General features: G+C 34.2%; 1 protein-coding gene across 3 annotated transcripts; it reads right to left on the bottom strand.

Annotated features, from left to right (window-relative positions):
* Positions 1-13,441: 13,441 nt before the first annotated feature.
* Positions 13,442-66,818, bottom strand: Ptar1 (protein prenyltransferase alpha subunit repeat containing 1). Of its 3 annotated transcripts, none has more exons than XM_046459438.2 (8): positions 66,663-66,818; positions 58,166-58,335; positions 44,095-44,161; positions 33,993-34,097; positions 32,040-32,253; positions 24,674-24,978; positions 22,704-22,738; positions 13,442-22,622 (listed from the first exon to the last, which is right to left on the bottom strand). In XM_046459438.2, exons 1-8 carry the CDS (start codon positions 66,746-66,748, stop codon positions 22,396-22,398), a joined length of 1,209 nt encoding a protein of 402 aa, XP_046315394.1. In that variant the 5' UTR covers positions 66,749-66,818; the 3' UTR covers positions 13,442-22,395. The 3 variants fall into 3 exon arrangements, with proteins under 3 accessions (XP_046315394.1, XP_046315395.1, XP_046315393.1); XM_046459439.2 differs by having other exon boundaries at positions 13,442-22,619; XM_046459437.2 differs by having other exon boundaries at positions 13,442-22,738.
* Positions 66,819-72,089: the final 5,271 nt, after the last annotated feature.

The raw sequence follows: 72,089 nt of genomic DNA, 5'->3' as shown, positions 1-72,089 counted from the left end.
TACTGCTTTTGGTGTAGTTTTGTTCTTCTTTTTCTAGGGCTTTGAGATGTAATGTTAAGTCATTTATTTGTTGACTTTTTCTTCTTTTAAGGAATGAGCTCCATGCAATGAACTTTCCTCTTAGAACTGCCTTCACAGTGCCCCAGAGATTTTGATAAGTTGTATATGTATTCTCACTCACTTCTAAGAACTTTTTAATCTCCTCCTTGATGTCTTCTGTAACTCTTTGTTCATTCAATAGCATATTATTTACTCTCCAGGTGTTGGAGTAGCTTTTATTTTTTATTTTATTATTTTTAATTTAATTCCATTGTGGTCTGATAGAATGCAGGGTAGTATCTCTATTATATTTACTAAAAATTGCTTTGTGGCATAAAATATGGTCTATTTTAGAGAAGGATACATGTGCTGCTGAGAAGAAAGTGTATCTGCGGATGCGGGTTGAAATATTCTATATACGTCAGTTAAATATAAGTTATTGATTGTATTATTTAATTCTGTATTTTCTTTATTCAGCTTTTGTTTGGAAGATCTATCCAGTGGTGAAATAGGTGTGTTAAAGTCACCCAGAATTACTGTGTTATAGTCTATATGACTCTTGAACTTGAGAAGAGTTTGTTTGATGAATGTAGATGCGCCATTGTTTGGGACATATATATGTATCATTGTTATGTACAGTTGATGAATGGTTTTCCTTAAGCAGTATGAAATATCCTTCTTTATCCCTTTTGATTAACTTTGGATTGAAGTCTACTTTTTTGATATGGGGATGGAAATCCCTGCTTGCTTCCACAATCCATGGGAGTGATATGATTTTTCCCAACCTTTCACCTTCAGTCTGTGGATGTCTTTTCCTATGAGATGAGTCTCTTGGAGGCAGCATATTGTTTGGCCTTTTTTAAAAATTCAATCAGCCAGTCTATGTCTTTGGATTGGTGAGTTTAGGCCATTAATCTTCAGGTTTATTATTGAGACATGATTTGTATTCCCAGCCATTTGTGTTAACTTGGTTTCTCCTTTGATTAGTTTTTCCTCTAGTGTAATATCTCCCTTAGCTGATTTTCTTTTTTTTAATTCCTTTTCATGGAATATTTTGACAAGGATGTTCCATAATGCAGGCTTTCTAGTTGTAAATTCTTTTTAACCTTTATTTATCATGGAAGGTTTTATTTCATCATCAAATATAAAGCTTAAATTTGATGGATATAAGATTCTTGTTAGGCTTCCATTTTATTTCAGAGCTTGTATATGCTGTTCCAGGATCTCCTTGCTTTGAGCGTCTCGGTTGAAAAATATGCTGAGATACAAATTGGTCACCCTCTATCTGTGATCTGATTCCTCTCTCTTGTGGCTTTTAAGACTCTATCCTTATACTGTATGCTAGGTATTTTCATTATAATGTGCCTTGGTGTAGATTTGTTGTAATTTTGTACATTTGGTGACCTGTAAGTCTCTTGTATTTGATTTTCCAATTCATTCTTCATGATTGGGAAATTTTCTGATATTATCTCATTGAAGAGATTGTGCATTCCTTTGGTTTGAAACTCTGTGCCTTCCTCTATCCCAATAACTCTTAGATTTGGTCTTTTGATACTGTCCCATAATTCTTGGATGTTCTGCTTATGGTTCCTTGCCATCTTCACTGTGTGGTCAACTTTATTTTCCAGATTGTATACTTCGTCTTCATTATCTGATGTTCTATCTTCCAAGTGATCTAGACTCTTGGTGATGCTTTTATTGAGTTTTTTATTTGGTTTATTGTTCCTTCCTTTCAAGGATTTCTGATTTTTTCTTTTTCAGAATCTCTCTTTCTTGAAGTAATCTTTTGCTACCTGTATTTGCTCCCTTATCTGTTCATTGGTGTGGTCAATAGATGCCTGTATTTGCTCCCTTATCTGTTTATTGGTGTCATCAATGGTTGCCTGTATTTGCTCTCTTATCTCTTTGTTGGAGTGATCAATTTTTACCTGTATTTGCTCATTTAGATCATTCTTTAATTCACAGATCATTTTAATTATGAATGTTCTGAGCTCCTTCTCTAACATTTCATCAACTACACTGTCCATTGGTTCTGTTATTATACTATCCTGGTTTGTTTAGGGCACTTTCCTCACTTGTTTTTTCATGTTGTCTATGTGATTTCCTTTCTTGCAGTGTGGATCTGAGGTATTGCATTTTCTACCATATAATCTTGTAGTAACTGTGCAGATTATCTGTACCTCACTTTGGTGTTGGGCTTCCAGACCCTGCCGGTGTCCCAGGATAGTTGTTATTGCAATAATAGGTGGTGGTGGCAATAGCAAGAGATAACCCGAGATAGCAGTGGAGGTGCCCCAAGATGGATGAAACGTCTTTCAGAGATGTAGCTGATAGGGTGGGCCTTACACTGGCTTTGGGATGTCTGTTCCAAGATACAGCTGCTTCTAGGCCCTGTATTTGTCCTAAGGTAGAGGCTACTGCATGGGGAAGACTATGGGGATTGCTGCAATGTCTCAAGATGGAAGTGGGTTAGACTTGGGCTTCCAGGTGGTGGTGTGGGGGGGATGGACTGAAACTTATCCTGGGCCCTGGCTCTGGTGCAGGTCAGTGAGGCAGGTCTGGGCCGAGCATGACTCCAGTGTGTGTCTGCCAGTGGTAGGAGGTGGTCCTGGACCAAGCCTGAGCTCTGGTGGTGTCTGCCAGTGACAGGATGGATTCGGGCCTACCCTGGGCCAGAGCTCCCACACAGGTCAGCAAGGCAGGTCTGGGCCCACACTTCCTTTTTAAAAATTTTGTTCTAATTAGTTATATTTGATAGTAGAACGTATTTTGACATATTATACATAAATGGAGTATAACTTCTCATTCTTGTTTGTCTACATTCCGCTTTGTCTAATCCAAAGTACTTCTATTCTTCCCTACCCCCACCCATTGTGAATTAGCATTTACATATCAGAGAAAACATTCAGCCTTTGGCTTTTTTGGGATTGGTTTGTTTCACTTAGCATGATATTCTCTAGTTTCATTCATTTACTGGCAAATGCCATAATTTCATTTTTCTTTATGGCTGAGTAATATTCCATTGTGTATGTATACCATATTTTCTTTATCCATTCATCTTTTGAAGGGTACCTAGTTTGGTTCCATTGTTTAGCTATTGTGAATTGAGCTGCTATGAACATTGATGTGGCTGCATCACTCATCTCCAAATGGTAGTTTCATTTAAAAACAAACTAAAAGCAACCCTATCTTATTCTATTGGAAAAATAGTTTGACTCTTACAGTGGTACAGCATGGGGTGTGGTTCTTCACTAGAGCTAGATTATGTTCATACAGCTGGTCTAGAACTGATTCCCATCTGTAGAATAAGTCAGGGCACAGTAATAAACTTCATAACCTAATGACATCCCTTGAGATTTCTCTTTATGATAGTATACAGTACAATAAAAGATTGAGGTGAAATAATCATAATAAAAAATTAATTTTCATTTTTTCAAATATTTACCAAATTTAAAATCTGTGCTAAGTAGATTAGGTCTATTAAGAAGTAAATTCACACACACACACACACACACACACACAAAGAAGAAGTAAATTCACTGAGAAAAATATTTAAACAACAATTCTGATGAAATAAATGTAGTGTCTCTTTAATATATTTTTGCCTTAAATGAAACTTTATCAAACGTGCTAGCAAAATAAATTTTTTAAATGTCAAAAACATCCCAAACCTATTTCCAGGTTAAAATAAATGTTCATCTTTCCAACCTCAAAAGATTTTAAGTGTTTTTTCTGAACCTCATCTGTGATTGATTTTTAAGGGTTCCACAGCCTACCCTTGCAATTAATTTTCTGCTATTTATAAAGACTATATTATGAAGAAAAAAATATGTGAAGTAATGTCAAGTGATAAATAGCAAAAGTTTAACATTTTGTTATTATTATTTTTATTAATTAAAATGCATGTTTAAAAGAATATTAGTGCACAAAAATACACTTAACTATTTATGAAATACAATAAAAATAAGCAGATCAAGAAGTCACACTGAAATTCTTTTGGTTTTTATCAATGTTGTCAATTATCACTTTTTGGTACTAGGAATTTAACCCATGGGTGCTTTGCCACTGAGCTTTGTTCTCAGCCCTGTTTTTATTTTTTAATTTGAGACTGGGTCTCATTAAGATGCTGAGGCTGGTCTTGAATTTGCAATCCTTCTGTCTCAGCCTCCTGAGTTACTAGAATTATAGCATGTGTGCTATTATGCCTGGCAAAGGTGATATAGTTTTTTTTTAATTATTGGTTGTTCAAAACATGACATAGCTCTTGACATATCATATTTCATACATTTGATTCAAGTGGGTTATGAGCTCCCATTTTTACCCCGTATACAGATTGCAGAATCACATCAGTTACACATCCACTTTTTTACATATTGCCATACTAGTGTCTGTTGTATTCTGCTGCCCTTCCTATCCTCTACTATCTCCTCTCCCCTCCCCTCCCCTCCCATTTTCTCTCTCTACCCCATCTACTGTAATTCATTTCTCTCCCTTGTTTTTTTTTTCTCCCCCTTTCCCTTCACCTCCTCTTATATGTAACTTTGTATACCCATGAGGGTCTCCTTCCATTTCCATTCAATTTCCCTTCTCTCTCCCTTTCCCTCCCACCTCTCGTCCCTGTTTAATGTTAATCTTTTTCTCATGCTCTTCCTCCCTGCTCTGTTCTTAGTTGCTCTCCTTATATCAAAGAAGACATTTGGCTTTTGTTTTTTAGGGATTGGCTAGCTTCACTTTGATGTAACAATTCCAATTTACTATATATTCACGCCTACCTGTATGTGTGAATGCCTGTCAAATGCCTTTTAAAATAATAAATCAAATAAGTCAAGCTCTGTTAATTGGTCTCTGTATGTTTTGCCTCCTCAGGAATCTACTGTACATTTGACCAAGGTTTGAAAATTGAAATCTACAGGTTGTCTTTATGAGGTTATGGAGGCCATTGGCTCATTTGTTACCTTACCACAATGCTCCATTGAAAATTAATTAATTTTTGGACTGGGGATGTAGCTCAGTGGTAGACCACTTGCTAGCCTGCATGAGACCCTGGTTTCCATCCCAAGCACTGCAACAGAAAATTAAATTTTGAATTAACAAGGAAAAATAATATACATTTATCATGTACACCATGATGATTTGAAACATATACAGTCATCTCTTGGATTTCATGGAGAATGGTTCCAGGACCTCCTACAGACACCAAAGTTCAAGGATGCTTAAGCCCCTTATATAAAATGGCATAGCATTTACATATACCTCCCAAATGCTTTAAATCATATCTAGATTCCACAAAATACCTAATACAATTTTTGTATGTAAATAGTTATACTGCATTGTTAAGGAAAAAAGACTGTACATATTCAGTATAGATGCAATAGTTTTTCCTAATTTTTTTCAATCCACAGTTGATTGAATCTGTGAGTAAGGAACTCACATATCTGGAGAGCCAATATATCTACATTATGAAATGGCTAAATTGAGCTGATTTGGATTTGTCTTACCACACATACTGATCACTTATGAGGGGTGAAAACATTCAAAATCTGTTTTTCAGGAATAAAATACGTTGCTGTTAACTATAGCCAATGTGTTATACATTCGATCTCTTGAGCTATTATTCCCGTCACACTGAAATTTTGTATCCTTTGACAAATGTCTCTTCACCCTAGCCCTCACAGAAGCTTTTCAGTCTGAGATTTTTAGATTCTACATATAAGTGAGACCATGCAGTATTTATCTTTCTGTCACATATTTCACTTAAAGTCCTTCAGGTTCATTCATGTTATCTGAAATGATTTCCTTCTTTTTTAAAGCTGAAGAGTATTCAATTGTGTCTGTATTACACTTTTTTTTTTTAATTCCCTCATCTATTTGTGGGTGCTTTGGCTGGTTCCATATCTTGGCTGTTCAAATAATGCTACAGTGAATACGGGAATGTGACATGCTGATTTCACATCCTTTGGATGGAAAGAAGTGAGAGTGCTGGATCATAGGTAGGTCTAGGTCTAATTTTTAGGGACTCTCCACTGTTTTCCACAATGGCTGTAATAACTTACATTTCTCCCAGCAGATATACAAGAGTCCTCTTTTCTCCATTTTGTTGCCAACAATTCTTTTGTCTTTCTGGAAATAACCATTCTAGCAGGTGTGAGGTGATAAATTGTGGTTTTAATTTGCATTAAACTGATGATTTGTGATGTTGAACATTTTGTCCCACATCTGTTGGCCATTTGTATGTCTTGAAATATCTACTCAAGTCCTTTGCCAGTATTTAATTGGGTTATTTGATTCCTTGTTATTGAGCATTTCCATTACCTATTACGGATATTGACCCCTTGTAAGATGCATGATTTACAAATGTTGTCTCCCTGTGTTAATTCATTCAGATTGCCATAAAAAAAATCTTAGACTAAATAATTTTCAAGCAATTTAAATGTATTGCTCACAATTTTGGAGGCTGGGAAGTCCAAGGAACCAGCAGATTCAGTGTCTGGTTAAGTTTCACTCTACTTTAAAGGTGACACTGTGTTGCTGTGTCCTCACATGGTATAAGGGCAGAAGAGGCAAACAGGTTCCTTCAAGCCTTTTTATGGGGGCAGTAATCCTATTTATGACTGTGGAACGGTGGAATCCTCATGATCTAATTATCTCTTAAAGGCCCTACCTCTTAATAGCATTACTGTGGGGGTGAAATTTCAGCATATGAATTTTGAAGGGACACAAACACCCATAGCTCTCCCATTCCACTCTGTTCCCTTTGCTGTGAAGAAGCTCTTTAGTTTGTTTAATCCTAACTGTCCATTTTCACTTTTGTTGCCTGTGCTTTCAGGGTAATACCCAAAAAACAAACAAACAAACAACAAAAAACCCATCATCCAGACCAATGTTATGGAGCTTTTATCCTGTTTTCTTTAGTAGCTTTACCATTGCGGATGTTTCTTTAAAATTTTTAATCTATGTTGAACATTTTTTACATATGGTGTGAAATAAAGGTCTAATGTCATTCTTTTTGTTCCCAACACGATTTATTAAATAGATGGTATTTTCCCTGTTGTCATCGGCACCTTTATTTAAAATCAGTTGGCCATAAAAGCATGTATTTATTTTGGGACTATTTTAAGCTGATAGCAGCTTAACTTTGATCACATCAAAAAAACCCAACAGTTTTGCTCCACTTCCCCCTCCACATCTCATGTTTTTGATGTTAAATTTACATATTTTATATTGTGTATCCCTTAATAGATTACTGTCATTATTGCAATAGATTCATCTTTTAACCTTCATAGTAAAGATGTTATTTACACAGCATTATAGTAGTATTTTGAATTTAATTATGTACTTATTTTTACCAGTTTTATATTTTCATAAGTATTTGTGTTAACAATTAGTGTCCTTTTCTTTCAACACGGAAAACTCTCTTCAACATTTCTTATAAGACAGGCTTGGTGATGAACTCCTTCAGTTTTTGTTTGAGAAAGTCTTTATCTCCCTTTATTGCTGGAGGAAAACTTCGCTGGGTACATTTTGCCTCTTTGGTGATTCTTTGGCACAATGACTATGTCATCCCACTTTTCCTGGTCTGTAAAGTTTTTTGCTATGAAATCCACTACTAGCCTTATTGAAATGCCCTTATATTTGATTTATTTATTTATTTTTTGGTATCATGGAAATGTCATTTTTAATGACAAATAATAGCAAATCTATACAAATGACAGGCTAGTATATAATGAATACAAAACACAACCAGATAAAGGTAGGAAAAGTATCATTTACAAAAGCCAATGTGATTCAATGGCTAAATAACTCACAGTCCCTACTGCAACAATGACATATGACTTGAAACCAGACATACTGATGTCCTCTCCCTAGAGTCAATGAACTTTGACAGTCCTGTTATGTCTTGGTAGTCTTATTTGGACTGCATCTTACAGTATTTGGATATTAATCTCTTAACCAATATTAGGAAAAGTGATCTCAGTTCCTTGATTTAGACATTTTTTGCTCTGGGCTTTTACTTCTTTTTTTTTTTTGTTACATATTTACTTATGCTCTTTTGCCTACTTGGCACAGCATAAATGATTCAATAAAATCACAAAGTATGTTTATTCTTATTTATATTTTGAACTTGTAATGAAGTTCTCCAGCCGAGCCATAATATTCATCATTCTCTCTGATATCTAATTTGGGTATACTATGCCCATTTGTAGTATTTTTGGAAATAAAATCCTGTTATGTTTTGAGTGACACATCAGCTTTCAATTTGGTTAGTGGTAGTAAACTTTTGTCCTATCCTCAAAAATGAGAACATTTAAAAAATTGGTTAAATACATGTTCATTAAAATGAATGAATATCACAAGAAAGATAAAATGTAAAGACTTCCACATTTCCATGTACCTAATGACTTTTTTTTTTTTTTTTTTGGTACTGGGGATTGAACATAGAGGTGTTGTACCACTGAGCTACATCCCCAGACTGTTAGATTGAGATAATTTCTTGCTAAATTGCTTAGGACCTCACTAAATTGATGAGGCTGGCCTTAACCTTACAATCCTCCTGCTTCAGCCTCCTGAGTTGCTGGGATGATAGGAATGCACCACTGCCCCTGACTTGATGAAACTTTAAAATATTAGCCATTGTAGGAGATATGAAGTGTATCCCAGCATGGTTTTGATTTGCATTTCCTTAATGACTAATGATATGGTTAAGAGATACTGATATATCTTCTGGGGAAACATCTGTTCAAATCCATTGCCCATTTTTAGACAGGGTCATTTCCTTTTTAGTGTTGAGTTGTAAAAGTTCTTTATATTTTTTGGAAATTGATTATTAGATACATGAATTGCAAATGTGTTATCCCATCCTACAGGCTGTTTTTCCACTTTCTTGATAGTGTCCTTTTAAGTATAAAATTTTAAAAAATATTTATGATCACCTATTTTTTCTTTTAATTGAGCTTATATTATCATAATTAAGAAAAATTTGCCTAACATAAGGGCATAAAAGTTTATATCTGTTTTTGTGGAAGACGTTTACAGTTTTAACTCTTCAATTCTCTGAATTCATTATTGTCAAAAATCACTTGCTAATAGATGTGTGAAATTATTTCTAGGCTCAATTCTATTCCACTGGTCTGTATATCCATTCTTTTGCTAGTACCATACTATCTTGAATACTATAGTTTTGTAGTAGGTGTTGAAACTGAGAAATGTGAACCTAGGGGCACTTAACCACTAAGCCACATCCCCAGACCTTTTTACATTTTATTTAGAGACAGGGTCTTGCTGAGTTACATAGCACCTTGTTAAATTGCTGAGGCTGGCTTTGAATTCCCAATCCTCCTGCCTCAGCCTCCTGAACTGCTAGGATGGCAGGCTTGTGTCACTGCACCCAGTGTATTAGTTTGTTTCAAATTTCTATGATGAAATATCTGAGATATACTACTTTATAAAGCAAAGAGGTTTATTTGGCCTCATAGTTCTGGAGGGACATCTAGGGGCTTTATCCTGTGATGTCCCTTTTTGCAGGCAGAATCCTGAGGAGGTGCAGAGCCTCACATGGCAAGAGACAGGGAGCACTTCACATGTGTGGTTTCTCTTTTCTCACACCACTGCATACAAGCATGGGAACTCCCACTGATGACTTAACCTAACCTCACCTCCCAAAGGCTGCACCTGTAAACACCATAGAATCCGATTTCCACCACCATTAATGTATGTTTTGGGGGATTAAACTCCCACATGACTCAAGGGGGACAAACCATCTTCATACCATAGCAGATATATTGTTATCTTAACAATGTTGAGTATTCTGATCCCTGAACATGACAAGGTTTTCCATTCAGTGAGAACTTCTGTGATTTCTTGCAGTGATGTTTTAGACTTCACAGTATAGAATAAGTTTTGCACTTATTTTAATAAATTTATTCCTAAGTATTTCATTCTTTTTAATGTTTTTGTGAAAAACTTTCTCTAAATTCACTTTTGGATATTTAAATGTTTAAAAATACAATTGATTTGTATTTTTGCAAAGGTTTAAAAATACAATTAATTTGTATCCTGTAGCCCATTGAATTCACTTTTTAGTAGTAGTGTTTAAAAGAAGTGGCAAGAGCAAACATGTTCTATTTACAATCTCACGGGGAAAGATTTCAAGCTTTCATGTAAGTATGTTAGCAGTGGCTTTCCATACTCCTTTTATTAGCTTGAGGAATTTCTCTTCAGGACCTACCTGTTGATTATTCTATCAGGTAAAGGTTTTGGATTTAGTAAAGTTGTTTTTCTTTATTGAAATGATCATGTAATTTCCCCCTTCCTTAAATTCTTAGGATATACTATACCCGTAGATTATTTTTGTATGTTGAGCAACCTTGCATTCACAGGTCATTGTGTACAAACTTTCTTATATGTCGATGGATTCACTTTGCTTTATTTTGCCACTGGAATTTTTTTGTCTTTATTCATAAAGGATTGCCTGATTTATCAGGATACTATCAGGATAATAACAGCCTCTGGATGAGTTAGTATGTGTATTTTTGGTTTTAATTTCTTAAACATTTGGTAGAATTCATCAGTAAAGTCATCTGATGGTTGGCTTTTTTGACTACTCAGCTAGCTACTTAGATTTATTAGTCTAAATAAATCTATTTCTTCTTGAGAAAGTGTCAAGTAGTTTGTGTATGTGTTTTTAAGGAATTCATACATTTTGTGTAGGTTACCTAATTTTCCGTTCACAGTATTCCTTAAATTCCTTTTTATTTCTAAAAGGTTAGTAGTAATATCCCTTTATTCCATTCCTAAGTTAGTAATTAGTGTATTTATTTTCTTTATCTTAAATTTAAGATTTTTCAATTTTGTTCATCTTCTAAAGGTCACAATGATTTTTTTCTCTATTATATTTTTATGTACTCTATTTTAATTGTCATCTTTATTATTTTCTTTCTCTTGCTTGCTCTGGGTTTGATTCCCTTTTCTAGTTCAGTAATGTTTCCTAACTTAGAAAAATTAAGTTTCAATATGATGTAGATTTTCTACTTACCCTGCTTTGAAAAACAAAAAACAAAACTTCTGTTTTTTCCAACATTTTCAGTTGTGTTCAGTAAAAAGGTTAGTCTTACTATAGCTGAAAATGAGATTTTAAAATTCATTTTAATGAAATTAGGACTTTACATACTACTTTATAACCTACTCTACAAAATTATATGACATTTTCTTCTATGTAATTACATGTTCTTGTTTTTATGGGTACATGGTATACTACTATAGGAAGGAAACATTTACACAATTTATTGTTGCACATTAGTGATTTTCTATTATAATTAGTGATTTTCTTATTATAATAAGTGTAGCACAAGATGATTTATTTCTTTCCCATATGAAAAAACTAACATTGCTGGGTGCAGTGGTGCATGACTGTAATTTCAGCGCCTTGATAGGCTGAGGCAGGAGGATTGCCAGTTCAAAACCAGTGCTAGCAAAAGTGAGGTGCTAAGCAACTCAGCAAGACCCTGTCTATAAATAAAATACAAAATAGGGCTGGGGATGTGGCTCAGTGGTCCAGTGCCCCTGAGTTCAATTGCTAGTAACACCCCCCCACCTCAAAAAAAAAAAAACTAACACCAAGGCTTGTGTGAAATTAATGCCACAAGTTAGATGTGTCCCAACTTGTAGTCTCAAGGAACCTTTGTACATGGTTAAGATTACAAAATTTACTTTTTGTAAATTTTTTTACCATTGGAATGACTGGTGCTGCACCAATCCCATTTGTTTATCCATCTTCCAGTACTCTCTCAATAGTGTTTGGTGGAATCACTAGCAACTTAAGAAGTATAGGAATATAACAGTAAAATGATGGAGGGCCACTGTATCCAGTTAGTCCCCCTACATAGAAGTAGAACTTTCATTGATTATGCTATAATTACTCTGAGAGGTTTATGAGGAATCTGACAAAAGATATTTGTATATCAGAATACTTCAAAACTAAATTCATAAATTTAGAATTACTACTTTGTTGTTCATATCATTTTACAGGAGGTATGGAAGTCCGAACTGTGGCTGCCAAAATTACTCTAAGAATCTTTCTGTGAAAGAAAAGGTACTATGCCAATTATTGCTGCTTCTTTATAAAGCTCAAAGTGGGGAAGCAAGCAGTCCTTCCACTTTTATCACTATCATCATAGGACACAATGCCATTGTACTTACTCCTCAGGGTGTAATCTAACTTGAAGTTGATGCCCAATCTGATCATTTGGGATGAGTTACTAGTAGACAGGCACAATGACATTCAAAAAAACATATCCTTTCTTCTTCTTTTAACTAATACAGCATGAAAAGGAAAACTGGGTTTCCACCATGAGGGAAATGGTGATATGTGGTAAATGTAGACCAATGACAAAAAGGTTACCATATTACTAAATTCAATTGGGCTGTATGTTATCCTAAATCTATTATTGCTGTTAATCTTTCATTTCAAGAAGCATGCCATTAAGCAAAGTGATTTTCCAGGAAGCATTTTGCTAATACCAATTTTTGTCAAACTTAGATAATTCACTTACTAATTCAAATTAAGACTGTCATTAGTAAGCTAGTTTCCTTCCCTAAGGCATTAGTGCAAAAACACTACCTCAATTTTAAATTTTGTTTCTGGTGCTTTGACATGAATGATGCAAAATAAACTCCATATTCTGTTTCCTACTCAAAATATACAATGCTAATTGTATTATTGAAAGTACAATCTAGGGTGGGGGTTGTAGTTCAGTGGTGGAGCACTTGCTTCAAATGTGTGAGCCTCTGGGTTCGATCCCCAGCACCACATAAAAATAAATAAATAAAATAAAGGTATTGTGTCCATCTACAACTTAAAAACATTTTTTTTAAAAAAGTATAATCCAATAGTCAAGGGACAAAGGAATCAAGTCCTTCCCCACAAAACACTCTTGAAATATTTAAAATCTGAGTAAATGTATCCAATAAATACTTTATAGAGTCTATCTACGTATTATACAGTGTTAAGTAACCCTACTACTCTGGTTCATAGCATACAGACCTGAGACTTAGAAAACAAAGGATGTAACACTAAACTGAGTTAGTTCCTTACTTTGTACCTTCATTTGAAATGCATGGGGAAAAGCATAAATAGTCATGACAATTAGTCATTGTTAATGCAATTTAAAGACAACTATGGAAATTTCTCTAATTTCTAATGTTTCTTTTACGTTCTAGACATGGTAACATTTAAATTTCTTTCTACAAATATAGGTAATCAAATCACTGGTTTCACTTAAGATAACAGTTCATACCACTACCTTCTTAACCAACATCAAAGCAATTTAACTAGGCAGTATGGTGGGCTAAATCAAAGTGTAAAGCATCAACTACCAGAAGTAAAAATAAAATCACATCTAACACATTTTAGGAGATGAAAAATTTACTTAGAAATTGCAGATATTTAGCAAAGATAAGACAAACACTATTTTCCATATTCTACAGAAATACAATAATTTGTAGCTGCTTGGTACATGGTCACATGTTATAAATAAATCTAATGGAAAAAAGAATGGCTCATTCTACTTCTCTGCCATTTATCATAAATAAGTGTACCAGTGAGATACTGGAAGACCACTGCATAGAAAGAATCCTAGGGCTGTTTGTTAATATACATCATTATACATTAAGAATAATACAAAACCAAAATAGGTGCAAATACACAATTAACATGCAATTTAAGGTATTATTTTGAAGAAACAAGACAGAATTTAGTGACTACAACTGAAAAATGTGTTGTTATAATCAGTACATCATTGCATCTTACATGGCATAGAATTTCTTTCTCCTTAAATAACACCTGGCAAATTGGAATCGACTGATCATATTTTGAGAGCAAATTTTAAATGAAGATGAAGGAAAACAAGTGGACAATTCTAGTAGACATTTTTCTAAATTATTTTGAAGTACCATAATTTTATGTCTGCCTCATCATCTCTGAATTTAAAATAGTCACACTTTGTACCATGTACATATGAATTGTCCAATAAAATACCCTTTAGCCACACATGACTTGAGAACTTGAAACATGGTTAGTCAGAACTGAGATGTAGTGACTGTAAATTACACACTGAGATTTGAAGACTTAGTATAGAAAAAAAAAAGGTAAGATATTTCATTAATAATTTTTACAGTGATTATATGTTGAAATGGTAATTTTTTTAATAGCTGGGTTAAATAAAATATATTATTAAAGTTTATTTCACCTCTTTCAACTGACTACAAGGAAATTAAAAATTACTTTGTGGCTCATATCTCTTTCCTTTTTTAAAAAAAGTCTATATTTATTTTTTTAGTTATAGTTGGACACAATACCTTTATTTTATTCATTTATTTTTATGTGGTGCTGAGGATCAACGCAGCACCTAGCACGTGGTAGGTGAGCGCTTTACTGCTGAGCCACAACCCCAGCCCACATATTATATTTCTATTGAAGAGTTCAAGTATATATAATCTATGATCATTATACTAGCCTTAAGTACTCTGTGGTACTAATTCCCAAAACAGTGAAAGCACACTCTGCACATACCTTACTGCAAATCTCATCCTTATCCCTCTGTAAGGTATACATTTTAAGTGTAAAAAGAATTCACAAAATATTTAAGCCTTAAACAAAAGTCAATTAGTATATGGTAGGAACAAAAGAAACTTCAATATAGACTGCTCTATGGGGGAAAATGGATTAAGAAACACAGCAGTGCAATCAGTGAAGACAATTAGTATCTTCAGTAAAGTTAGCCAAACTAATCTTTAATGCCCAGGATCTGACTCTGTACCACAGAGCATATATGTAACTTGTCCATGTGAACATAAATTACAAGAAAAAAACAATATTGACGTCAATTTATGGAAATATTCTTTTTGGGAAATCTACAAGCACTGTGATATTAACATGCACGATGTATTCTAATAGCAGAATATAGTATCTAAGATCTTTCCCTTAAATTACAGTCCCTCAGTGTTAAACCAGGCAAGTGACTAGTGTATAAGGAACTTGGGTTAAAAAAAAAATTAGAAGCTATTAAAAAAAATTACTACTTTTAAATTTTTTTTCCTTCCTCTCCTATTGTAGTAGAGTGTATAAATATTTGGCATACTTATAATACCTCATATTTTTTCCAACTTAAAGACATTAAGTTAATCTAGTATACATTCCATTTTTCTCCTAGAACAAGAAAACCCAAAATATAATACTGACACGGTCACTTCAGTCAGAAGCCAGCATCATAGTCATGCATTAAGAATCTCACCAAACATCAATGCCTAACTACTCTTGTACTATACATTTGTTTCCTCATAGTTCAGGTAGGAATGTTTGTTTCAAAAATTTTAATGTTTTTTTACATCAGGTGAACTCTGACAAAAATGCTCTGAAAGCCACAATAAACATAGTGAAACTACTATATTATTCATAAAAATTTCCTCCTCATGTCAAAGATGTTTAAGTAGGAGTTATTTAGCATAAATTTCTATTTTACCATTACCACTTTTAAGATATTGGAATGAAACTAAAATTTAAGGAGAAATAAAACTAATCCAGATAGTACTATATATACCAATATATAAAATGATTACAGAAGACTACAGTAGTTCTCCTTAGAGTCCAGCTACCTATTTTTTTAATCAATTAATGTGCCTCAGATATTATCTAATCTTTTTACATCTCCTGTCTTCAGACCATGTTCTATATAAACAATATTTATTACAAATCACTAACTCTAGCCTAAATAAGCTTAATAATTAATGTGAAATGATACAATTTTTCAGTTTCACACATATATTATTTTAAATATATACTTCTCAATGAAAAGATAACGCTGGTTTCCTTGCTGAAAGCTCATTGTTAGTATGACAGACTAATAATCAACTAGGTGTTTATTGAGCACTTACTTCGATTGCACTCAGTCTAGGCCCATTCTTTAACTAATAGTATAAAATACCTCCTTCAAAAGCATGACATTTGATGAGGGAGGACAACATATGAACATTTCTGGTAGAATGCTGCTTGAGGCAATATTTAGTTACATAAAATGGTACATCCCTATGACCCAAAACAGAATGAAAAGTCTCAATGCATTACCACCTTATAAAGATAAATAAATAATCTACTGTGTGCTGCATAGTACTTTGAGGAAACTGATTACCAGATATGAAATTAAGGCCGATTTCCCTAAAAGTATGAGAGGAAAAAACAGAATGTCTTAATTTGTAGAGCATCAAAGACTTAACATAAACAGTTTACCCAAACAAATATCTGGTTAATTAGGGCAAATGGGCACTTGTTTTGTTAGATTTCCAGCTTTGCTGGAGGGAGTTGGTCTAATTTTAAAAAGTGCCTGAAATAGTAGCATTTAAGCAAATACAAAAATAACAATTCTTTGGATAAAATTCTTTGTAAAAGCCACCATATAAATTCAAGCTACAAATCCTTCATATACATGTACATCTGTATACACACATAGATAATCTCAAAAGTATCTAAACCTCACTTGCAATGGTGTACAACTGTTATATTTATCTTATATATTTGAATATGATTATGTATTCACGCAAACTGGTGTATTTTACCAAAAGCTAACAATGTGGACAATAAGACTGCTATGAGCTAGTTTTACCGCTCGAGCCTTTACCAGTTATTGAATTCCCTTATTGAATTCCCATAACATTTTAGGTATTATGCAATGTATTGAACATGCATAGGTTCTGCACATAAAACATTCTCAAGGAAACAGATGTCTTAGAGAGCAAAGTAGTCATGGTTTTGAAAGCCAACAGTAATCATTTTCCTCAACAGAATTTCTAAAAATTGAGAATGATGTCAGTTAATGCAAAATAGTCTCCCCCACCTCCTCAAACATGAAAATATAATTCAGAAATCATTTCTACAGAAGACATATATTAAAAAATGTTCATAACACAGCCACAGGAACTAAAGCAGAGAGATGAATTGAGGCAGTCACAGAGCATCTACTAGCTATTGCATTGGTAGTGATTTATAAAAAATACTATATATACTAAACCTTTAAGAGCTAGTAATATATTTATCCTTTTTTATTTGCCACTGAATAAAAAAAGTATATCCTAAATTGAACTAAATCTTCTATGCCCTGAGGATCAACAATAGACTAATATAAGAAAAATCAGAGTTAGCTTTATGGATATTATTATCCAGAAAGTCCAAACTACATATAGCTAATATTCTTGGAAGCATGTTTTACCAGCAGACTAAGCTGGTTTGGTGGGTTTTTTGTTTTGTTTTTTTCAGCAGAGAGTTTGGTTTTACAGTGTTAACATGGCCTGGTAAGAGTAGAGAAGTCTTAAGTTGGGAGCCTGAGATTTCCTTCTGATCCCAGATCCACAATGGATACACTGGTTTTCTGACTCTACTCTGAACATAGCATACTGCTGCCTATAGAATATATTATTGAAAAATTCTCTATAAAGCACTTTGAAAGCTTAATTATATATTTTTCTGAAATTATGAGGAATTATTTGCTATCATGAAATGTGAAATTCCTACTCCCCAAAACAAATATATAAATGACACATTTTAAATTTCATCTTAGAATTTACTTCCTTTCTTCTTATATGTGACAAAAAAAAATCCTACTTTTCCCCTTCAACTATCCTACATTAGGCCTGAACGTGGATGGGAAAGAAGGTCCTTAGAGTAAGGCAGAGGATTCATTTAGGACAATCATCTGGCATTTATTTTAGGGAGGGGTTCCAGCTTCCCTTTGGACTCAGTCTGCACAGATTTCAGGCTGTCTCAAATTGTGCACACATAAACCTCTGAATGCAATGCATGTAATCCCCAAAATGTTAGTTGCTTTGCAGAAAGAACTAATTCTTTATAGGGTGCTTAAAAATGAGAACTAATGAGGGCTGAGGACATAGCTCAGTTGGTACAGTGCTTGCCTTGCATGCACAAGGCCCTGGGTTCAATCCCCAACACCACAAAATGAAAAAAAAAAAAAAAATTGAATACGGATTTGGGGGGAAAAAAGAGAACTAATGAAATAGAAATAAAGGACTCTACTTTCTTGTATCAGTATCTCATCAAAGGATAAGATAGGACCAGGTCTAACAAAGGGAATAAATAAAATCATGAGTCATATTCAGCTGTTTTATGTTCTTGTTTTCTATCTAAATATTAGAGTTTAAAGTAACATGATCCTGCTCCAACCCCAAGTAAGAAAGGCACTCAAATTAACACAGTATGTACAGTTGTTTTTAAAAAGACACTGTGTGACAGAAAGTAGAATTCTTAGGGTTGATTTTTCTTGCTCTCTGCCTTTATGATACTGAATTTGCCTAAACTTTCCAGTGCCTCAACACAGATCTCAAATAAATAGGAGATCATTATAGAGCATAGGGAGGCAGCAGCACATAGAATGCTAGAGTTTGCAGGTCTGTTTGAGGAATTCATTCAAAAGACAAAAGATTAAGTTGTTATAATGTTGTTCAAAAATTTTAGCATACTTTAAATATCTTACTTTTAATATATAATTTTCTAGTAAAAAAATAACAGTAAACTTAAAACAGCTTTTTACACTGCCACCCCCCCCCCCCAATCATGTGCTACTTTCTTTTGCAACTAGATCTTCAGCATCTTCTATAATTCAGGGGTGCTAAGGTAGAGATTGTTGTATAGCAAGTGGTGGTTCTACTCCTAAATTGCATTTAGCCATGTCATAGACCATGTGATGCTATATGAGAGAAAATTATAATTATGTTTGCAGCAATATTACAAGTTCTTTTTACACATATACTCACTCATTCACCAAGTACAAACTGGTATGAACTGAACATATCAAAACCACAAAAATATATATGCTTTCTTATAGACTGCTGCATAAAAATCCAAAAACTTTTGTTTCCACATGTCACCAACCTCCTTATTTGAATATCTAAGTGTTCTTTAGTGACAACCTGTATACGTTTAATTCTACTAATTATTAATAAAGTGGAGTATGATCCCTAGCCTAGCACTGCTTAAAAAAAAAAAAAAGAAAGAAATTAATGAAGCTCTCAATTTAAATTAGAACTGTACTAGAAGAATTAAGAAGTGTGACTGAAAGTCTGGGCCTGGAGTTTCTAAAGAAATAATAGTAGATATTAATATTTATCAGATCCTTAAGCTTAACAACTATACAGATTTAGGAAATAACTAAAAGATTCACAGTTCAAATTAATGGGGAAAAAAGGAGAAGCATAAAACAACTATTCATGAAGATACAATAAACAAGTCATTGAAATCAAAGAATTTCTTCAGCTGTTCTCAAATGGTTCAAGCTTTGTGTATGTGTCCTTAAATAAGTAAACAGAAAGTAGTATCCTTAATGCAAGTGGGTTTCTATAAATGTTTAATGTAGATTAAGGTATAGCTCACTGATAATTCTAGAGCTGCATTTCTTGGCTTGAATTTAATGAGTTTAAACAAAGTAATGAAAAAAATAAATTTAAATTAACTTTTTCTATATGCAACAGCTCTCCCTAAGTATTATTCACAAACAATTAATTTCTCAATCATCACTCTATCCATCACTCATGACCAATCTTTTTCCTTCTTCAGTTAATCAATCATTCATTTAATAAGTAGTCAGTGAGCCCTCACAATGAGCAAGGCACACACAGTAGAGTCTGGAAATACTATATTACTGAAATAAGTCTACATTAAAAAGGCAGGGTGAAGAGTGTTATGAAGGTGTTAGTTACCTACTGCCTTTTGCTTGTCAGTAGTATTCTTGACCCACAGGATGATGAACTATTACTCTTTCAGTGAAAATGTGATGAAACACGTCAAATCTAAACTATCTTCCCCTTTTAAACAATGACATATTTGAAGAAAAATAAGGCTAACAAGCCCCTGAAAACAGACATACTTTTTCTACTGCATGAGCTCATTTAGGCAAAGACATATTATGCTAGTCAGTTTAAATGTCAAGCACTTAGGCGGGGGGGGGGGGGGGGGGGGGGGGCGGCACAACAAAAATAATCATATAGGGCAATTCTAAGTTTTCCTGTGAATGAACACTTGAAAAATGCAAATTTAAAATAAAGTAGCATACAAAAGTCACATACTGACAGTATCCTTTGGATGTTTGTATTCTCATTCTCTATTTAAAACTTTATTAAGAAAAGAAGACCAAGGTATATTAAAACACTACATGGCTTCAGAAAGTGGTGGGTTTGAGCAGTTAACAACAAAGATGACCAAGATACTGAGTGTAAGGTAAGTTTAACTAATGTTCTCAGGATATTATCTATACTCATGTCCTGATGTGTATTCACATCAAAGTAGTTGCACTCACATCAAAGAAGCCCTATTACTTAGGATACTAAAAATTATGCTTGAGATAACAGTGATACTGAGTAGTCCAGAATTTGGCAACATGTATTACTGGAATGTGCTGAACCTCCCATGTCATCTCTGTGTAGTTTCTACTCAACCCCTACAAGAGTTGAAAATCATAAATCTAATGAGTTTTATCCATTGAAATCTACATAGACCTTGAGGTATCTGATTCAAAATAAGCTCTGTACACAAAGGGCCATGGGATTAAGTTCATTATGGCAATTATTTTCTCTCCTAAAAATTATATAAAGTATAAAAAATGGTAATTTTTGCCCCAAGAGATAAGAGCAACATCTGTCTACTGGGGCCAGGCTAGATAATTTTCCTGGTGTTCTTACAAGTATATCATTCAATTTGACAGTTCACCGCTCAACAAAACCATGATGCCCAAATAAAGGACCTATTCCATTTCCCTTAAAATAGTACTTCTACCTCAAGTCCTGGCTATTCACAAGATTGAGACAGGAGAGGTTTGCCTTTCCCTACATCTTTCTCCCCACCTTACAGATTACTAAGCAAGTAAAAAGGAGAAGAGGCAAAGCATGGTGGTCATACTTATTTCTATAACTATTACTCACATTTGTATACACGTAGGACAAGAAACAGCTTCATCATTTGAGAAACTTTTAGAGGGGCAGTTTCTATTCATATTTCGTGTGTGTGTGTGTGTGTGTATTTAGATGGGAATGAAATTCACAGAAATAGAGAACATAAAATCTTCAGTAGGCATTCCTGAAATTTGAGGAAAATTATACACAAGTCAAAATGACAAAAAAAAATATGGAATGGAGTGGTGAAATAAAGAAAACAGTATACAGAAAAAAGAAATACATACCATTTACAAAGGAGAAAATATAATAAGAAAGTAGACATTAGCTGACTCTTTCCCTAGTCCCACTTCATCAACCTGAAAAACTCAGCCCTTGTTAGTGAAAATTAAGATACAGCATTAATGTAGATACTTTGGTACCTCATCCCTGATAAAATCCTGTATCAAAGTGTTCTGTTTTGTTTTTAAATAAAAACTGAAGAATTAATCTCCTGAACTATTCTTTCCTCCTGGCTTTTGCCAGTAAACTTTTCATAGTCCACAAAATTTTGTAGTTTATCCAGTATAATCTCAATAACTTAATTTTTTAAAAAGGAGTTTCTATGAATACATTTGTATGTATATTTCTCCCATTTTTCATGAATGATTTTGGAAAAGAAAAAGTAGTAATAACTAAAAATGGCATTCTGGGTTTTTAAAAAATTTATTTTATCAGGGCTGATATGACTGTTTTGGCATATACCAAATATGAGGTAAAAAACAACCTATCAAAGCTAGTAATAAAAATAATTTTCCAGTACTACACTTACATAAACTCTTAAATTAGATTCTGTTTTTAAATAATCATTTAAAAATGGATTACATTGGAAGCATTTTTTTAATATAAATTTCAATACTTCTGACTTTGGTTACATTTAGTCTATACTTTTGAGTAGAACATGCTAGAAAAAGAACTGATTTATATTTTCACATATCCAAACATCTAGCCATTTGATTCTGAAAATAAATTAAGTTCTTCTGCATCTGTATTAATGTTTCTAAGCTGAACTACAACAAAAAATTTTGATTTAAAAAATTTGCCTATATAGCAATCAAAATGAGGTGGGTGGATGTATATGTGACCCAATTATAAGAACTGAGTGAAAACCCCATGTATAGAAATATAAAGGATGAGGAGTTAAAAAGAAAAAATTTAAGACTCATTTTTTAGTAAGGAGCTACACAATTACTGTATCCCCAAAGGAATGCCAATTCTTAATAAAATAAATAAAATGTAAGGTTTCCTATGGACTTTTAACCTAAAGATGAGGAACACATTAGCCAATAATAGCAAACAGTTCATGCAACTATGTCAATAAGAAAGGAAAGCAATATTGCACTAAAAGGGGAACCTTACAGGATTAATCCACTTTCATTGACTCAGAGTGACCAGCCATTTCCTGTATGCTTTGGCATACCTGGCTTGCTCTATGTTCCGGCAAGTGGACAATACTTGATCAATGAACCTGTGCTCCATTTCTAGGCCCAAAGAATCTGGAGCTGGGGTCCGCTTCAGGCGTTTGGTTTCTTGGGAGTAGCCTTGCTTGCTTGAGTCATTCAATCCATCTACTTCCATTGCCTGAGACAGCCGAGGATCTGCTGGGATGAGGTGCAAATCACTCAAAGTCTCTCCAGGACTGTCTGCAGGTGGCAGCTGGGTCATGCTGTGAGGAAACTTACCATTTAAGTGATGTTGAAGGTAGAAAACATGCCGCCTATGATGGGGGAGGGGGAGGAAGAGAATAAAGAAAATCTCATGGCAAAGTTAAGCTTTTCAGGGGAAAAAAATTGTGATCATATCAACATGTATACGTGCTGAGTTTGTGGCCCACTTCATAACCCAAAGATAAACAGAGGAATTAGGAATTAGGAAAAATAGTTGACATGAAGTCTGGGTATTTGGACAAATATTGCAGATTACTTGTTTGTTTTGTGAGAAAGAACACTATTAAAAGTTTTTTCAATAAGCATTTACTGAATGATGACAACTTGAAGTTATTACTTTAACATGAAAATAGAAATAGGTCTTAGTTCAATCAATATCTGTTTTATATAATATCAATATTATATATAACCAAATAAAAAACTAATTTCGTTGATATCTTGGAAGACAAGAGATTCTAGAAATGGGGAATTAAAGGGTTCATCCAGAGGCTTATTCCATAGCCTTTATCCAATCCTTTTAATTAAAAGAACACATCTGCTGCAGTTGGTCTTATGATCTAGAAATCAACTGACCTATCTTGTAAATCCATCACTAGTCTTCAACATCCATATATAGTGGATCTGTGCTGAATTCTGAGAAAAACACTTTAAAAGATACAGTTTCTGTTCTTCCTCTAAGAAGAGCAGTTCTTGTGTCCTTAAAACATCACCTGGAACTATTTGTCAAAATGAAATCCCTGTTGCTAATCTCCAAACACCGATTTGGTGTAAGGGGGACATTTCTGGTAGACAATACGATAAACTACATGGCTTCTAAGTTGTTATATCTCAACAAATTAGTGAGAACTAGGAAAGGAAAGGAAAGGGAAGGGGCAGGGGAAGGGGAAGGGGAAGGGGAAGGGGCAGGGAAGGAAAGAAAAAAGGCGCTGGGGATGTGGCTCAGAGGCAAGGGGCTCATTTCCTAGTACCAAACACATAAGTAAAAGATAATTCTCTATTCATGAATGTGCCAAAAAGGAGAGATTGTCTTCTGAGTAGGTTGAGCATAGACTAGCAGGTGTCCATCTCCTCAAACAGCCTAAAACTAGACTGGACAAGAGTAAGGGCAGATCTCAGTAATTTTATTAATATGCCAACTTTTAAAAACCTACCTCCTGACTAACACAAGCAAGTCTTATATTCTGTTTCACACCTTTCTACTAGTCTTTCTCTGTATCCCAAGAGAAATTCTTTAAATTTTTTAAAATTTAAATAAACAAAAAGCATCAAGATATTACACTTCGTTAATTTTGTAGATCATTAGGGTAAAAAAATAATAAAACTTACTTTTTTCCCCTCAGGGTTTAATCAATAGTTTCAACTCTGACTTATGCATCAAAATTGATTAAAAAAAAATCACAGGGTTTAAACAACAAAACAAGCCTTGAGCTTGTGATCCTTATACCTCAGCCTCCTGATTCACTGTGATTGCGGGCATGCACCATCAAGCCCAGCTGAAAATTCTTTTTTCCTCTTAAAATTAAGACACCCTTATTCTACGTTTTCAAGAGAAGGTAGATTGGGACTTGAGATTGTTTTGATATTGAAGGTTTTTGTTCTATTTTGTATTTGTTTAGGCATATTAATGGCAAAAAAATAACAAAATTCCATCTCAGATATGCTAAATATCACAGTCTCCAAAGAGGGAGTCCACAAACTTCTATTTGTCTTGTTTTCCTTTTATTTTGGAAGTAACACAGATTATTCTGTTGCAAAGTAAAGGCTGACTACTACTGTCCTAAGCCATAGGCAAAAAACTGCACCAGAAACTTCATGTTAATAATAATGATATGGTAACATAAACCCTTTCTTACTCACATAGGCAAAGCTCCAAAATCAGATGCCTATGAATACCTAAACAGGCAGAAGTCAGATTTAACACCTTCTGCAGCTCTCATCAAGACATGCCAATTTCATGTAGGAAATGGGTTTTTCTCTTCTCTTACCTATGACACCAAAGGGTTTCATGTCCTGGGTAGGAATCAATAAGATCTGTGCTGAATTCCACTTCTTCTTCTAGGAGATGAGGAAGATTTATCCTTGGTTCCTCTGTTGAAGCAGCTGCTTCTTCATCTTTTGGAAGAACTAGGGCTGGTTCATTTCTCAAAGTGTTTTTCTCCAATACAGAACTGTCTGTCACAGTTTGACTCATCAAAGATTTTAACAAAAACTGGCGGTAGTGAAATCCACTGTGGTCTGAAACATGCATGGATGCCCAATGTTTAGTAGAAGATAGTTCATCAAGAAGAATCTTGAAGGAAGAAAAAAGAAAAGTGAGAAGAGGAATTTTCTAAGGATTTTACTTCTCTATTAGCACCTCTAATTTCTCTTTGATTTTTTTTTAAACAATACCATTCTCACCAATATTTTGTACACCTTGTCTACACAGTGCTGTCGTTTAGAAGTTTAATGCATGCTGGTTTCTCTCTTCCCTTATAAAGTTACAGGAATTTGTTTTAAAACCACAGAACCAAAAGACCTGTCTTTCTTTCCCTTGACTATTCACATTCTGATGGGCACATGGAGAGAAAAGCCAAATTTTAAAATAATGTCAAACATTAAAACAGTCACTTACAAGTAATGTTAACATAGAAGGAAAATATAAATGCAGGTTAATTTGATTAAACTTTATTTTATTTAATATGCATTATATCTAACATGAAAATATACTATATCTGTTCAATTATAGATTAAATATAATTATCTGTTTTTCTATTATCTATAAGTGTCATGGAGGCAAACAGTATAACTGTTTTGTTCACTACTTAATTCTAAGAGCTTAGTACAAAACCATGATGCACGAATATAGGATTTTGTAAGGGCTCATGACTATTTTTGTTTCCAACTCGCCATCAATGATAAATGAGGTTTTAAAGTGAATTAATAAATAAAATCCAGCAGTAAAATGTTCAAATCTTTGTATTACCAACCTTGTAAATTAAAGAATGACAGAAACCAAAGCAGCATTTGTGGGGCAGGGCGGGGTGGGGACAAGAAAGAAAAGGAAAGTAAGTTTTGGCACTGTCTTGAACAGGTAGTCCAAGAATTTTGAGCAATGAACAGAATTATCAAGGACTTACCACAGTCCATCAGGGGATTTTTAGACCAGCTAAAGAACACCAGATATACACTTGTCAACAGTAAATAATAGAAACAGCACGATGCCAAACGATGACTTTATCTGTTTGTCATAGGTCCCCAGCAAATACCTTCTCCTATACTATGTTCTCTTCTCCACTCCTCACACATCCCTTTCTTCCCTACAAGAAATCTTTCCCTGTTCTGAACTTCCAAAGTACTTTTATAACCCAGCATGCACATTAAAAAATTCTTTGCATGTCTTCATTCACACTAAATTCTGAAGGTGCTTTATCTGTTTTTAAACTCTGTAAGATGCTTATTCATTTCTAATTGATATGTCCATTACCTCATACCCACTGTCATCAGAGTGGATATATAAATATTTTATGAATGAATGAATGAACAATTTAATAAAAGAGATGACAAGTACAAAGGAGTAAGATTACTTCCAAGTAGGACATTCATGGTTTATCAATGATGTGTTTTAAATATTTTCTCTAAGCTCTAATGAGTTTATTAATCACCATCTAAATTTATTACAGAGGTGATAGCTGGCGAGTCTCTGAGAAACAAGATATTTTTTATTTCAAAAAGTAAGCAAAAATAGTACCAGATGAACTTCTACCAGGAAAATTAATTTTAAGGTCATTACATTTTTTTGAAGAATCAGTCTGTAGGACATTAAGCTAAAACACAGCAGCTTTTTACTTTTTAGCCTGGCATCTTAATATGGATTGAAAAGAGTACTCCACTTCATGAAAATCCTTTAGATCATTTCTTATAGAATATTTCTATGTTAAAAAATGCAACTGTTTGATTTTGAGGCAAAAATACCATATATAAAAGGTTTTCAAAAAGATTAATATTTTAAAAAAAATTTTTTAGTTGTCAATGGACCTTTATTAGTTTATTTATATGCAGTGCTGAGAATCAAACCCTGTGCCTCACACATACTAGAAAAGTGTTCTCCCACTGAGCTACAACCCCAGCCCCAAGATTAATTTCTTAAAAACAAAAACAAACAAACAAAAAACAACCTTACACTGTTTAAGGGAAAAAAAAAAAAAAAAACCTACCATATTCTTTTCCTTAAGATATATAAGGATGCATTATTAATCCAAAGAACAGACTTTAATGAGAACATTGGGTCATTTTCTTATCAGAAGAAATGGTATAAAGGCAATAACCAAAAATAAATGAACTACTTTTAAAAGATCTTGAAGACATATAAACATATGGATTAAATCTAAGATATTGACAAAATGAATGCCTTTATATGATAAACCTTAAATGCACATATTCTTTTCTAACCTCCACATTAAAAAATGAGTAAGTAAATAAAATAAAACTAAAGTAGGCCTATGAATTAGACGAATAACAGTTTTAAAATGAAAGATTACAGAAAATAAAAATGTCATCAATCTTGTAAATTTTTTAACAATGGTTTTCATTCTAATTATAAAATTGATAATGATTATTATAGAAAATTTAAATAATAAAAATTATTTTTAAAAAATTACCTATTATCCTATGGGCCATAAATTACTACTCTTAAAACTTTGATATATAACCAATCTTTCAGGTTTTTTTTTTCCCTATTCACGCTTTTACAAAGAGGTTTTTTTTTTTTTTTTTTTAAAGAGTTAACGGTTACATATAGTAGTTGGGTTCATCCTAACAAACTCATACATGCATGGAAATCGACTGCAGTTCATTATCACTCAAAGAGTTTATTTATTTATTTATTTATGTTTAAGATTTATTTATTTATTCTAATTTGTTACAGCAGAATCATTTCAATTCATAGTACAAATACAGAGCACAGTTTTTCATGTCTCTGGTTGTTAACAAATCAGTCACACCATTCTTAAATTTTATTTTTAACACAAACTCAGGATATTATTTTGTACTGAGTTTATTCCACTTCTCATGACATTAAATACTATTCTATAACAATTTTAACTCTTGCATAATGTTTACCCTAAAGATCAGCACAATTTAACTATTCCCTTATTTATTTCTACTCTTACATGAGTACCAATCTTATATATAAATCCATGTGCATATCTAATTATTTAGGATAAATTTCTACAAGTATACTAGCTGGAACAGAGAACAACCGTGTAATAGTTATTATAATATATATGATATATACTAATATATTGTGTATTATTAATATTATATAGTATTAATAATACACTAATATATAATGTCAAAGTACCCTCTAAAAAGGCTATATAATTTATATTTCTATTTGAAGAACATTAATGCCTAGATCCTAAATTTTTCATCAATACTTTAATCTTCACTAACTTAGTAAAAAAAAAGTTTCATTTTAGCTTACATTTCTTTAGTTATCATAAAGGCTAAATATTTTTGTATGCTTATTTTCCCTTTGATTCTTCTTTATGAAATACCTATTTTGCCTAATTCTCTTCATTTATGAGTTACCTAACTTTATATTTGTAATAGTCATGTTTTACAGTTTTCTGAGATATTTATATATTAAAGAGATATTAAGTCTCAATTTGTCACTTTTTTTGGTCAATATCTTATTGCAATTAATTTTTTAATCCTTTTCCACCACCAGGTTTACTGAGATACAGCTGGCAAATAAAAACTGTTATATATTTATGGTGTACAACATAATGTTTTATGTATGTACTGTGAAATGACTACCATGATCAAGCTAATTAACTTATCTATCACCTCACATATTTGTCATGGTTAGAACACTAAAGACCTATTATTAGCAATTTTTAAATATATTATCTCCAAAACTTATTTATCCTAACTGAAACTTTGTACCTTTGACCAGCAACTCCCTATTCTTTTCCCCACCCCAACTCCTACAACTATCACTCTACTTTTTTGTTTCTATGAGTTCAACTTTTTAAAATTCCACATACAAGTGATATCATGAAGTATTTGCCTGGTTCACTTGCACATAGCTTATGTAGTATGAGGTAAAAACCCAATTATTTTCTACAAAGTAAGTTTTTATCAACAAACTGGATAAAGACTCTTTAATTAAGAGAAATGCCATAGTCATCATCGATGAAATCTGTACATAGTATGCAATGGGGTTTGTTTCTGGGCTTGGTATCCTTTCCATTACTGAGTTTCTGAAATAGTACCATATTTTAATTATTTAAACATTTAAACATCTGATGGTATAGTGTTCTTCTTTTATTCAACAATTTATTTCTTAAGATTTATTCTTTCTAATGAACTCTGAAGTCAATTTTTTAAGTTAAAAAATAAATCAGTAACCACTTGAATCAAAGTGTGGAATATGATATGTCAAGAAATTTGTAATGTTTTGAACAACCCACAATAAAAAATAAATCAGTGGTTTTTAGTATACTTGGAGTTGTACAGCTGTCACCACTATCTAATGTAAACCATTTTCATCACATCCCCAAAAGCAAACCCCAAACCAAACCAAACCAAAAAATCCCATTCGTATTAGCAATGGGTCATTCCCCCAGTCTCTCCTTCCTAGTGTCTGACACTCGATAATCTGCTTTGCAGATTCTGATCATACAAATGTTCCAAACACTTACAAGTGTTTATTATCTCATTCAATGCTTAATAGATTAAAATTATATGAAGTGCCCCACATATTTAGCTTATGACCTTAATCTACTATGAATATCTATCTTTATATAATTATCTAAGTACTATGTTTAGGAGCAATAAAATATTCTAATCTGTGATAAACTGTAATGTACCTAGTCCCTCAATTTTTGAGAATTAGTTTTTCAAGTTTTTAACCATTATAAATGCTACTTTTATATATCAGACCTTTATATTTAATATAATGGCCAATGTTTATTGGGCTCTTAGTAAGAGCCACTTCATGTGAATCTGTCCATTCAATGTGCATCAGTGGATGAGACAGGAAAAGGAAGCCAAAAGTTAAAAGACAGTCTAACTTCCTCAAGGTTACAGAGCAAACTGGAGGTAGAGTCAGGATGCAAGTTAGCCTGCATGAACACAGAATGTAACCTTTTATCATTACACAATACCACATCCCTATTATTTATTTATGATGAATTCCTGGAAGCAGGACTGTTTAAGATAACAATTTTACAATGTTTATTTTCATACTCATATCATACAGGATACTAGCACTTTAAAAAGTCATTTTCAATTTTCTAATTAAAAAAATGCCAGTTTATTTTCATGTATTTTAAGTTGCTCTAGATTACTAATACTTTTGATATTGCTTCCTCTAGTAGACAAAGCATAGCAGAACATGTTATCCTAGCTGGGTCCAATGGCTTGTAACAACAGAAAAGGGATTTTGAAAACTCAGCACTCTTTTCTAAAAACAATGAGAACAAAAGATGCTGCAGTGGTGGCAGTGACAGGAAGAACGGCAGGCTCCCACACCTCCCAAGGTAGGTCAAGGAAGGCTGACAACATGTGAGCCTATGAGTAAATCCAGGCAGCTCAGCCAGAGTCCACTAATAAGCTGTCATCTTTAACATATGATGGTCTCAAGTAACAAAAATTGTGTCTTGGTCCCTTATTCCTGATTTTATGAAACGCTACTTGAAAAGGTCTACAACATGGCGGGCGGGAGTGTTTCCAAAGACCTCTAAGCTCACCTGGAGTCTGGACCCAAACTGGACCCACAAACCTCCGCTCTATCCTCCACTCCTACTCTCCCCATTATCAAACTGTGGAGTTGAGATAAACAGCTCTAAAGCACTTCATAACACTGACAACACATCAAAGAACTTCTATGCATGCTTCCAGCCTCAGCTGTTTCCAAAGACCTAGACGAAGAGCCATTTCTCTGTTCTTACATGTATCCTGAGATTCCCCCAGTCCCTTCAAGTACATGCTGCTTTGTAAGTGTTGATTTGCTTCCTCAACCAGTTTCAATCTTTTGATAGAAAGTTCTTGTCTTTACTATCTCAATCAGTACACAGGAGAGTGGCTGGGGATGATGGGGGAGGGGGGTTGGCACGTTTTCATGAATAAATTACACTGAATTGATCAAGCAAACTGATAGCCAATTTTACCTAAATTTTTTATTCATGGGAGAGCAGATTTAAAAAACTAAAATTTAGTAAACCTCTCTGAGATGCCCAGTACTTTCCACAAATTAATTCAGGCAATAATTCTCAAAGTAACCCAGAGGCAGAGAGTAGACTCCTCATTTCAAAAGTAAAAACATTAAAGCCTCACTTTCCTATATATAGCTGGTAAGGGCAGAATTTGGACTCAGGCTGATGGGAGTCTAAGTTTTGATCTTTTTTCTACTCCAGCAGGTGGACTCCACTCCTGAAACTCATAGCCATATAAACTGAAAAGAAAAGGGATTCTCTTCCAAAACTGTTAGCTTAAAATCTCCTTAAAGTAAAAAATCTCCTATTTGTTCTGGAAGAATCTCTGGCTAGGAAATAAAATAGGGAATGAGAACATGCAAAATGAGATGTAAGAAGAAGGAGATCAGTACTCGAGATTCTTATGGCATTAAAATGCCATAAGAAAAAAAAGGAGGGAAAAATTGAGATGCTGTAATATATAAAAAGGAGCACAAGCGATACCTGGATTTCAGTGATGAATAATATATGGTACAACTGTGGCTAACTCTAAACTATTAAAATTCTCTGGAAACTTCCATCTCCTCATTTTAAAACTGAAATTAGGTTATGAGAGGTTCCAACCTCACACTGCATCCAAATAATTCTCTGAATCTGTGGATTCAACCTCATTCTGATTTTTAGGCCTGAAATAAGAACCTAGGAAACTTCAGATAATTTACAGGCTCTGTCAAATGTGGGAACACGTGGGTGGTATCTTCTGTACCCTCTCTTCTTCCCCAACTTCCAGGAGAGGATATTGGAAAAGATAGCCAGTTGATTCAGCACAGTGAGCATATAACTAGAGACTACCAAAAAATAGTTCCAAATTCTAAAAGGCTTAATAATCTTTTCTTGTTTCAGGACAAAGTGAGTGCTCAACCTTCCCTGAATGGTTTAGCCTCCCTTTGTCTACCAATGCACTAGCCTTACTGGTGCCCCAGAACCACACTAGTGGATAATGAAAACACTTCCATAATTGCCAGGTGTTCTCTAGGGGTATCAGCAGTCATAATCTGTTCATGCTACTGAACCATTACTTCCTCTACTCCTTTAGAGCTTTAAATTCTTTTGAGGAAGATTCAAAGGACAGGCTGATAGTCTGCCCACTGGGACTGAATAATAGCCCTACCTTGACATCTAGCTTGGCCAAGTGTTGTAACACCCAGATGCGATGAGACCAGGCATTATAATTGCTTGGATATCTCCCTGCTGCTTCACCACAGACTTCCATCTCTTCTTGTATTAGTCGCTGTGTCCTCTCTGAAGGGATTGTTTCCAAATTTCCTTTGGTCACAAAGGAAGGCAAGGAAGTTTCCTGAATTAGCTGTTGTAGCACCCATCGCCTGTTAAGGAAGCATTTGGGAAAAACAAGGAAAGAACATAAACCAGAGAGGAAAAAAGACAGTATTCTTTGTTCAGTGTTCTCTGCATTTATTTATTAATGCAAAATAGTCCTATCTATAAGCCTAATTTTGAGAGAAGTAAGAAGGGCTTGCTGTTTTGAAGACAATTAAATTTAGGAGTATGACTAAAACAGGACAAACAGGAAAGGAAATACTTTCTAAAACCTTAAAATCTGTCAAAAAAAGAATATCATCAGTTTTGAATGACAACTCCCAAATTCCATTTGACCAAGAAACTTAAAAGGAACTAGTCTGTGTATTTATGTGTAGTGGTGATGGTTATGGAGTATTAATTAATGGCTGGTAAATATTAGTAGCAGAGTCATGGTTCACATCTTCAATTACATGTGCATGCCTCACCCCTATGTATATTTGTGTGCAAATGAGAAGCTGCACCTGGAAAGCTTTCATTATGCAAAATTTCTATATTGCAGCATAAAATCTAGAAAGAATACAATATAATTTAAACCATCAGAAGATGTTTTAAAATGTCTTTATCCATAGATTTTTCCCTTTGTCTATTTAAGATCTGTACTAGCATACATTTAACCCAAAAGCTGTAAAAAGCATTTCTAACTACTTAATGCTTTTGGTTGTACAAACATTTTCCTCTTATGAAAGCATTCTTTTAGACTAAAAATTTCTGACCCAGAGGTACAGAAAATTGAATAAGAAAACTCAATTCATCGTGTTTAAATAATAGGTTTTGTTTAACAAAATTATTACTTCATTAAAAAACTAAAGACACCTAATAATTGATGAATGCATTTTTAATATTATCTTTGCCCTGCCCCATCCCTTTTTAAGCCCCCACACAATGCCATGACTCTCTAAGGCCTATTCCAATTTCTAGTAAATAAGAAAATACAACTGTGGTTTGAGAGGAGCTGCCTTGAAATGCTAGCCAAAGGAACAATTATACCTAAGATTCCTTATACTGAAATAAATAAAAATGCCCACAATTAAAAATAAGTGGCTTAGTGAGAATAACTACAGAGTAACTTCTCCATTATCACCAGGCAGCAAACCTTTTTCATTCAATTGTAGTCAAATAAAAGCAGTTATAAATAAGACAAATAAGCTTCTGGCTGGCCATGATTTTGAGGGTCCTTATTTCCATCTCACTACCTCAGGTCTTTAAAATTACTCTTTGTATTAGTGATTCTAGTAATTATAGCCTATGCGCCCTTTGTCTTAGCTGCCTTTAGCTTCCTTTATAAGTTAATTTGAATAACCATAACAATCACCACCAACTTCTTTACCAGGAATGCAACCTAACACATTCAAATGCAAGATACTCATTGTAGTTGAATCTCTAAATGCAGTCTTCACATTACCACAGTTAGCAGTAGCTAATGTTTACTAAGTATTTAATACATGACAGGCACTTTGGTAGTGTTTACATGTGGTACTGTTCCCATGTACCTTGAACTATTAACCGTACGATATGAGTGTAATAATTACTGTCATTTAGCAATGTGAACACTGAAAATTGAAGAGGTTAAATCATTTCTTACAAGCACTTGGGTAGCCAGTGATAGCCCTAGATTGGAAATGTAGGTAACATGACTTTAGAATTCATGCTTTGAATCAACACACAACCCTGCTTCACAATGCTGTTTCTTTCTCCAGTCATTGTTAATTCTAAACAAGAATACTATGCTGTAAATTAATCACACCTGTGAATCCATGTTTCTGGACTCTTTGGAAACTTAGTTAAGGCCAGTTTGCCTAGATGTAAGTCCTTAATTGGATTTAAAGTGCCAGAGAGGATCAGCTCTTTCCTGTAAAAAAAAAATTAAAAAACAAAACATTACTTTATTCTTCTATTCAAACATTCTGAATGACTTTTAATATAACCTCATTGTGAAGTGAATTTCTAAGAATTGGAGAGAAAGAGAATACTCCAAACCACTGTGGTATATAAAACTGTCATAAATATGGCATACACAGTTGTCAAGAATGTATTCTCATAATCTCAAAATAATTAGTAAGCAGAAAAAGAAGTTCTTAAATAAACAACAGAACTTTAGTTAAGTATTTGGGATACTAAAGGTGTTTCCTAGCCTATCTCATTTCTAAAAGTTACATGACCTGAGAGCAGTATCTCTAAGGCAGATCCAACAGTGTTCAAGAAGTGCTCTAGCTTCTTAAATAGAACTTGATATGGTCTAGTTCATTATCAAAAAATAAATAATCCCCCAAACAACAATGAAAGAATATACATATTAAAAAAAAAAACCAAACACAACATGATTGAAATGTAAGGAAAAAAAATCTGTTGAATCATTATCCTAATAAATACAATTATTTTTATTTTTGAATAGTTCCTTCTTTCCTGCATGCAAATATATTTTATATCTTGCTCTCAGCACATCTTAAGAATTCTCCTATAGTTCCATATAATTTTTGTAATGAACACTGTGAATGATCATAGTTTTAATTCAGTAGCTGTGATGTAATTTAATGTCCTTTCTCCCACTGTTACATTTTAGGTTGCTTCTAACTTTTTGCTATTCTAAAAAAAAATGTGGGGAAATACCAAAAACCCTTGTGCTTGTAACTTGTTTCTTTTGTACTATTATTTGGGATACGTTTCCAAAAGAGGTATTACCAGGTGAAATAGCTGCATGGCCCCTGATATATTGGGCCACTCTTTCTTGAATATAAACAGAAGTAATAGATATATAAGGTTTTTGTTGTTTTAAAAAAGATGGTCAAGCCCAACCAAAGCTTCTGTGCAGTTATAAAGAACATCACAAAAGTATTTGGTACATAGTTTTCACTAAATAAAATTTAACATTTAATTTCTTGAATAAGTTTTGCATAATAGATGCTGGTATTTTTTATTATACTTCCCAATTAATTCAATATATCTATTATTTTATAATAAAACCAAATCATTTGCTCTTACTTATTAATTCTAAAATGTCCTTCTTGGGGTAGAGCTGATTATTAATTTATTTTAGAGAAGTTTCTACTCAACAAAACCAGAGTCAGTCTCTTATATTGGATTAGATGGATTTGGTTCCTAAATACCATAAAAAATTCTTTTTAGTAGCAATAAACTATTTCTAAATTTTTATTTGATAAGGAAAATAACTTCCTTTTTAATGAAAATACTAATTAGTGACAATGAATACTTGTATTTTATAATTGTTTTAAGGTTAGTAATTTTATAATTTGAAGCAACACCCAGAAGGTTTATAGTCATTTTAATAAATGGATTTATGGACTATTTTCTTTTCAATGGACAGGAAACCTATTTATCATTTAAAAGAAATGTAATGCAAGTCAATTGCTTTTATAGTCTTAGATATTTTCTGTTCTGAGATCAGTAATATTTTTTGTATACAATAAGTAGGAATATTTATGAAGTAAAAGGAGGTAAAAGATTGCTCTATGTAATTTTAACTACTTTGTAGAGCAGTGCTTTTCAACGTGGTTCCAACATCAGTCATCATCTGGAACTTAGGATAAATGCAAATGCTCAGGCCTCACCTGGACACACTGAATGGGAAACAGTGGGCAAGTAATCTGTGTTTTAATAAAAGTGGGCAAGTAATCTGTGTTTTAATAGCCCTTCAGATGAGAAATATTAAAGTTCAAATCCACTATTATAGAAAATTTATTGTATTAACCTTAATTTCTATTTACTAAATTCAAGACTTGTCCTTATTTGCAACTGCTTTTCTTTATTCCCAGATATAAGATATATAATAATTTTTTTCTTCAGAAAAGAAGGAGTCACCTCTTTACTAACTAACTAAATAACTAACTCTTTACTAAATTTCTTTAATTATGGACAATGAATTTCTTTTGAACAATGAAGTAGCATTTGGGGAAGATAACATAGTCTGAAAAAACTTTAATCAATGATATCTATGAATGCCACAGAATCATAAAAAAGAAAGCAAAATTTAAATATCAATTTAATAAACATTCCTAGAGGCAGGACTGAACACTTGTAAGTGTTGTATACTGTTGTAAACAAATTTTTAAAAGACACCTTAAAAAGAAGTATACTAAGTGGTTACATTATGGCAATTGCACATCCTATAGATACAATTAAAAAACAATAATTGCTCTAATAAATTTGAGTTTCAAGTAAGAATATGGCTGGAGATAAAATTTCCATTCATTCATGGATTCAAAAAGTACTCTAACTCAAACAAGTTAAGATATTAATATGATAAGCTCTGGAAAACTACTGGATAGCTTTAAAAAAAAAAAGGCTTTTGTGACGATAGTCACTGATATAAATAATGCTAAAATTCCCCAATGAGACACTGCTTACAGAGGAGGAATGAAGCTAGGATCATCAAATAATCATGGAGAGAACTAACTCGAAGGGGAAAAGGTGTTGGTATTTTTTGGAGATTAGAGAACAGAGTTAGTGAAGAAAGTACCATAATTTAGGTATAATCTTTGTGGAAAGAAATTATGAGGGCTGCCTTCTAAAAAAGGGTGAGAAGGAAAAAGAATGAGGCACTTTAAAAAAACAACAAGAATTATGAAAGGAATGAGATTTTCCACAAAGCAGATTTTTCAAACAATAACTTAATCTTTGCTGTATATTTCGTTCAAGAACTGAAGAGTATATGAAAAAATAAAAAAAAACTCATCACTTTCCTTTCAAGTCCTCCTGTTCATCATTATGAAAATCAGCTAGTTATCTATAGTTAAACAGGCCCATAGGAACCTTCAGAAGTTACTAAAGTAAGCAGCATGATTCCCTTCTCTAGGAGATAACTATACTTTTTATACTTCCACAAAGTTTATTTTACTTTTTAGATTTTTCTATTTTTTATCTCAAACTGTATTTTGATTATGATCTCCACTGGTTAGGTCAGTAATTGGCACATAATAAATATTGAGTAAATAAATGCCATCTTTTTTCCCTCAATCTCAGTTACTCTGTCTGAAGCAACAAAAATAATAACAGCCATCCTTGTAAAAATTATCATCTACAGAACATTTCCTGAATCAGGTACTATTTTAAGTGATTTACATATGTTACCTAATTACTACCACAACAATCTTATAGTAAGCATTGGTTGAGTTACATGAAATTGCTAGTATTCAACTTTTCTAAAAAAATAAACTTTTTTATTTTATAACTTCCATATTTTTACAGAAAGTTATAAGGATAATACAGAGAATTCCTGTACACTTCGCACCCAGTTTTCCTCATCAACATCTTGTATTACTGTGGTTCACTTATCAAAACTGATGATTAATAATGATATATTATTAGTGGAAGTCCACACTTCACTCAGAATTCCTTAGTTTTTACCAAATTCCTTTTTCGGTTTCAAAGTCCCATCCACGATTCCACATTATATTTAGTTGTTATGTCTTCTTAGGCTCTTCAAATTTACATTGCTTTTAATGGCCTTGATAGTTTTGAAAGTATTGGTCAGGTATTGTATATACTGTATTTCTCGTGATTAGATTAGTGTTATGGGTTTGGCAGAGGAAGACCACACAGCTAAAGGGTCATTCTCATGTATTCATAGTAGGGACACATAGTATCAAGATGCTATTGATGCTGATATGGATTACTGGGCTGAGGTAATATATGTCAGGTTTCTTTAGTACTTTTAGGAAGGAAGTCACTATGATTTTTTATTCAGTGCACACTGCACAATTAAGGTGTCTGGAATTAAGCTCCAAATCCTTGAAGGGAACCATCCAGATAAATAAGATAAATTAACAAGATATTTGTCCCCTACTTATTAATTGATTCATTTATATCAGTATGGACTTATGGATATGGGGTCTAAGCCATTACTATATTACAATAGTCCCCTTTATCTGCAACTTAAGTCATCCACAATCAACTGTAGTTTTGAAAATTTTAAATGGAAAATTCCAGAAATAATTCACAAATTCTAAAGTGCATGTATTCTGAGTAGCAGGATGAAATTTCGTCTGTATGGCTCAGGATGTCAATCATCCCTTTATCCAGCTATTCCTCTTCTCGGACTATACCCAAGGGACCTAAAAACAGCATACTACAGGGACACAGCCACATCAATGTTTATAGAAGCACAATTTACAATAGCTAAACTGTGGAGCCAACCTAGATGTTCTTCAGTGGATGAATGGATAAAAAAATTGTGGCATTTATACACAATGAAATATTATTTTTAGTCACTTGGTGGAAAAAAGCATACTCTCCTTGGCTTCAGGCATCTGCTGGGGGGTCTTGGCACATACCTCCCCAGGATAAGGGGGTGGATATGTATCTACTTTGTTGCTCAAATAATTTCAGTGCCTTATTGAAAGCTCTTTCAACAGGTTTTATATTCCTTTAGCATACCCTCACCATGCTGATTTTTGAACACATTTCTTCCTTTATAAGATGCTTTAGGCTCATCTTGTATACTTCCTACCTTGATCCTAGAATCAGCCATTTATCCAAGAAAACCAATTCCTTCTCTTAGAGAATGGTGTTAGAAATGAACTTTAGGATGTTGAGATTCAACTTTCTTTTAAGTGTACAAAAACAATTTCATAAACCAGAAACTGCATCTAACAGAAGAAAAAGTAGGCCCTAATCTTCATCATGTGGGGCTAGGCCCCAACTTTCTTAATAAGATGCCTATAGCACAAGAGTTTAAACCAAGAATCAACAAATGGGATGGATTCAAACTAAAAAGTTTTTTCTCAGCAAAAGAAATAATCTATGAGGTGAACAGGGAGCCTACATTTTGGGAACAAATTTTTACCCCTTACACATCAGATAGAGCTCTAATCTCTAGGGTATATGAGGAGCTCAACAAGATAAGCACCAAAAAAACAAATAATCCAATCAACAAATGGACCAAGGACCTGAACAGACACTTCTCAGAAGAGGATATACAATCAATCAACAAATATACGAAAAAATGCTCATCATCTCTAGCAATCAGAGAAATGCAAATTAAAACTATGCTAAGATACCATCCCAGTAAGAGTGGCACCCATTATGAAGACAAACAACAACTAGTGTTGGCGAGGATGCAGGGAAAAAGGTACACTCATACACTGCTGGTGGGACTGCAAATTAGTGCAATTTGGAAAGCAGTCTGGAGATTCCTTGGAAAGCTGGGAATGGAACCACCATTTGACACAGCTATTCCTCTTCTCAGACTATACCCAAGGGACCTAAAAACAGCATACTACAGGGACACAGCCACATCAATGTTTATAGCAGCACAATTCACAATAGCTAAACTGTGGAGCCAACCTAGATGTTCTTCAGTGGATGAATGGATAAAAAAATTGTGGCATTTATATACAATGAAATATTACTCAGCACTAAAAAACAACTAAGATCATGGCATTTGCAGGGAAATGGATGTCATTAGAGCAGATTATGCTAAGTGAAGTTAGCCAATCCCCAAAAAACAAATGCCGAAATGTTTTCTCTGATTTAAGGGGGGTGACTCAAAGTGGGGTAGGGAGGGAGAGCATGGGAGGAAAATTACCTCTAGATAGAGAACAGGGGAGGGAGGGAAAGAGAGGGAGAAGGGGAATAGCTAGGATGATGGAAGGAGAGGGTCATCATTATACAAAATTCATGTATGAAGATGTGAATTTGGTGTTAACATACCTTATATACAAACAGAGATATGATAAATGGTGGTATAAAAGTATATTAATTATATGCAAAAAAAATAAGAGAGCTCATGTATAATGGTATAATTTGGTGTGAAAATACTTTATATACAGAGTTACAAAAAAACTGTGCTGTGAATGAAAAATTATGAAGGTAATGCACTCTACTATTGTCATGTATGTAAGAAATAAATAAAAAAAAGAAAGAAAAAAAAACAATTTCATATGGTTTAATCTAATATTATCTCAATTTTACAGATGATGAAACTGAGACTTAGAGAGGTTCAGTAAGTCATCCAAGGTTTCCTAGCTCCAAGTGTCAAAACCAAACATAAAATCTTCAAATTATAGTTACCAATTTAAATCAATATGCTGAATGAAGAACTTGAATCCCTGGAGCCTTGTGTCGGCTCTTCTAGTTGCTCAAAGATGTTTTGCTTTAACTAATGAAAAAAATTGGATATTATTATGAAATCAACCTCTTTCATCAAGTAATCCACAAATATTGAAAGTAGAAAAAATAGCTTTTTATAACTAGCAGAATTTTTAAAATTAATTTATTATACTGGGAACTGAATCCAGGGGTGCTCTACCAATGAGCTACATCCCTAACCCCATCCCTTTTATTTTTTTTTTTTATAAAATTTTGAAACAGGATCTCTCCAAGTTGCAGAGGCTAGCTTCAGACTTGTGATCTTCCTGCTTTAGCCTCTGGAATAGATGGGGTTATAAGAATGTGCCACAAAGCCCAGCATATGCATCACTCACTACAAGAGCTAGCTCAAAAACTTGTTCATGCCCCTATTTTCCCCCTAAAACCACAGCACTTACAAACTGAACTAGAGGAGTATTATCTTTTACCAGTTTGTAAAATATAGTAAAAAATGACCCAATGTCTCCCAGGGTTACTGCAAAAGAAATATACAAACAAGTAAACAAAGTGCAGAGTATTTGATTTGTAATAGAGACCTTACATGTTAGACCAGTTTATTTCCAAAGCTGGTTGATGTCTACTCAGAATGTAAAATTTACCCATAATTCTGTCTTTAAATATCAATCAGTTATACTAATAATAAAATTTACTAGAACACATACCTGCAATTGACTTTTTAAAAATCAAGATTCCCTTTCTACTCATCCAGGAGGCAATGGCCCTTCATAAGACCAATCACATGTAATGAAAAAAACACAAGTTTCAAAAGAAACATGAAAATTTAAAATCTTTTAGTTCACAGATAAGAAAATAAAACTCTTGAGAAATTTAAAGTTTTGTCTTAAGCTGACTGATAACTGATGAAACAGAACTAAATTCTCTAAGAGAAGATTCTTTCTCCTATACTGCACTGCCTTAAAAATATACAATAAATAATGTGTGTATGTGCGCATATATATGTGTGTGTATATATATGTATGTATGTATACACATATATACAGATCTGTATATATGTTATGCTAGTTAATTTTTTGCTGAGATTTTCAGTTCTTCTCAAACGATGAGGAATATCACAACATGAATAAAAATGTAATACTCCCCTCTCCCTATTATCTTCATGTCTTTTTCACTTAACATGACTTATTTTCAGTTCCCAGCTTTCAAATCGCATATGTATTATGTGCCAGGCACTAGAGAAATATAAGGGGAAAAGAAATAAGACATGGCCCCCTCATATGAGAAAGTTCTCAACTGTAAAGCCACAGTACCTTCCTAAAAGTCCTCTTTGCTGATTCTTCCTCATCTTGAAATGCTAAAACAGTACTCCAATAGAAATACAATGAGTCACAAAAGTAAGCATATGTAAGATTTTAAATTGTCTAAGTTATATTAGAAATAAATACAAATGTATTTCACTTAATTCAGTATATCCAAAATTTTATAATTTCAAGGAGTTATCAATATAAAAATCATTGATATATTTCACTTTGGGGTTACGTGGCCACTTGTGGCCAATGGCTACTGTATTGGAGTATGCAACTGTTAAAATACTATAGTGTCCCAGGGCTCATCTTTGGACTGGTTATTTTCACTATCTATACCCACTCCAAAAAAAGATCCCAACAGTTCATGGCTTTCAAACCATCTATATGTTATCAATCCCCACATTTATATCTGGCCCAGAACACCTCCCTGAACTGCAGATAATATAGAAATACATGGACACAAACCTAACATGTCCTAAACTGAAACTATTAACTGCCAACTAGCACCTACCCCTACCCCTACCTTCCAAATATACTCCTCTTCCACATATTTCCATTTTGGTAAACTCAGAGCAAAAAAAAACAGAGTAAGACATGCCTCCCTTCTTCCTATTTTCTAAAGCTTAAAATTTCACTACTTCTTACCACTTCTATTGAGCTGTTCTTCAACATCTCTCACCTTAATTATTGGAAGCATTCCCTAACTTCCCAACCACTCCCTACACTCCTTATAGTCTACTTTCCACACAGGAAACAAGAGATTTTTTAAAATTCATTTTTCACTTCTCAATTTTTTGATATATATGTATTACATATATGTATATATATTATATATGTACTTTTTTTTTCTTTTTTAGTTGTTGTTGGACCTTTTTTTACTGTGCAGTGCTGAGAATCGAACCCAGTGCCTCACACATGCTAGACAAGTGCTCTACCAATGAGCCACAACCCCAACCCCAACCCCAGGAAAGAGTTTTAAAACCTAAGTTAATGTCCCTCCTTAGCTTGAAAGCCTTGAATGACTTTGTTTTATCCAAAGTCAAAGTCCTTACAACAGTTAAACCTTGTGAGAGCTGGCCTGTTTCTCTGAGCACATCTCTTACACTAACATTCATTCATGATCCTCTAGCTACACTGGCTTCCTTGCTATCCCAGAACAACCAGGAACACTGGCAGGCAATACTGATGGCTTTTCCACTTGCTGTTCTTTCTCCTTGGAAGGCTTTTCACCCGAGAAATCAAAGGATTGCTCAAAAATGACACCTATTTAAAACTGTAATGCCACTCCTCCTGTTCTGTTTTTGGCCTTCCCTACATTCTTTTCCTACTTTTTCTCCACAGGAATTATCACCAAGTGGTCTGCTATATATTTCACTTATAAATGCCCTTATTGCTTTTCTTCCCCTTTTAAAATAAACATTCCACAAGAATAGGAATTTTTGTTTGTTTTATTCATGGTTCTATCCCCAGGACCTAACACCTAGTATATAAGTTAATTGATAACTATTTGATGAATGAACAAACGTTGTCAAGTATTGTTTGAAACACGACATAACATATAAAGTCACAGGACAATCCCAAGCATATAGTAGCCTCTCAATAAACATTAATCTATTTCTTTACCACTGCAATGCTTTTCACAAGAGAATCAGATTTTTAAAATTATAAAAAAAGTAAAGTCTTACATCTTATTCTATACTTTTTATATTTATGTTTATACTCTTTAAATAGCTAATTATTATTCAAAGGACAGTGTAAAAAGACATATAATAGAACTTATCTTCTTAAAAATCCATTGCACACATGAAATTCAGTAGCAACTCAAAATGTGATTGCTTAAAATACATAAAATTAAAGTATGACTTAAGCCATCTTTAAACATAGAGAATTATAATCTCTGGCTCTTTTCTATGGGAAAATATGAAATATATCTTGATCTGAATTGTGATATTTCTATCAAATATTTTGGGTTTGAAAGCTGCAATAATCAGAATCAAAGAATGTAATGTATAAATAAAATGTGACACCAAGCTACTGAGTATCAGAGATTTTTGAATGATATGCCCCTCAATATTAGTGATAAAACCAAGACTAAAAGTTCTTGGCTTTGAATCCCTATCCTATGCACTTTCTACTGTACTACAGAGCTTCTCACACACCTTATAATCCAATCAATTATGCCAGTTGCCTGTAACCCCTAGAAAGGAAGAAAAGTAAAAGCATACATCAAACAAAACTCAACATGGACATTTATATTTTAGACAAAAGTTTATAGAATACAGAAATGCAAAAAGGAGCATGGTTTATGTGTTAGAATTGCTGTGAAGTTATTATGAAGAAGGGGTTGAAGAAATAAATGTAGGATGCCCTGGACATATGGTTTACATTTCATTTTTCAAACAGCTAACAACTCACAGAGCTTCTAAGACTTAAGAAATCTAGACAAATTTTATCTTATCACTGATGAAAACTACATACCTTACATTCCATGCTGTGGTAAAGTCTGGGTTTAAAAGCAGCAGGGTACACGTGACATCTATCAATTCTAAAATAAAGAGAAGTAATTTTAAAAACAAATAGTCTTGACCTTTAAATCTTAGTTTCTTTATTTTAAGGTTCTCTCCTTTTCTGTCATATAACAGCATATATCTCAGGTCGTATTAATTTTAAAGACAGATACCTGGCTCTAAACTGAAGATTATCCTCAAGACTTTCTTCCACTTAGGTCTACCTTTTCTAAAACTCAGACCTTGAAACAATTTTACAATATGCCAGTAAATAATTAACCACTTCATTCTTTCAGTAGTTTTGGCACTAATATTTACCAAGGAAAAGAAATAATTTCTAACCACTTTCATTTAATTTCATAAATATCAAATATGTGCAAATGTTCAAAAGAAAAAAAAATCACTCATAATACAACCCATTTAACATAATTAATTTAAAATTTCCTACAAAAATTTTCCCTCTTTGCATATTTTTATATAACTATAGCAATGATAAAACTACTATAACTACAGCAATGATAAAACTACTATAAACATTTTAAACAGATGCTGTATCTTATAGATCCTTTTTTTATGATGTGTTTCCTGAAGTAGAACTACCATGTTGGATCAATATAAAAACCAGTATGGCTCCTACTAAGCATTTCCAAATTGTCCTCCAAGTGGATTGTATCTATGTATACCGACAAGAATAACATAAATGTATTTATGTCCCTCTAATTCTGACCTATATAATTGTTTTTAAAAAATCAGTGTGATGAATTTTAAAAATTGCACTGTTTTTAATTTTATACTTTTACATTTATTCATATAAACTTTTTTTTTCATTTGTTTGTGACTTATAGTTCACCTAGAATAGCCTACACATATTCATAAGCTATTTACCAATCATGGTCTTAACAAAATTTCAACATATTCTAATAAGCTCCAAAAGCCTATTTTAAAAATAAAATGAGTAAAATTTAGATAAAGGAGAATTCTAGATTCTAGAATTCAGATTATTAAACCAGGATTATTAAATTCTAAATCAGGTAACCCTACCAAGTGTGTATCTAAGTGCCAACCAAATAAAATAATAAAAATGATTGCTATAGCTTATTTACCATTATTGTGTACCAGACATATTAAGCACTTTATTCACATTCTTTCACTATAGTCTCATAATCATGGTCCAAGATACACTTACTCAGCTTTACGGACAGGGAAAATGAGATACTCAAAGTTTAAGCAATTTGCCCATAGACACTGAATTAGTATCTGACAACTCAGTGCTTTTAACAAATCAATTATACTGCAATTGAAATGTCTGTCTACATGAAGTGGGATATTTTCAGTGTGTAAGTAATAAATTTTTAAAATCTAAGAACAAACAAACTTAAGTGTATCCTATCGTCATTTAAATATATTCTAATTAACAAAATCAATTATTGTTGGGGCTAGGATTGTGGCTCAGCGGTAGAGCGCTCCCCTAACATGGGTGGGATCCCAGTTTGATCCTCAGCACCATATAAAAATAAAGGCATTGTGTTGTGTCCATCTACACCTAAAAATATTTTTAAAAAAAATCAATTATTATATTTTCATACTATCTTAATAAAAGAATAACATTTATTTTGAGTTCCATGATTTCATCACTATGGAACATACTGTAATGTTTGATACATAAGCAACAAACAGTAGGATTAACACACATTTATTTTTGACCTGCATTCTTCCTATTATGTTATTACATGCAAAAACATAATATGCCTATAAATATGTAAATTAACTTCTTTATTCTTTTAATAGTTTTAGGCACTATTTTAATATTTGCCAAGGAAAACGCACTTTTAATTTATTAAGTCTATGCCATTAGTCATTTAATTGTACAAACATTATAAGTACTGACAATATGCAAAGATTAAATTGGACCCTTATAACTGAAAGAATGGATATAATTGTAAATGAAACCAGATTTTACCCTTGATAGTTACCCACTAGTTGGAGAGACCATATAAATAATTATAAGGCAAAATTAATAGTTACTGGAGCACCTATGGGAGACTAAATGAATATGGTTATAAAGGCACTGAAGACCATAGAAAAGTATGGCATGTGAGAAGACGCATGAACTTCACAGCCAGCTCTTAAAGACACAATAGTTAGTAGAGTATGACTACACCACAGGGTGCTGGAGATATGTATTAGAAAAATGAAGCCTTCTAGAACCTGGTTCCAATTTCTTTTCTGCCTGGCTTTCCACGATTTCCCTTCACATGCCATGCTCCACCTAAAGCCAAACCCCATCATTCTGGGAACATATCTCTAATCAGTTGACCTTCTATTCTCTGGACATAGCTGAGATTTACCTACTTGCTATTCTTTTCACCAGAAATGGCCTCCTGTGTTCAAATATTTATACCAATAGCAATAAACCTTTTATATCTCAGGAACTCTGAAGTGTATCTTTCCCATAAAGGCTTTCCTGACCTACCTAGCTAGAAAAAAATCTTTCATCTGTTTTGTATGTACCTTACTTTGTTACTTATATAAATATTATTCTCTTAATCAAACTATAAATCAGGGAGACAGATCCTCCCTAACACATCTTCAAATTATTCATTCACTCAAAAATTCTGTAAGCATATATAACAACCTAGGCACTGAGCTGGGTGACGATGATTAAGATATGGTCTCTGCCCAGAAGAAATTCCATATTAGTCCCACAGAACAGAGGAGCGGTAAGAGCACAAGACTTAAAGACACAACATCTGCCAGGACCCGTGGTGCACACTCCCAACAGCTTGGGAGGCTGAGGCCCTAAGCAACTCAGTGAGACCCTGTCTCTAAATTTAAAAAAAAGGCTGGGGATAAAGGGCCCCTGAATTAAATTCCCAGTACCAGGAAAAAAAAAAAAAAAGACACAATACTTGGGTTGGCATCCAAGCCGCTCTACTTACTACCTACAACACTTCTTTAAGATCTCAGTTTCCTTCCAGGTACGGTAGTACATGCCTATGATTCCAGTGGCTCAGGAAACTGAGCCAGGAGGATCGAGTTCAAAGCCAGCCTCAACAAAAAAATGAGGCATTAAGCAACTCAGTGAGACCCTGTATCTAAATAAAAATACAAAATAGGGTTGGGGATGTGGCTCAATGGTGGGGTGCCCCTGAGTTCAATCCCTATACCCCAAAAAACCCACAAAAAAAACAAAACAAAAACAAAAACCTCAGTTTCCTTCCCTGTGAAATGGGGATGATAAACATTGCACAGTATTTTATAAAATGAGATCTATCCCATTTCTCCACAGTTTGGAGAAATAATTGCTCAGTAAGTATTTATTCAACTAAACACTATTGCTACTTACCAACGAAGAAATGAATATTTTCAACATCAATTAATCAAATCAGATGAGTCAGTTGTTCCTATAGTAAAACTGTAAATTTCTAAACTTGTAAGGTAGTGACAACATCAAAACCCAAATACTTACTAAATAAGTAGCTATGTGGAAAGGTTTATGCACGATGAGAAAGTCTCCAGAATTTCTTTGATGGCTACAACTCTTTAAAAGCCATTAAGCTACTTAGGTAAACTGGCACTTCATTCCTTGGACTCTTCTTCCTCAAGACAATGTCTGACAAATGGTAGTTGCTATATATACTTCTAATAACTCTTTTCCCCCAACTGCTACAAGTGAAGACAAGTTCACCCTTAGAAAGAGATCTCCATACAGAAGCAATAGGCAAAAACTCACAAATACAGCAAATACTCAAGTCTCCACTTTTCAATTTGTGGTTGATCAAAGCAACATTTTGTTTACTCAAAGCTTTGCTTTCTCTTAGGAGAGTGATAGCAAGTTATTGAGTACACAGCCTAGCTCTCCTATTTAGTGGAATTCCTGGGCATGTCACTCACTGTGCTTTAGTGTTCCTATTTGTAAACTGAATCCAATAACTGTAATACCTTAGAGGGGTATTAAGTGATTAAAACCATTAAGTGTCAGGCAGTATACAACACACAGTAAACACCGAATGAAAAATCCTGTTACGAAGGTGTATCTTCTAGCCCACTTCCATAGGTCATACTGGGACTGGATGTCTTCAGATGAGGAAAAAGAATTTCCTAAGTGGGATGAGTAGTGACCACGGAGTAGAGGAATACTTTCCAACTTCTATGAATCTCAGGACTTAAAATATCCAACAGCCTCCACCAATGATTAATGGGCTTGGTAACACACAGAACCATGTGCCTCCCTCTTTGATACACTGGCCAACTCTGCCTGATTCATGACTCAAGTTGAAATGCAAGAGGTGGGGTAAAGTAGAATGTCAGAAGCAGGAAAGGGCTAATTAAAGAAAAGTAACTAGTAATACTGGATATCATTAGAGACAGATCCTCACAGAAACCCTCTGAGGTCTTGATTAGCATTCCCTGCTTTTGGTGTAGAAACATGAAGAATTTAAGTAATTTGCCTAAAGTCGCTGTTAAGGAACTTCAGGGGGCTGATTAATTGAAATTTTATTTTTTATTTTTATTTGTTCTTTTTAGATAAACATGACAGTACAGTGTATTTGACATATTATACACACAAGGAGTACAATTTATTGTAATTAGGATCCCATTCTTGCAGTTGTACATGATGTGGAGTTTCACTGGTCATGTATTCATATATGAACATAGGAAAATTATGTCCAATACATTCTACTCTCTTCTCAATACCCCTCTGGCTCCTATTATTGTCTAATCCAATGAACTTCTATTCACCCATACTCCCACCATTTTGTGTTAGCATCCACATATCAGAGAACACACTGGCCTTTGGTTTTTTGGGATTGGCTTATTTCACTTAGCATCACAGTCTCCAAATTCCATCCACTTACTGGCAAATGTCATAATTTCATTCTTCTTTATGGTTGAGTATTATTCCATTGTGTATATACACATTTTCTTTATCCATTTACCTACTGAAGGGCACCTAGGTTGGTTCCATCGTTTAGCTACTATGAATAGAACTGCTAAACACATTGATGTAGCTATCACTATAGTATGCTGATTTGTTAGAGTCTGTAAACAAGTCAGGATGGCGCCTGGCATTTTGCCAGAGAAATGTTAGAGTCTGTAAACAAGCCTGGATGGCGCCTGGCAAAATGCCAGAGGGAGTGGTTTGTGAAGTAACACCAGCAAGCCATTAAGTGTGGAGATTTCTTATTGGTTGACTGATGTATCTAGTTTATGCTAATTAAGATAAGCTGTGTGGAATGTATAAATACCGCTCCTGTCCTACAATAAACGGCTCCCACTCCTGCTGTATCGATCTACACAAGTTATTCATCACCCCCAGGTTATTCTGCTGCAGCAGGACTGCGGCACTGATTCTAAGACCTTTAGGTATATACTGAGGAGTGGGATAACTGAGTCAAATGGTGGTTCCATTCCAAGTTTTCTGAGGAATATCCATACAGCTTTCCAGAGTGGCTGAACCTATTTGTAGTCATACCAGCAATATATGAGTGTACCTTTTCCCCCACATCCTCACCAACATTTATTGTTACTTGTATTCTTGATAATTGCCATTCTGACTAGAGATGAAATCTCAGTGTAGTTTTAATTTGCCTTTCTCTAATTGCTAGAAATGTTGACCATTTTTATTTCTTCTTCTATGCACTTCTGTGAAGTGCCTGTTCAGTTCCTTTATCCATTTATTGATTGGGTTATTTGTGGGCTTTTTTTTTTTTTTTTTTTGGAGCTTTTTGTATATCCTGGAGATTAATGCTCTGAGATGCAGGTGGCAAAGATTTTCTCCCATTCCACGGGCTTGTTTTCATGTTCTTGTTTCCTGTGCTGTGAAGATGCTTTCTAGGCTAATACTATCCCATTTATGGATTCTTGATTTTACTTATTGTATTTTAGGAGTTTTGTTGAGGAATTCAGTTTCTAAGCTGGCATGATGAAGATTTGGGCCTACTTTTTCTTCTAGTAGGCACAGGGTCTCTGGTCTAATGCCTAGGTACTTGATCCAATTTGAATTGTGTGCAGGGTGAAAGGGGTTTAATTTCACTTTGCTACATATGGATTTCCAACTTTTCTAGCACCATTTGTTAAAGAGGCTATCTTTCCTCCAATGTACATCTATGGAGCCTTTGTCTAGCATAAGATAGCTATATTTGTGTGGGTTTATCTCTGTGTCTTCTATTCTGTACCACTGGTTTTCATTTCTGTTTTGGTGCCAATACCATGCTGTTTATTATACTGTAGTATAATTTAATGCCTGGTATTGCGATGCCTCCTGCTTTACTTTTCTTGCTGAGGATTGCTTCCGCTATTCTGAGTCTCTTATTTTTCCAAATGAACTTCATGACTGCTTTGTCTATTTCTATTAAGAACATCACCTGAACCTTAATAGGAATTGCATTAAATCTGTATAGCACTTTTGGCAGTATGGCCATTTTGACAATATTAATTCTGCCTATCTAACAATACAGGAGATCTTTTCCTCTTCTAAGGTCTTCTTTAATTTCTTTCTTTAGTGTTCTATAGTTTTCATTATAGAGGTATTTCACCTCTTGTTAGATAGATTCCCAAGTATTTTTTAGTTTCTTTGAGGCTTCTGTGAATGGGATAATTTTCCTAACTTCTCTTTCAGCTGAATCATCATTGGTCTATAGGAACAGAATTGATTTATGGGTGTTAATTTTATATGCTGCTCCTCTGCTGAATTCATTCATGAGTTCTACAAGTTTTCTGGTGGAGTTTTTGGGGGCTTCTAAATATAGAATCATGTCGTCAGCAAATAGGGATAGTTTGAGCTCTTCTTTTCCAATTTGTATCCCTTTAATTTCTTTTTTCTGCCTAATTGCTCTGGCTAGAGTTTCAAGGACTATGTTGAAGATAAGTGGTGAAAGAGGGCATTCTTATCTTCTTCCAGTTTTTAGAGGGAATATTTTCAATTTTTCTCCAATATGTTGGCCTTGGGTTTAACATATGTAGCTTCTATAATGTTGAAGTATGTTCCTATTATCTTAATTTTTCTAGTATTTTGAGCATGAAGTGGTGCTGTATTTTGTCACATGCTTTTTTTTCTCCATCTATTGAGATAATCATGTGATTCTTGTCTGTAAGTCTATTGATGTGATGTATTATGTTTATTGATTTCCTCATGTTGAAGTAACCTTGCATCCCTGGGTGAACCCCACTTGATCATGGTGCACCATCTTTTTAATATGTTTTTGTATGAGATTTGCCAGTATTTTATTAAGAATTTTTGCATCTTTGTTCATGAGGCATATTAGTCTGAAGTTTTCTCTCCTTGATGTGTCTTTGTCTGGTTTTGGTATCAGGTAATACTAGCTTCATAGAATGAGTTTGAAAGTATTCCCTCCTTTTCTATTTTGTGGAATAATTTGAGGAGCACTGGTGTTAGTTTTTCTTTGATGGTCTGGTAGAATTCAGCTGAGAATCCATCTGCTCCTGAGCTTTTCTTTGTTGGTAGGCTTTTGATGTTGGTAGGTTTTAATTCCATCACTTGGAATTGACCTATTTAAATTTTCTATGTCCTCCTGATTTAATTTGGGTAGGTCATATGAGACATATGCCCTAGAAGACATAGAGACATATGTCTCTAGAAATTTTGTTGATGTCTTCAAGATCTTCTATTAGTGTATAAATTTTCAAAATAGTTTCTGGTTATCATTCTGTTTCAGTAGTCTCTGTCATGATATTTCCTTTTTCATCATGAATTTTAGTAATCTGAATTTTAAATTTTAAAATTTTTTTAACTTTTTTTTAGTTGTTGATAGAACTTTATTTTTATTTATTTATATGTGGTGCTGAGAATCGAACCTCGTGCCTCACATATGCTAGGCAAGTGCTCTACCACTGAGCTACAACCCCAGCCCCTTGAATTGTTTTGTGTTTGTTTGTTTCAATTTAATTAATTTTGGCTTTGCTTTTAAATATTTCCTATCTTCTATTGCTTTTGCTATTTATTTATTCTTCTTTTTCTAGAGCTTTGAGATGTAATGTTAGACTACCTATTTGTTAACTTTCTATTCCCTTAATAAATGACCTCAATGCAATCAACTTTCTTAGAACTGCTTTCATAGTGTTCCATAGATTTTGACGTATTGTCGCTATTCTCATTTACCTCTAAGGATTTTTTTATTTCATCCCTGATTTCTCCTGCTATCCATTGGTCATTACACAGCATATTATTCAGTGTCCAGGTGTAAGAGTAGTTTCTAGTTTTTATTTTATTGTGATTTCTAACTTCATTCCATTAGGATGACAAAATGTAAGGTATTATCTCTCTGGTTTTGTTGGGGTTTTTTTGTATTTGTTAAGAGTTGCTTTGTGGCCTATCATATTGTATATTCTAGAGAAGGATTTGTGTGCTGCTAAGAAGAAAGTATATTCAGTCATTCACAGATGAAATATTCTATATATGTCTGTTAAGTCTAAATTATTAATTATATTTTTTCAGTTCTATAGCTTCTTTATTTAGTTTTTGTTTAGAGGATCTATCCAGTGGTGAGAGAGATAAAGTCACCCAGTATTACTGTGTCAGGGTCTACTTGATTCTTGAAACTGAGCAGGGTTTGTTTGATGTAGGTGGATGCTGCACTGTTTGGGACATAAATATTTACGATTGTTATGTCTTGTTGATATATAATTCCCTTAAGTATGAAATGACGTTCTCTTGTCCCTTCTTTAACTTGGGTTTGATATGAGGATAGATATCCCTGCTTGTTTATCTGATAGGGGGATAGAAGTCCCGGATTGTTTACGAGATCCATTTGAATATGTTTTTTCCCCATCCTTTTACCTTCACTCTGTGGATGTCTTTGCCTATGAGATGAGTCTCCTGGAGATAGTACACTGTTGAGTCTTGTTTCTTAATCCAACCTGCCAGTCTACGTTTTCAATGCAAACGTATGAGTTTAGGCCATTTGCATTCAATGTTATTATTGAGAAATTATTTTTATTCCTTGCAATTCTGATTTATTTCTAGTTTTCAATTTGAATTAGTTTTATGAACTAAATTTAATTTAATTTAATCCAGGTCTGTCTTCCTACAAACATATGCTCTTTCCATGTTAGCACACCGTCAGCAAACATTCTGCCCTTTGTACAAAGGAATGAACCAAAGATCTAAAGATAAACGTATATAATCAACAGCTAATTTACTCTCTAAATTTCACCAACTATATACTATTTCCTCTGTAGCCTTATCCAAAGGTGAGAGGTATTGAAAGTCTTATAATATCTTGAAGTTAAAGAGACCTCTCTCCAAATGCCAGAACATATACCAGCAAATAAATGTTCCTTCTACACACTTCAATATATGACCAACCCATAGGAAAAAAAAAAAAATTAGTCAGGACACACTATAATAAGAAAGTAGCTAAATTCCAGCTGTCACAGGGAAAGAACATAAGGATACTACATAAGTCAGGGAAAATTCATACGCTTACTTTGTTGCATTGCAATTCTAGAAATGGTCCAAGGCCAGGAGCACATCATAATGGTAACTGGATTTGAAAACTGTCTCTGATAGAGAAAGATTTTCATGCATCTAGAAATAAATCCAAGGTCAACTTGGATTGGTTAATCTCTTCCTCAAGTATATTCAGATTTCTCACGAAGAGAGGCTCAAGGTTAAACTATAAAGAGGAATTATAGTATCATTCCTCTCCCAAAGCAAATATGGCTATTACTATTATAGGCTTTAGAAAAAAAAAAAACAACCATCAATCACTAACTGTTTCCAAATACCTAAGGAACTTGACATTGAGATAAATCTTGCTAAGAAATACACAATGAATAAACAACCAGACTCAAGTTTAGACCTCTTGCTTACCAAATTCATTATTTGTTTGACAAGTAAACAAAGAAAGAGGAGCCATATTCCCTGTTCCTAACAAATTTACTATTCAGCAGGTAAAAGCAGTGTTCAAATAATTAACTAGAATATAGTGTAGTGTTACTATTATGCAAGTCATCTGAATAAAGGACTCTTATCCATAAGAGTGCAAAGAATTATTGCTTCCTGTCAACAAGGCTTCACGTTGTTCAGTCTGTGTATATGCATGTGTGTGCTTAAGCTGACAACCACACCAGTGATGAAATTAAGACAGGAGGCTGGCCTCAGCAAAGGCAGAAAAGTAAGGCAGAACAACACAGCCAATTCAAAGAATTAACCAAGGCAGGCAGTGGGGGGGCATGTATATCAAATGGCTACATACGTAAATACCTGAAGTGTTCAAATGAATATCAAAAAGGCAGTAAAGCAAAACTCAATGCCTGAGGGGTGTGAGAAGGCTGTGCTAAACCACAAGACTTGCTCAGTTAAGAAAAGCAGAGGTCCTGAGACTTGGCCAATTGTTGCTGTGCATTAACTTTCACAGCCAAGCCTTCTGATTTTAAGTGATGACAGAAATCCCAATTTTCATCCTGATTTTTACACATTTATTCAATTAATTAAGAACAATTTTAAAAACTTTATACAAGCCAAAGCATAACCTATCTGTAGACAAGCGTCAGCCCAGGGGGTGGAGAATCTACAGCCTTTGATGTTGAATATCAAGTAGAAGAAAAGTCTGGTGAGGTAGGGTAGGAACAGACGTGAAAAACCTTGAATACCATGCTGAAGAGTCTGAAGTCTACAATGACTGAAGGCATCATGAAATAAGATAAGCAGATATATATTTCAATAAAGATTCTCTCAAATGGTTTTTAAGAAATGTTACTGGAAGTATTGTTTGAAATGATTAGTTGGTAGCATGAAGGGCATGGATTATTAAAGAGCATAAAAATGGGGTAGACCAGTTATGAAGTAATAACATTTGTCCAGAAATAATGAAGGCCTAGCTAGCAAAACAAATGAGCTCAGTTTTGGATTGGGATTGGGCAGGGGTGGGGAAGGAGAGTGTTGTGGTTGTGAGAAAAGTAAAAGTGAAAAAAGATGACAATATGGCACATTCAGAGAGAGTGCAGGAGAAAGCTCTGCCCAGTCAGGGTTCCTAATGTGTTAATCTTTCTTGCTTTGTATTTGCCATGGATTTCTAAAAAAATCTGAATTATAGTATCATTCCTCTCCCAAAGCAAATACGGCTATTACTATTATAGGCTTAAAAAAAAAACCATCAATCGCTAACTAACTGTTTTCCAAATACCTAAGGAACTTAACATGTTAACAAGAACAGGAATTCAGTTTGGTCAAGAAGGAAAAAACTATCTTGGGAGTACAAATCACCTTGAATTACAGAATATATTCTTACAAGGATGCCTATAATTCTGGCCTGATCAATCATACAGACACTGACATTGTGAAACTGTTCTGTAAGTTGTCAGTTTTCTTCACTTGACTCTTTTTATACATATGGTATTTTCTTCAAAACTGGTTTTAAAGGAATGCCATTTCCATGAAATAACTTTTTTCTTAACAATTTCGACATTTTATTTCTTAGCAAGATTTACCTCAATATTCTAATTGCTTCAGTTCATAAAATAGCAGAATATTCATATTAACATTTTCAGATCTTTTTCTGTCAAATCAGAAATTTACTTCCTTATTTTTACTAATAATATAATACACAATCTGAGTTACATGTGATACCACATTAAACCACCTCCCTGCCCACAAAAAAAAAAAAAGTGAAATTGAAAATTGCTTCCATAAGGACACAAGATAGGGATAAATTCAAAACCTACTTCCATGCATATGTAGTCACACAACAGAACTTAAAGCTAAGACCCCAGAGTGAGTGAGCTTAACCATCTAATCTTCAAGGGTCCTCTTGGGCCTATCAAGACTAAACGTATGTGATAAGGAGATAGAACAGGGGCTGGGGATGTGGCTCAAGCGGTAATGCGCTGGCCTGGCATGCGTGCGGCCCGGGTTCGATCCTCAGCACCACATACAAACAAAGATGTTGTGTCCGCCGAGAACTAAAAAAAAAAAATAAATATTAAAAAATTCTCTCTCTCTCTCTCTGTTCAGAACCTACCAGAAAAAAAAAAAAAAAAAAAGGAGATAGAACAAAGCCACAGAACCCAGAAGGACAAGAAACAGAAATGGAAAGAAGGATGTAGATGGACACAGGAAGGAGGTGGGTAGAGTTAGCATATATGAATGGGCAAAAGCTAATGCTCTGAAACCAATACAGCCTTTGGCTCTTAAAAACTCTGTTTCTTTTCTACTAGAGAATCCCTCTACTCTACTCCACCAGCACCCCCCACCTGCAAAATTAGTTATATATTGGCTCAATTGTATATTTCTTATCAAAATACAAACAATGCAGCTTAGTCTGGCAAAAATAACATGAAGGATTCATGATGTTAACTTCTACCTCAATGTTACTGAAGCCTATGATATAGTAATGAAACAATTATAGAGGATCTACCAAAAGATAAATACCCTTACATTTATGTATAAACTTTTACCTCAAAATTTATATCTAAGTTGATATAATTGAGAAATATATATTAAAGAACGAATGGTTTAGATATGAAGTATCCCAGAAAAGCTCATATGTTAAGATACTGTAAGAAAGTTTAGAGGTGAAATGACTGTGTAATGAGAGCCTTAACCTAATCAGTACATTAATCCATGGAAAAGTATTAACTGTGTGGTAACTGTAGGTAAGGTGTGACTGGAAGAGGTGGACCACTGGGGGTGTGCTTTTAGAGTTTATATTTTGTCCATGGTGAGGGGACCTCTTTGCTTTCTGATTGTCATGTCTGCTTTCCTCCATGTACACCTTCCTCCATGATGTTCTGTCTCACCTCAGACACAGAACAATGGAGCCTGCCATCTATGGACTGAGACCTTTGAACCTTTGAACACCAAATAAATTTTTCCTTCTGGTCAGTTCTTTTGGTCACAGCAACAAAAAGCTAAATAAAACATCAAGCGAAACAATCAAATGCAAAATAAAAACTACTTCTTATTAAATCTTCAAAGCAGACTCTTTTTATGGTCTAACAGGAAAAAGGGTTAACCTATTATGACAATATATTAAGGCCAATGCCGAGATGCATTTAGAAAAATCAGTATATGACACCTTTGGCAACACTCTTCTCCATCTCACACCCTCAAAGACACTGTCACTCAACTGTAAACTTCTGAAATAAAGGGACCATGTATTATTCATCTTTTATCTTCCACAGTACTTAGAATAGCTTCTGGTATGAGTAGGCCCTTGGTAATGGCTACCAAACTGGTAATTAAAATTCTCCAGAAAACAGAGTTCTCATTCAAAATCAGCCCACAGGCACACTGAGCACTTTTGAACGTACTGCTGTATGTGGGAAGAGAAAGAAGCTTTATAAAAACAGTTCAGGACATGGTGTTAGGTGACTACTCTGCCCCAAAGTAAGACCTAAGGTGAGACCAAAGGATAAACATAGAGGCTAATTTGAGAGAATGCTAAGAAAAAAAACCAGGTGGGTAATTAATGATTATCTCTTGCAGTAAAGAATTGTTTTGGAGATTGGATGCTCTGACTCCTCCACCCCCATTTCAGCACAAAAGCAGGACTCAGAAGGCCATAGCTCAACTGGGATTCACAGTGCAATGGTACATTCATAAATCACTGGGCTGGTTCACAGTATAACTACCACCACCACACCTCTGTTATCTCATCTGCAGTGCTACAAAAACAATTTCTATTTCCCATAAAATGCTAAAGGATCAGAAATCAAAGGTAACAGGAATAGGGTAACAGTCCTCTTCGGTAATAGTCAAATTTTTATTTAAAAGTCATAAGATGTGATCTTCAAATAAAATCTTTAAAATGACCTCAATTATTAACAGGTAAATCAAAACTGTTCTGGTTGTAGCAGGTGGCTTAGAATTCTGCTTAAGGCACTGCCATATAATCACTGTGGTTGCAAAATCTGAAAACTAATGATCTAGTCCAAATTCCTCACCTCACACATGCCCAGGCAGTGAAGGGAAGAACTGAAACTGGAATCCAGGAATATCAACAACCAAACGAGGGCTTTTCTCACTATGTTCCAAGCTGCTTCTAAAAACCAGAGGAAGACACATGATTGATACTTACCATCTTTGTTCAGCCATTGCTTTCTCGTTCTGTACAAAAGGAGCTTATTGTGGACGTAGGGTAAAAGGAACTTGACACACCAGCTCTCCACACCAAGTTTGTTTTCAACCAGGACTATGGGACTTCGGTTATACCTTGCTTCAGGGCATGGGATCAGGCCAATTTCATCTCTTAATATGTAAAACATAAAAAAGAAATAAAGATGGTTTTGGGCTTTTCAAAAATTTCCTAATTCTACAGAATACTTAAAAAAATATTTCCCTTTAAAATATTATTTAGCTTACCTACTAGACTAGTAGAAATAAAAAACAATAACAAAAAACCTCGTGTTGTTGACAATGAAAAGAGTATGGAAAATGAGTATGCTGCACTACTCTCTGTTGACAGGAGTTAAAATTGATACCTTTGGATGGCAATTTGAAAATGTCTTCAAAATTATAAATGCACATTCCTTTTGACCCAACAACTTCACTGCTCAAATGATCCTGTTCTAAAATATACAGATAGGATTTTCACTACAACATTGCAACAAAACAGTAAACAATCTATATGTTTATCAATATAAGACTGGTAAACTAAGAATAGCCCATTCATATAAAAATCGTTAAATAATAACATAGATTTGAATATGCTGATATGAAAAGTTGCCAAGGTATACTAAATGAAATTTTTAAAAAAATGCTAAACACAATGTACAGCACAAAGCCTTTTGTATAATTTCTTTAATAATATACAGATACATTAAAATTTTCCTTGGAAGGATATCAAGAAATTTTTGGAGAAAGAAAGGAATTGAGAAAGAATTTTATTTTTATATTTTAAATTGTTTAGTTACTTATATTACTCCTGTTTTAAAAAACTGCACAAACTGTTTCAGCCTGCCTGCTAATAAATGTATATGGAACAAACACAAATTATCAAAGTTATGTTGTTAGTAAGCCATTTTTCTCCCTTTCTACTCTTCTGAAAACAAAACACCCTAGTAAAAGTCAAAACACAAAATACATTTCAGAATTTGATCATTTTGATTTGTGGTAGCATCAATATCCCTCCTTGACCACAATGTAAGCTGAGATTTAATAAGCAATATGTAGGTCACTTAACTTAACAACATAGTAAACCAGCAAACAAAAAATGTTTTGCTAAACCTATTCTTGCCTACATGAAGCATCCTTTCTCAAATAGAATGACCTTTATTCAATGAATAATGAAAATTCTTATAACAAGAGTAGTTGAAATAAATAATGCTTAGTATCTATGAATTTAAAAAAAATTATCGTTGTAGATGGACAGAATGCCTTTATTTTATTTGTTTATTTTATTCAGTGCTAAGGATTGAACCCAGTGCCTCACACGTGCTAGGTTCTGCCACTGAACTACAGCCCCAGCCCCTATAGATTTTTAAAATGTGTCTTTAAAAAACAGAATGAAAAACTAGGTTTCAGAGTTTGTGTATGGTATAAGTCCCTGGGATTCCCTTGCCAAGAACATAGTTATTTGATAGACTACTATAGGGGGCAAACCCGTTCAACTGCAGGTTTTAAGAAAAAACCAGTTTTGTTAGCTCATCATCACAAATTGGTAAAGGGCTGTGGATCTAAAATAAAATCCCTCCTGGAAACTCTAAACTAGAGAGCTCAGAGGCAACCTACTTTCTACTGATCACTTCATTAGCAACACAGGGATATATCAATAAACAAGGGTACCCTAGGGGATGCAAGTCACTACAATTCTAACTAATTTAACTCTTGAGAAGCTTGTGGGACCTAAGATTTTTTTGTCCTGACTTATAAGTTTGGTAGATTCAAAGGTGTTCTAATATGCCATGTCAATACTATCATACTTTTTTCCAAGTACCTACAGTGTACTGAGTACTATGTTAGATTCTGAAAATGCAAATAAGAATTAAAAAGTGGTCCCAGACATAAAGAGATAAATTTTTTGAAAAGTTGTGTCTGAATCTATAATAAAATGTTACCACTCTGTCATTCCAGTTATATAAATAAAATTACGTAGGAAGAGCGGGGACAATGCTAAAAAGGCATCTGAGGATAATGTCCAGTATTTCAATATGTTTTGCATTTATACTTGATATTAAGCCAAAATGTGTCTAATTCATTCTTAGAACAACTAGACACATCTTGTATACTTGAGTAATATATGACAATTGACGGTACTCAGGATTACCATACAAAGTAGAATATAAAAAATAAGCTAAAATTAGTAAAAGAAAAAAATCCTTCAATCTTAACTATTCAGAAAATTCTGTTAAGATCTAATAACTACTTAAAAAACTTCAAAGAACTGCAGGAGTCAAAAACATGTTATAGTAACAACTTAAAAAAAAATCCTGGCTTCTGGTATAATCTGTTACGGGGAAGCGATTTTGGTTTTTTGGTTTTAAACTTAAATTCAAAATGTAAAAATCTGCCTTGTTCACTAGCTGTACCAAAAATAAAATGCCCAACTACCTAAATTATAGAACAAAGACATCTGCACAATTAAAAAACACGTTGCTTTGATTGACTACCCTTCTTTTAAGAAATACTTTCAAAACACAAAAATGCCTTGGAGATATCAGGTGCTTAAAAATTGCTTAGTGAAAGGCTGATTATCCTTGCACATCAGCGATTATTCAAATACATAATTTACAAATGTTATAACTTCTTGACCCTCCAAAGAAACATTACCCCTGATTGTCTAACATAGTGTAATGAAAACAGCATGGGTCAAATGTCACTTTCACCTCTCAGACCTCAGTTTCTTCATTTGTAAAGAGGTAGAATTGCATTATACCTTTAGTAAAGGAAATGAGTTGGTCTCATCCAGTTTTCAAATTTTATGACAGAAAAAGTCAGCAGCTATTTGTATGTAAGACTGAAAACAATCATAATAAATAGGGAAAAAACACAAATACATGAAAAGAGAGGTAGTAAGTAACATGTACAGACAAAAGCACTCGGTGGAAAGCCCAAGATTGTAATTGGTCTACCAATGACAATTAATGTGAATCTGCTAAGTCACTTGACATCAGGATCTTCATCTGAAATACAGGGAAAATAATGTCTTCCCTGTTATAAAAACAAAGTGATACAATGTGAAGAATGTGGTAAACTACCAAGTACTAAGCAAAAATGAAGTATGTTATCATTAATTCATTTAAGAGTCTGAGGTCAGCCAGTGAAGTTCCTTGGTTAACAGTAATGAGAAGTTGAGGAAAAGAATATTAAGCCTTTGCCAAGTTATCTGACCCTTATATACAGTGATTTTGATGTTTTCTAAAAAAAAAAAAAAAAAAAAAAAAAAGACATTTACTTTATAGGCAGGTCAACCTATCAGTTTCCAAATAACAGTTTGATTTCAGACTTCTGTGCCTAGTCCCTTAGGTCATAGTCCACTTTTTTTCAGACAATTTAGAACAGGATCCCAGAATCATTCTAAAACTGCAAGGGACCTCATTCTAGTCTCATTTTATCAGATGAGGAAACTGAAGTTCAATGGGGTTAAAGGGATTACCTAAGGCTAGCAGCTAAATTAAGAATCTGGGCCTCCTAATACTTAGATCAAACCCCTGGCAGTAGAGTGAAAAGCAAAATAGAATTTAGACCAATTCTTTCTAGAGTTCTGGCAGCTTAAATTCTAATTTCATATTCAAGGAAAAGGTGTGAAAAAACCCCCCCAAACCTAAAAGCAATCTGTCATCTCTCTACCATTATTAATGTCTGGGTACTCACCCCCGCCCCTTTTTCTCCCTATGTATTTTACAAAAAGTGAAATACTGGACATAATTCTTTTTAAATAAAACTTAGCAATTCACATTAAACGTTTCCCTACGTAATTAAATTATATTTTAATGGCTATAATGAATGTACTATAAATATCAAATACATTTCTGGTTATTTCCTCACAAAACAGTCTTAAGGGTTCCACTGGCTTCCTGATGAAGTTCAAGGTTCACATAACATGGCTATTGACTTTGATCCACACTTAGTTTCTGTTGTCTGTACTCTTCAGAAACATCATCAGTCAACTAGAATAAATTCACATAGTATTTACTAAAGTATTGACCAGCTTCCCTCTTAGAAAGGATGGACAATCTCCAAATACTAAATCTGAACCCTTGTAATGTTGCATACTGAACAGAAAACAGCCCAAGTATTCAGAAAATGGCACATACCTTTTTAATCTAATAATACTTTGGTTTCTGTTATTCTTTTTTATTAATGTGGAGTTCTTTCCACAAAGACCAAATAACAGTAAAATATCTAATGACTCTTGCCAACTGATAACTGAAACTCTACTAGTGATTAAGATACTTCAGAGACTTCCCAGACTTTCTCATTGGACTATCAACTTTGTATGTCACTAAAATTACATTACAACTCTTAGAAAAAAGCTACACAAATGACTACTGTGTATTGTTTATTACATAGTTGTATTAGGTTTTACATGATTTCTTTTATTCTGCACAATAATCTTGTACAGCAAAAACTGATTCTCATTTTACAGATGAGAAAACAGTCTTGTTTATGCAGTCAGTAAATAAATGTCTCTCAAACCCTATAACCAAACTTTTACAAGGATACTACTGTTTAAACAAAATTTAAATATAAAATCCTAACACAAGATTGTAGATCCTGGCCGGGCGTGGTGGCACATTCCTGTAATCCCAGTGTCTTGGGAGGCTGGGGCAGGAAGATTGAGAGTTCAAAGCCAGCCTCAGCAAAATCAAGGCACTAAGCAACTCAGTGACACTCTGTCTCTAAATAAAAACACAAAATAGGGTTGGGGATGTGCCTCAGTCATAGAGTGCCCCTGAGTTCAATCCCTGGCACCAATAAAAAAAGAAAACTTTAGATCTTTTGGTTTCCTATTCTTCAATTCAATTGGCAGACAATTTAAAAGTGCCTGTCATTACTATTTCCTTACAGATTTTCACTGGGATCTGCTTAGAAGTATACTTTCCCAAACCAACTATCCTTCATCCCTCACTTCTCAATTTATTAATTACTATTTCCTCAGAAAGAAACATCTTGACCTTCTAACCTAAGTAAGGCCTCCCTGTTATTATTCTTTCAAAACATTCTTTATAATTACCCTTTCTGCCTCTTTTCATAATCTGTATACTGATTTGTTTTAAGTTCCACTGAGGGACAGGAATCCATGTCTGGCCTGTTGACAAACTGACACCCAACTCCTAGTCTACTATCTCCAGAAACAAGCATTGTGTCTGTCAAAAGAGGTGCTCTTTTGCAGAATATATGAATGGAATGAAATAAATTCAACCTGATAGTTAAAGACTTTCATGATCTGTCTCTTCAGTAGCTTCTCATTTTGCTACTGTTGGTTATTTCTCTGCTCTTAGAACATCTTAGCCTCTGAGACTCTAAATCCTAACCAGACTTCAATTAGCTTAAAACCCACCTCCCCTAAGAGCCCAGATATACCCAGCCTCCCCTCTACTTCTAACACTCACAGTATGTACTTACCATACTATTAATACAGCCTTTACCATTAACTGCTTTGCAAGGTTACTTTACTGTTCAAGCCTGTAGATCTTAGGCCTTCATTTAGATCTAGACCATGCAGTACAGTAGTCACTGGACTTATGAGGCCATAAATCAACTTAAAGCAAAAAAAAAAATTTAAATTTGATTAATCATTCACATTAGGCTAATTTCAAGTGTTTGACAGTTACATATGGCTAGTATGGCACAGATACAGAACATTTTCATCATCAGAAATTTCTGAGTGCCTTCAGTCCAAGAAATATTATTTTATACATCTTCCTATTCCATACAGTGAAGATGGTACCTTTAGCACCTCAAAACTGTTAACAGTTAATACAGAAAAATACTATTATTCATAACTTTAATGTGACCCTGATTACACTTTAAATAGCTGTTTTCCACATTAATATAAGGTCTGTATGTTGGGATAATGCCTGTCCCTAGATCAAGCCTTTAGTTACAGAGAATGAACAAGGATTCTCTAAGAGTCAACTAATGAATATAAACAAAATTTGCCAGGTTATTTTCCATTTTATAAAGTATTTCATATTCACCATTCATTTGGTCACTATATTTTCAGCAAAGAACACAGAGATTCAGGTTGAGTCTAGAATTTGCCTAATGGCAACTAAGTAAGACTGTGTGAGATGATTTTCTTGTGTTCTCATTAGCCTTACAAGATCAAGAGGAAACTGAGGCTGACAATGGGTAATGAATCCACATCTCACTTACTGTACCTTTGACTATTCCTGATTAGCTATTCTATGTAGGCAAAAGTCAATATATTCAAAGGAGTAGATGTCGGCAAACAAAATTATAATCTACCTTGTATTTGGAAAAAAAAGGAAAACAAAAAGAATAAAACTTTTAAAATATTGTAATTAGATACTAATGTGAAAGGTAACAACATTCTTCCTTTTTAAAATAAATACATAACCCCTTATTTGGGGAGTAAAATGGCTAAATTACAGAAACAGGTACCAGCAATTTTAAAAAGCCCAAATTATAAGAAATTTTAAAAGATGCATTATAATATTATTGAAGTTATTTTTACTGTAAGAAATATGTGCTAAAATACAGCTGCTAATATTAAATAAGCTAATGAAGCTATTTAAATGTCTCAGATCTGTTACATACCATTATTTCAAATTATTTCAGACACCTAACTTATCACTAACTTTTAAATCCTAAATGACCCCGATGCTTATTAATAAAATTTTAAGTTGCATACTGGTACAGGATATTTTAATGACATTTCACAGAAAAATATGAAGGGAAGGTTTGTATTTTTAGGACTTAAAGGGTTTAAGTCCTTTATGAATTTTGATAAATATGATCCAGAAGAATTGGGACAAGTTCCAAACTGCACTGTGTCAACCTGCCAAACCCATTAACACTCAATCAGAAATAGTCTGTTTTTTTCAAATAGAAAATGATACATTTAGTCTACCTCAAACAGAAACTAAGGTGATTACTATATTTATTAGACTCCTAATTCTGCTCCAATTTCTTCTAGAAAAATAACACCAGTGACGAGAAAATAGGATCTTCATTAGTCCAACTTGTTTTTGAGGGTGTGTCTTATTTGTACTGAAGCTCCCAGTTTCAAATAAGGATTGAAAGGCTGACATGCAACCAGGCATCAAAGCATTCTTTACAAAGCCCAGCAACCACTATGGTTACTGCCAGGAAGTCATTCCAAATACTGATTTTGAAAAAGGCAACAGTCATAAATGAAAGGAAGGGTGTCCTGTCAGAGGTGGCAGGTGTGTTTTGAGGCCAGCAGTGTTTTGTTTTTAATGAGGCACAGTTGCAGGTGTCCAATTGTGTGCCACAAGGGAGCAAGACATCTGAGGGCTTCTTAATTCTTTTAGCATCACCTTGGAGGAAAAGAACACTTTGTTAAAATGTAGGTTTGGTACTTCTTTTAGGCAGAAAAGCTGAAGGGGTGGAACACTTAAAAAGAATAATTCATGTGCTCCAGTTTAAAGGATAAAATATTTAAAATAAAACTCCATAAACAATTAAAGTGAAAATAATGCAAAACTGCATTCTTTGTTTCTTTCTGTGGGGATGAGGAGGGATGCAAAAGGAACTACACTCTTGCTTCTCCCTCACTCTTGTACAATGTTGTAGACAACTCTTTTTAATAGCTTCCTTTTCACTAGTTAAATAAAGGAAAAGTGTCAGAATGCGTACAGTCTTGTGGTATCTTCCCAGAGTGCTGGAAGCAAAATGGAAAGGAAGTTCCAGGAAGAGATAACTTGTCTGTCAGTCCTGTAATGTCCGGTTAAAAGGGCAGCAGTGCTAGGATAAAAATTAGTTATTATGCTTCCTTGTAACTATGAATCATATTATGCTAAAAAGTGTCGAGGTTTGATAGCTTTATCCCAGAGTACATGATGCTTACAGGCTCACTCTTCAAAAAGCTCTGTTAACCTTCGAAACCCAATGTTTCATTGGAGTCAATTTACAATCTTGTGATGAGCAAAGCTGAAGTCAAAAGCAGCCTCAAACTACCTTTACTTAGTAAACTGACGGGGTTTTGGCCCGTTAAGAATAAGAAGATCGGTAAGCCCTGTTAGCAACAGCCGGGATGTAGCTGAAAGAGTTGTACCTACAAAGCACACAGAGAGCCACACTGTTGTGTGTACCCATGTACCTTAAACGCATGTAGGTTGAGAACCTAAAGGTGAAGTCATTCAAGTTCCGAGAACTCCTGGGAAAGGATGGGGACAGAGTGTCAAACAAAGTCGTTCCTTCTTGATTTTCCAGGTCATTTCTAATAGACTCGCCTGCCAGCTCGTCCGGACACCCAGAAAGCCGGCCCCCCGGGCAGACGGGTCCGCCCGACCTCGCTCAGCCTCCTCGGAAGGGCGCGTGGGCCAGAACCCGCGGTCCGCCCGCCGCCCGAGGTCGGCTCCAGGAGTGGTCCCGCTCCCGCCCGCCCCGACGACCCCCGGTGGCGGAGGACAGGCGCGACTCACATGTGCGGGTTCCTCCTAAAGGCGTTGGTGATGTCCTTCACCACTCGCTGCACCAGCACCGCCACCTCCTCGTTTGTCTCGGCCATGTTGGCGGCGGCCGCGGCAGTTCGAGCGCGCCTCCGGGAAAGCAGAGCCGCCGGCGGGAGTTCCGCGGGGAGCGCGCGCGCGTGCGCCAGTTTGGGCGCGCCGCTGCCGCCGAGCACTTCCGGGTCAACCCGCCCGCGGCCCGGGCGTGGTGCCCGCTGGGTTGGCGGCCCCCAGAGATGGGCAGGTGGGTTTACCTCCGTTTGGGTAAACGAGTTTCTAAACCTTGGAGAAAACGCTGCAGATTGGCTTGCAAAGTTACCTTAGGCTGTAGAGGGAGGGTCCCCAAAATACTCTTCGAGGGACAAACGCGTGCGCCCCCACGCCCTCCGCCAGGTGCCCCAGAGCTCCTGGAGCAAAGTTGAACAGAGAAGGTGCTGGTCCTTTTGAACAGCTAGTCCCGGGGCGTTTCGAAGGCTCCTGGCTTTCTTGTACCTACTCGAGGAAGACCAAAGACGTCGCGGCGGAATGAGTTCGCTTGACCGTGGTGGTGACCTGCTTTTGTACCGTGTGCCAATTTGGGCTTGTGAATTTCAAAGCAGCCTTTCAAACGGGTTAAAATTTTTAAATTAATGCGTGAAAAGAAGACAAGAGAAAGGGGGAAAAAAAAAAAGCCCTCTGGATCTAGGAAGAAAAAGTGAAAATTTTTTTTTAGATTTTCTACTTAGAGCGTAGAAAATTAAAGGCCTGACAGTTTGCTTAAAATAGCTCTTTTTCGTGCTACAAATAATTTTTGTAGGAAAAACCGAGCTCTGTAGTCCATTTCGATTTTGAAATGTCATAATTAAGGTTTTGTGCATGCCTTTCTGTGATAGAAAAATCTGGTTGTCTTTAGTTCACTTTTTTTTTCTTTCACCCTTGAAATCTGTGTCTCTTAAAAACTTTTTTTTTTTTAAGCAAGCTCGTGGTATGTGATGTGGCACTTGAGGTAGAGTTTATGATGGTGAAAGTAATTCATTGGTTGTGAAATGAATTAAGAAATAAAAATTAACTGTACCCGGTAGTCCATATATCATGTAAGTATGTTTGTAAAGGCATTGGCCTTTTGGTTTTTATTAAAGCAAAACTGAAGTTTGACACAATTGCAGAAAACAAGATGAAACAGGTTTAAGAAGTAGTAACATCAAACAAACCTTACCCTCTGGCAGGTTCTGGAATGAAAGAGTAAAATGAGTGGAATGTGTGTTTAGATTCCAGGGCCAAGACAACTTCAGATATCCTGGCTACTTAAAGAATAACAGCTCTCAAATGTTTTGAGTTAACTGATGAGTCTTGCTTCTTAATCAAACAAAACCTTACATCCTTTTCTAATGACAGTGGGAAATAAACCCTGACTTCTGGGGCAGAGTTCAAAGCAGCATACCCAGAAATAAGAATTTTTTCCAAAAAAGTTTGTTTTTAATTTTAAGTTAGTGAGATTTTTGTTTTTCATTCCAATAATATATGTATTTGTATTTTACAGAAAAACTCCAAACTTAGATCCCAAGTTTTGAAGTGCATATACATATGTCTTCTTTGTACTCATTTGAAAGACATGGTTCTTGTAAGACTTCAAAGAATTGTTTTACCCAATTATTAAGGACCTACTATGTGTAGAACTCAATTTTTTTTTTTTAAGAACTGGGAATGTATTAGAATTCTGATCCACCTCAATGTACAGATAAGGACTGAGATTCATGAGCTCTTGGATATGTATAAGAATAGGAGATGATGGATTCTGGTTACCTGTGGCTATAATCCCCACTATTAAAGGATGGGCAAGTTGGAGGCCAGCCTGAGCAACTTGGTGAGATCATGTCTGAAAATTTTAAAAAGGGTTGAGGATGTGGCTCACTGGTAGAGGGCCTCTGGGTTCAGTGCATAGTACCACCAAAAAATATAATAAAAAAGAATAGGATATGGATTTTTGGATGATTTTCTTGAAAAACTATTCAGGGGTTTCAAAACATTTATTGATAATGATGAAACATAGTAAATAGCTTAAATGCTCAATGATAGGGTATTGATTAAATTATGGTAAATTTGTATGATAAATTATTATTTAACTATTTAAAAATTCCATTATAAGTGATGACTGTACAGTTGGATATCCATAAGCCTAGATTCCACATCTGTGGTTGGTTGAATCTAAAATTTCAAAGTATACAGGAAAAAAATTGTGTCCCAAAAATGTACAGACTTATTTTTGTCATTCCTTAAACAACATAGTATAACAGCAATTTATATATCATTTACATTCTGTTAGATAAAATATATAGCAGGATGCGCATAGCTTATATGAAAATGCTGTCAGTTCATGTAAGGGACTGGTGCATCCACAGATGTTGGAGTCTATGGAGGTCCTATAGCCAATCTCCTGGGCAAAGAACAAGAGTATGTTACCTTTGTTAACCGGTGACGAGTCCTTGCTTCCTCATTGTTGAAGTATAACACCAGAGAAGCAGACGGAGGCAAGTTTAGAGTGGAAAGTAGAGGCTTTATTAAAGGACAGCAGAAAAGACTTCTCCCAGAGGAAGAATGGGACCCAAGAGGTGGAATCCGTGGAAGGGCGAATGTGTTCCCCTTTTATAGCTAAGGTCTTCATCTAGTTTTTCCCCCTATTCCTGTCCTTTGTTCTGTTATCTTTCAGTGATGGAATGTAGGTGGGAAGGCCCGAAGGGTGGGGCACAGGTGGGCCAAAGAAGTAATCTGGGCAGGAAGAACTTTTGGGTTAGCATCTTCAAGTTTGCCAGGAGCTGTTTCATTAACATTTCTTTGGGATGGGTTCTGGGCCTTGAGGACATTAACATTCCAAGAGTTGTTCTGCTTTTCCCAGACTTCATTCTCAACATGGCCTTCATTTTGGATTTTACTGGATATTAGACCTGATTTACCTAACTACACTGACTACCTATCTTTAAATCTGGTTTCAAGTACATTCCAAAGTGTTAGGGAGAAGTATATTCACAGGGGAATTTTAATTTCTAAATAAGGCAAAAAAAAAAAACAGTAATTTTTATAATTTAAAGCTTTTTAAAGTTTATATTAATAAAGACATATGTATGCATATATATGTATGTGTGTGTGTGTGTATATATATATATATATATATGCCAGCCATCTCATGCATTTGTTTTAGTACAAGGATTGAACTTGGGAGCACTTGACCACCGGGCCACATCCCCAGCCCTTTTTTGTATTTAGAGACAGGGTCTCACTGAATTGCTTAGTGCCTTGTCATTGCTGAGGCTGGCTTTGAAAATATATATATATATATATATATATATATATATATATACCCCTCACCCACAAAAATACACTTTCCACATTTTAGAAAACTAATTGATATTGGGGAAAATGTAGATATGTAATAAGAAAAACTGGTACCAGAATAGTATTCAATACAATCCTAATTTCATATATACAATACACATTGTACATAATATAATCATGTATGCATAAAATAGACTGGGACAATATAAAATGTGAACAATGATTGTTTCTTATAGAATTATTGGAGATAATTGAGACCTATAAATATGTGTTCTCTATACTTTTCTGGATGTTCCAATCTTTCTACAATGAAAATTTTGATGTATGTAATAAGGGCCAGAGAGGAAAGAAGGACACAAAGATGGTTTTAATGACTTTTCAGAAAATATGGGAAATGACCTTGAAATCTGTTTGCATCTCTGTATTATTCTACTGACATCACTATGACATGTTTATGTATGTACTCCATTATTTTTATTTGAATTCCACCTTCTGATAACATTATACAAGACAATTCAAATAGTGCTAAATGTGTTCTTATTATGTATTCATACTATTATAAAAACAGCAAGCTTTTATCTCCTTTAAAAGAATTAAGTGCTCAGTTTTAAATAGTTTATTAAAATGTTGCCATTGTGATTCTATATTATAGTGTATCCTATCCACTATCCTAAAATCTAAAATCAAAGAACTTACTAGCAAAGAAATAATAGCTGGAAAATGTATATATTTAAAAGCATACATCAAATGCAGGGACAATTAATATATCTTTGTCTTGGTGTGTTAATTTATTTCCCTGAATACAAGATTCCAGGTATAAGAACTATTTTTTTTAAGTCTCAAAACACCCATGAATGCTAATTCCATCTATTGTTATGCCTAGTTGACATCTCCATCACTTTATTTTTCCACTTGTTGGCATAAAAATAGGAAAATACATGTGAGAGTATCTTTAAACTGAGAAGCATACAAATTATTACTTTTTCTATGATTACAGAAAGCATTATGACTAGTCAGTTTTAAAACACAGTAAATTAAGACTAAACTAAATATTTTGGATATGAAACTGTTCTCTACTATTTCTAAAGACAATTCTTATACTGCAATTATAATTTAATTTCCTAGTTAAAGGATGAACTTTCTTTAACCTGACAAAGTAGGTAAATATTATCAAGATGATAATAATGAAGATGACTTTAAATGACCAGTTTTGCCTATGTTAGATCCTAAGAGTAAAGATACTAGTTACATAATTTTTTTTTTTATTATTTAGTGATGTTTTATTTTCCTAGACATTTAGTAGTTCCAAAATGTCATCCTTTTCCTTTGTTCAGTTCTTCCTTTCTACCACAGAGGCTCAAGAGACCCATGATGTATTCTTTAGAAAAGTACTGAAAAAAAAAAAATGACTAGAGAGAAAAAGAGCCAATCCAGGACCTGCAGATGAAAACAGATAGGAAGAGTGTACCTCCCCATGATGCAATGAATGTTTCTCATGTACTGAAAATGTCAAACTGTCATAGGAATTTCCTTAGTAACATACTTTTTAATGGATAACGAAATAAAATTTTATCTTAATTATGACAGATGAAAACCATAGACTTAGATTCAAAATTCATAACTAAAAATTTAAAAACGTGTGGGAGCTTCATTTTGACTGTTGAAGAGGTTTAGTCTGAGAACTGGTATCTGACTAAAAATAAAGGCTATACCTCCTATTCTCTTTTCTAAAGTCAATTGTTTAATTCAGATAAATTGTGATGAAAATACACCATATTTCTCAGCTTATGTCTATTTCCATATTGTAAGCCACCTTTGAGACCTGCTAAAATTAACATTAGACCAAAATTACCCACAGGAAATGATGAATTTTCTTTGTTAAATGTTGAATTATGCTCTTAATTTGCAGTATAATATTTATAGAGACTAAGAAAGAATGTCAAAGAGTAACTCCCTAATTATGTCTTTTCACTTTAAGCCTTTAATTTCTATGGGTAAGCACCCCCCCAATCATCAGTGTGGAAAAAAAAAAGGTAAAAATGATGAATGTTGGGTTTATAATAGGGGAAGACTAAATATTATCCTTGAGAG

The sequence above is a fragment of the Marmota monax genome, unplaced genomic scaffold (genome assembly GCF_021218885.2).
Source record: "Marmota monax isolate L192 unplaced genomic scaffold, Marmota_monax_Labrador192_F-V1.1 WCK01_AAM20220418_F8-fsc00059, whole genome shotgun sequence".
Classification (NCBI taxonomy): Eukaryota; Metazoa; Chordata; class Mammalia; order Rodentia; family Sciuridae; genus Marmota; species Marmota monax.
This window is presented reverse-complemented; position numbering and strand designations above follow the sequence as displayed.

Coding starts and splice junctions, on each gene's coding strand:
- Ptar1 (XM_046459437.2), bottom strand. CDS start 66,748: ATGGCCGAGACAAACGAGGAGGTGGCGGTGCTGGTGCAGCGAGTGGTG. Junction 24,979..32,039: donor TGGCCAAGCTAGATGTCAAG/GTAGGGCTATTA, acceptor TCTTCCTTCAAG/ATTCTTCTTGATGAACTATC. Junction 22,739..24,673: donor GAAACCCTTTGGTGTCATAG/GTAAGAGAAGAG, acceptor CCCCCATCATAG/GCGGCATGTTTTCTACCTTC.